Below are 65,875 nucleotides of genomic sequence, written 5' to 3' on the forward strand. Positions count from 1 at the left end.
GAAGGGAGAGAGAGAGGAGAGAGGCACTGATGCCTGTTAATTATATGATTCTCTAATATTTGTTAACATTTACACAGTGTCTTTCATCTTCAAAGCATTTTACACACATTAAACTGCCATAAGAGTTTAGCGCCTGAGCCAGAAAAGTCCATTGGGAGCTGCAAGGGCTCAGCACCTCCCAGGATCGGCAGAACAGAAATGCACTGATCAAATAATTTTAAATATGTGGATTATGCATCTTAAAGTCAGTTGGTGTCCAGTGAGCACAGCTATACTTCTTTACAAAGCTGTCTCATTAGCCATTAGAGCTCTCCGATGAAATTTGTGTAGGCTTAAGAACCATGCATATGGCTAATGCATTTTAAAGCTTATTTAAAATACTTTCTACCTGCCAGGACTTGAATTAGGCCCCGAGAGGTCTTTGATTCCTCCTGCAGCCATAATTACCCAAACCAGATCAGGCAGCTGGATTCCTTACATTGCAGTAGGCTCCAGCACTCGGAAACGACAGCGTTCACAAACCATTTTTCGCTTACAGCTCTTAAAAATGGTTTCAGGAGAACCTGCTTTGCTGGCTTCTGCTGCCCAGCTTAGACAGGGCAGAACTTTTTTTTTTTTTTATCATGATTATTGAAAACCATCACCAGGAGCAGCCGAAGTAACCAGGTTCCTGAAACCCTTTCAGACTGGACAGAGTGAGAAAGCAATTTCAGGACATGGTCAATTTCGCCACTGTGGGCAAGGCCTTAGTCTAAATCACTGAGGGCAGCAGAGGAAAGGGAAACCCGGGGGGAGGAGGTGGAATGAGCTCAGGTCCTGGAACCAATTTTAGAACCAAAATTAAGTCTAGGTTCAGATCAGTTGTTTTAAAACTTTTCTGTTCACCCCACCTCCCAGGCCAGAATCTTGGATCATCTTTGCCTCGGCTTTCTTTCTCCTCCACAGCCAAATTCTTGCTAAATCTCAATCACTGCTTCCTTAACATCGGCCCTTTTTCATTAACCCAGCTGCTGCAGCACTCACCCCAAGCTGAATCCCCCTGCCTTTGAACACAATCATCTTCTCCTCCTTAGTCTGTCCCAAAAACTGCTGCTAAAGTCATCTTCCTGCCCTCCACCCACATCCCAGCTGCTTCAGTCCAGGCCCCCCATCTTGAATCTTTCCCATCTCTTGCCACATCGAATCCAGGCTCCTTGTACTCACCAATCTCGCCCCCCACCCATAGGCGCCGACTCCGTGGGTGCTCTGGGGCTGAAGCACCCACGGGGAAAAACTGGTGGGTGCTCTGCACCCACCAGCAGCTCCCCAACCCGCCCCCCCACACCCCAGCTCACCTCTGCCTCCTCCCCTGAGTGGGCCGCCACATCCTGCTTCCTTCCCCCTCCCCCTCCCAGCACTTGCACTGCAAAACACCTGTTTCTCAAGGCAAGCGCTGGGAGGGAGGGGCGAGGAGGAGGAACGCAGCACGCTGGGGGAAAACACAGGGCTGGGGCACAGATTCGGGGAGGGGGTGTGAGCACTCACTTTCATTGGCGCTTTTGCCCCCACCTATCTCTCACTGCTTGCAGGTCCCCTTCCTTCTGCTCCTTTTCCCACCCGCAGATTCACCTCTGCATTCATGCCGCCCCTATGCCTGGGGCACACTCTGGCTATCAAGTATCAGGGGGTAGCCGTGATAGTCCGTATCCGCAAAAGCAACAAGGAGTCTGGTGGCACCTTAAAGACTAACAGATTTATTTGAGCATAAGCTTTTGTGGGTAAAAACCCCACTTCTTCAGATGCATGGAGTGAAAATTACAGACGCAGACATAAATATACTGGCACATGAAGAGAAGGGAGTTACCTCACAAATGGAGACCCAGTGCTGACAGGGCCAATTCGATCAGGGTGGATGGTGTCCACTCCCAACAGTGGACGAGGAGGTGTCAATTCCAGGAGAGGCAAAGCTGCTTTTGTAAAGAGCCAGCCATTCCCAGTCCCTATTCAAGCCCAAATTAATGGTGTTAAATATGCAAATGAATTTTAGTTCTGCGGTTTCTCTCTGAAGCTTTTTGTTCAAGCACAGCGACTTTCAAACCTGTTCTAGAACGTCCAGGACTCTGGCTACGTTTACGAGAGCGTCTCTCTTTACCACTCTTGCCAATGCTGGTGTAACGACAGTGCCGACAGCTGTAGTAGAGACTAGCTGCCAGTGGTTTTATCACCCGGATCAGGTCTGCAAGACACGGTGGTTAAAACACCAGGGATTCTCATTATTGCTACCTGCAATGGAACTGAACCCGTGGTGGCAACAGAGGGAACTTTTAGGGGTACAGGGGCAGTAAAGACAAAATTTCCCTCTTCTCAGTGGCCTACTGGCCTCTCTCCTCCTTCAGATCCCGCCTAGAAACCCATTTCTTCCAGCTATCCTTCCTCCCTTCTCCTCTTCATCACTGATAACCTCCTCCCCCCTCCTGATAGGGCCTTGTCTTCAGTGTATCTTGTCTTATTTAGATTATAAGGGCAGGCCACATGTCTTTCTCTGTGTGTAAAGTGCCGTGTAAAGTTCCTGTGCTATATAAAGTGACCTGAATAGAAAAAAAATGTCTGTCTTGTCCCCTTGTTTGCTTTGCTTTGCGACATGTAAAGACAAGCTGGACTTGTTTTTTCTGTCTTAACTTCTGCCTGAGAAATATTAGAATTGACCACTCCTGGTTTTGCTAGACCTAGATCTCAGTTGTGCAAGTCAGCTTTCTCAGCCCTTAGATGTCGGGGCAGCGGGCTGCATATTTAGCAAAGAGAGCGTTACTCCCTCTTCATTGAGGTCTTTTAAAGACAGCACCGGAATTTCGAAGGCAGAAAATCAGCAGAAAAAGAAACCGGTTTAACACTTATACACACATACACCTTTCCAGGTCTTCTTTATCCATCATAAAAAATCCAAAAGAGCACAAACTTCCAGCATTTTCCCTTTGCAGATCACTTAACAATAGCACATTTCCAAGCATTCCATCACACTTTACACTTGTCCATAGCCAGATTTGAATCCAGATTGTTATGGTGGCATCCCCTCAAACAGCCAGGATGGGAAAGATCAGGAGCTTCCTCTCCACAGCTTTCATTCTCCTTTGCAATTCAGTTTGCACTTCACTTTGCTGGTCATGTAAGCGGCAGTGAGGAGGCAGCAGGCTACGGTGAAGAAGCACAGGGCAGAGAAATTGCGAGTCTGGTTACCGTGCAGACTGGTGTAGATCTCCCTCCTTGACTCATAGTCCAGAGCCACCGCCTGCACCTGGGCTAGGGTGCACAGCACCAGAAACACGTGGAAGATCTGATGCCCCTGCCCAAAGAAATGACATTTCCCTGGAAACCATTTCTCTGGATAAGGGTACGAGAAGAAAAAAGCACCGATAAGGAAAAACAGCACCTGGCATTTGTGGTATAAAAGGGCTGGATCTGCCTGCTCGGAGGGCTGAACAGTGTAGAGCCGGTGAATTACTGGGCTAATGTCTAGAGCATACGCCAGGCCCAAGGGCATTTCCTGACACACCCTGCTCAGATGGCGGGGAAGCTGATGGTATCTATATTTAGCATAACAGGAACCTGCACACGATAACCAAGCTAGCAAAGCAGCCCCCGGCATGTAAAACCCCATGATCCTTGCATGCCAGTCTGGCTCAATGGCATAGTAGTAATGCACCAAGGCACTGCTGTACTGGTAAATGGCTACTCCCACATAGTCCATGAAAAAGAAGCTATAATGCCAGACCTCTGATTTGGCTTGGAGGAGGTGAGCCAGGGTGCTGAAGGTTAGGTAGGTGATAGAAGCAATGGCAATGATGAACAGGGGATGGGCATGAGGATCGCTCACAAAATCCACTGTCTGGGAAAGACGCTGGAACCTCAACAGCAGGATTAGTGCAGCCACGAGGTGAGTCCAGACGTTGACAGCTTCGTTGTGCGGCTGGAAAAGCGTCAAGAAGTAATACTTCCAGGTCCGGTTGAGGGGTCTGTAGCCGGTGTGAATGTAGGGTTTCCAGAAGACCTTAGGCACATCTGAGGTACCCACGGTGCAGGGAGGCGAGGGGAATGCCGTTTCCAGCAGCCTGGGGACCTGCCAAAGCTGCTGCACATTAATGAAAAGGCGAGTAAGTTTTTCCGGGACAATGGTTGCCATGACAAGGAGACCAGTACACTCAATTGCTGCCAAGCAAGCGAACCTTCATGAAGAGAAGAAAGGAAAGTTTAGTTAGTTTTAAAAGCAGCATTACTGGGGATCAACATGTAGGGTTCATTTGTTTGTTTTTAAATCTTGGTAGATCTGCTTATCAGAGATAATGGTCTCCCGACATTTACAATAAATGAAGAATGAAAAGTAGCATGGAGGGTTTTTTGATTTGGGTTTAAACACTATTATTTGTATTACAGCAGGGCCTAGAGGTCACAAGCAAGTTTGACCCCATTGGAGCAGGGGTTACAAAACACAAATACTCTAAACACATCATTTAGATTCCCTAACACATTCTGTGGGAGCAAACTGTTATGTAGTTGCATTCTACTCAGAAACTACTGTCTCTGAAGAGACAAAAACCAAACTTTTGGGCTCCTTTTACCACATTCACACTGGCCTTGGAAGTGTATTAAGACGACCCTGTTCTAGGCTAGAACGTTCTTGGTTTTTTTTTAAATGTGTTTACCCTAACTCTATTTGCTAAAGCCTTGTTTAAACACAAAGTTCAAACCCCATTCCAGGCTCTGTGCAACTGGGCGCTTTAGATTAACTCTTACATTTCAGACATGAACCCTGTCAAGGTTCCTTCCCCACTCTGAACGCTAGTGTACAGATGTGGGGACCTGCATGAAAACCTCCTAAGCTTACTTTTACCAGCTTAGGTTAAAACTTCCCCAAGGTACAAACTATTTTACCCTTTGCCCTTGGACTTTCGCTGCCACCACCAAACATCTAACACCGATATTATTATTATTAGGAAAGAGTTCATCTGGAAACGTCTTTCCCCCCAAAATCCTCCCAAATCTTACCCCCTTTTTCTGGGGAAGGTTTGATAAAAATCCTCACCAATTTGCATAGGTGACCACAGACCCAAACCCTTGGATCTTAAGAACAATGAAAAGAGCATTCAGTTTCTTAAAAGAAGAATTTTAATAGAAGAAAAAGTAAAAAAGAATCATCTCTGTAAAATCAGGATGGTAGATACCTTACAGGGTAATCAGATTCAAAACATAGAGAATCCCTCTAGGCAAAACCTTAAGTTACAAAAAGACACAAAAACAGGAATATCCATTCCATTCAGCACAGCTTATTTTATCAGCCATTTAAACAAACAGAATCTAACGCATATCTTGCTAGATTACTTACTAAGTTCTAAGACTCCATTCCTGTGCTGTCCCCAGCAAAAGTATCACACAGACAGACCCAGACCCTTTGTTTCTCCCCCACTCCAGCTTTGAAAGTATCTTGTCTCCTCATTGGTCATTGTGGTCAGATGCCAGCAAGGTTATCCTAGCTTATTAACCCTTTACAGGTGAAAGGGTTTTTCCTCTAGCCAGGAGGGATTTTAAAGGTGTTTACCCTTCCCTTTATATTTATGACAAAGCCATTGGAACAGCTCAGGGTACAGCTACACTGTGATAAAAAACACACAGCACCGAATCTCCTAGCCCAATAGGGTTGCCAACTTTGGTTGGATGAATTCCTGGAGTTTTCATCACATGACATTATTTATAATTAAAGATTAATCCCCTGAGACTTCAGGACAATCCTGGAGGGCTGGCAACCCTAAACCCAGGACAGCTGACTAAAAACTGCAGTATAGACATTTGGGCTCTTGCTGGACCCCTGGCTCTAAGACCCTCCTCACTCTTGGGGGTCTCAGAGCCTAGGCTTGAGCCTGAACATCTACACTGCAATTTTATAGCCTCTCAGCCTGAGCCCTGTCAGCTGACCTGGGCCAGCTGTGGCCATGACACAGGTCTTTTGTCACAGGGTAAATGTACCCTTAGACAAGGTTAGGGGCATTATTTATTATTAATTATTATTATTAACGACCTGCTATCATTACCTCTATATCAAAATAGACAGAGCAGATACATGCCCCCCCCCGTGCTGATATCTGAAGATGAACCACACGCATTCAGACAAAAAGATTGCTTAGTGCTCTGCTTCTACACTGCATCCCTTTCCCCCACTGTCTGTCTAGAAGATTATTTAGATTGTAAAATCCTTGATGCAAGGACTGTTATTCTAGGTTTGTACAGCAATTAGCACAATGAGATCCAACTCGTGGTTGGGACCACTAGAACACACTGTGATATTGAAAAAAATAGGCTTGAGGACAAAATAATATTTCCTGTTCTGTGCAGCTCTGATTAGTGCTGAAATCACATTATATAAAAGAATTCCAGGGTACGAGACAGAAAACTCTTTGGGAGGCAGCCTCCAAATTGCTCCTGCCACCCTCTTCTCCTCCTGATGGGAATCACCAGAATGGGGAGGGTGACAATGGAAAGTAATCACCAACTTCTTCTACACTCCAACTAATCCTCAACAAAAAGAACAGAAACCATCCTGATCCCTGCTGGGGAAGGCATGGGCAAGAAGGCAGCTGCACACGTGGTTCCTGACTCAAACACATTGTTGGTCACATACATTAAGTGATAGAAAATCTTCCATGGTTTGGTAAAAACCTCAAGCCTCGTCTGCACTGAGAATATGTCCTGATTCCTGCTGTCAGCATAGCTGCACACCAGTGCAAACCCCAGGTGGAGACAAGGAAAGCCACGATTTGCATGGGCGGTGCTTATCCAGCTCCGAGCTATATTGGTGGATGGGTGGTTGGTTCATCAATTGTTGGAATCGGAGAAAATGCCCAGTAAAGCTAAGGCCCCAGTTTGCTACATTTTAGGAGACACTGCTCCAGAATCTACAAGGCAATAGAGAAATATGCATTTGAAGCAGTGATAAGCTTGCTAGGCATAAGCAGACTAAGTATTTACTTAGGCCCCCAGCAGCTCAAGCGTTCCCTGATTTAGTATTACACCCAAAGTACCCTTAACGTGGACTTGTTACCACAAGTGTATGAGTATGTGTTGGTATATTTTTTGGTTTGTGGAAATAATGCACATAGTATTTTTAGTGGGGGTGGTGAAAAGGGACCCAAAAATATTCCTGTAGGTTAGCACCACCTCTGATTCAGAGTCTTAACAGTAGCAAGGAAATATATCATTCACAGAGTGACCTTCCATGTGGCCAAACAAAACAGAAAATAGGAAACAGAAAACAGCTTAAATCAGGCAGCCCCGAGACTGGTTTGAGCAGCACTAATCTTTCACTAGTGAACTTCCTTACAACATAGTGGGAGCAAAGAAACAATAAGGGCCCTGTACAGTACCTAGGAAAATACTAGTCTCATTTACACTCTGAATCAAGAACATCTACGTACCTAACTAGATTTTAACAGTACTGCACCAAATACCCAGGCATCTCCAGTGCCATAAACTAACTCTCCCACAAGGTATCCCTGACTCATGTTGAGTAGCACTTACATCGGAAGTCTCATAGAGTGCTACTTAATGTGAAGTTTGCAGCATCTGGCCCTAAATGTTTACATGTGTATTTGCTTGTGTACAAACGTAAACATCCTGTTAAAAGCATAAATAAAATTTGGTATATTTTAAATGTCAGTCACTATGTGGTTTCTTTTAAACTGGGGCAGGATCAGCAAAACTCACTTCAATTGCTGGATTAAACTCAGTGTGCCCTGTAGGGATCAATTTCACCTCAATTGAATTTTTATCTTATTTCTCAAAGTTCTGAAAAACTTTCCTCAGACAGGCAGAAACTGATCCAAAACAGAGCTGTGATTTTTTTGGACTTGGTTGCTGGGACTGCATCAGCAGGACCCAGCTATGTACAGGTAGCAGACTCCCCTAAAGCTCAAGGACCAAATTCTGCCAGTGTAAATCCAGGATAGCTCCACTCAAGTCAATAGGCATTCAGCCACATAACTGAGAGCAAACTCTAGCCTCCAGATACCAGGGTCCCTTGATGTGCCATATATTAGGGGCCCCCAAAAGGCTCAGGGTACTAGGGTTTCTGAGAATTTCCTAATATTAGGATCTATAGGATTAGGGTCCCCCCAGGAGTATGCAGTACCAGGGCTCCCCATCAGTCTCCAGGTACCCGAGAGATCTGTAGCTATTAGGGTTTCCACGCAGGGTACCCCATTTTCTAGTGCCCTAAGTTTTTAAGTATTGGGGTCCCCTGCAGATTCCTGCCGTGAAGGATGCCCCAGGGTGTCCCCTAGAGATCCTTGGTATTAGGCTTAAAGGCTATGGGGATCTCAGAGGTTCGTAGTGTTAGGGAAGTACCCCGTATACTGGCTCCCCAAGCAAACAAGGATCTCAGAGGTGCCCGGCGCAAGGGAGTACCTAGGCTACTCCTAGTTCTCAGGGGTCCCCAGAATCGTGCGCTCCTGGCACCCCCAAACAGCTCAGTCCCTCCCTTGTCCCGCTCAGGTACCTGCGAAGCTCGAATTCCCTCGGCCCCTGTCCGATGCTCCTGGCTCTGCCCCACCCTGGTCCCAGTGGCACCTGGGAGACAGAGGGGAGGGAGGCGATCCCCAGTCCGGCCGGGCCGCCCCTCTGCAGCGGCCGTCATCTGCTTCCCTGCCCCACCCAGCTGGCAGAGACGCCTGCGCCGCTGCAACCCGGGGGCCGAGGAGCTGCAGCGAGGGAGCTGCGCCATCTGGAGGCCGCGGAGACCTGCCGCTGGGGCGCAATGGGGCAGCAAAGAGAGGGAGATGCCGGGAGCTGAGGGTGGAGGGGGGGTTGCGGGGAAGAGCCGACCCCTGCAGCTCTCCCTTTTCTTGCTGGGACATTAATTTCCCTAAGAAGTTATTTTAAAACCAGCAGCTTTAATCCCGGCCTCAGGGTGACCCTGTCCAAAATCTGCCTTGATCAGGCGTGGGGGATTAGGGGCATTTCTAGAATTCAGAGTATTTACATTTTGCAGGATGGGGAGAGGATTTAAGATCCTTGAACTTTCCCCTCTGCCCATGGCTAGCAGCTCCATCAGCCTGTATTTTCTGCATGAAAACGAAAAAACAATGAGGGGTCCTTGTGGCACCTTAGAGACTAACAAATTTATTTGGGCATAAACTTTCCGGGCTAGAACCCACTTCAACAGATGCATGGAGTGGAAAATACAGTAGAAGGTATAAATACACAGCACATGAAAAGTTGGGAGTTGCCTTACCAAGTGGGAGGTCAGTCTAATGAAATAATTCAGTTAACAGTAGGATTTTTCCTGCCTTGCTCTCCTACTGTTAATTGAATTGCCTCCTTAGACTGACATCCCACTTGGTAAGGCAACTGCCATCTTTTCATGTGCTGTGTATTTATACCTGCTACTGTAATTTCCACTCCATGCATCCGATGAAGTGGGTTCTAGCCCGGAAAGTTTATGCCCAAATAAATTTGTTAGTCTCTAAGGTGCCATAAGGACCCCTCATTGTTTTTCCTGATACAGACTAACACGGCTACCCCTCCAAAACATGAAAACGAAGTGACCATTGCATTATTACTGCTTAGGTCGCTCTATTGACACCTCTTTGTTTTCAAGCAGGCAGCTCCAAAGTCTAGTGAGGGGCACCTGCTTTCCACATGAACACACACTTCTCACACCCTCTCCAATGGCAACCCGTCTGGATCCTTCTGAAAACCTTGGCAATCTTCCCACATTTCCCAGCCCAGCTGAGCTATCATGTTACAGTGGTGGCTTTTCTGGAGCCCAGTATGTTGTGCAAACTCTTTTCACTGGGTTTTAAAATATTTATTGATTCAAATATATGACCATTATCTTTACACGGCGATCAACATCCAATCACACTGGTGTAGCTTCAGATCAAGATTTAAATAGGCCCATTCCCAGGGACACCTGCCTTTCTGCACCGGTTCCTCAATAAAATATAGCTCTATGATGTGAATCTCAGCATAGCACTTTCCTGCAAATTCCCTGCTATTTTCATGACACAGTGCTATTTGTACCCATATTACCAGGCATTCCATCTATAAAATAGGCTCAGTAATATCACACAAGTGGGTTGTGAGGTTTAACTCACTAATGTTAGAGAAGAAACTTCAGGTGACACAGGAGTTGACAAAGGTTCTTCTATTGTTTTGTCTTCTGATTCTTCGTGGTTTGGTGTCAGTTTTATCGAACAGGAGACAGGGATCAGTGCAATCAGACTGCTGTATCTCTGATCTGAATTCATCCCCAAATGGCCTCTCAGCTCTCCTTATTTTAGACCATTTCATCTCGATACCCAACCTGTTTCTGCCATGAAAAACACTTTAGTGACTATTGACATTTGTCAGTATCTGCAAGATCAGGGTGTTAGAAGTACCCAGTGCATTTGGGTACCATTAAAAACCATCAATAAAACACAAGACCTTCAAAATAAACGCAGGTCATGGAGGATGTGAAAAGTGACCCACAGAGAATCTTTAAAAATTTGGCTTGTGCATCTTTTTTTGCTTCTTTATGATGGATAAAGAGCTGAGTTTCTGTTTCTTGACTTTGGAAGTATCAGGAATGTCAAGTCTCGTCTTCTCTGGGGTTGGCAGAAAATGTATTTCATGCCTCAGAGAATGTGTATTTTACACTGAAACACCTTAACTTACCTTGAAGGGTTGGGAGTTAAATAGGTGTTATGTTTGAAAAAAATGCTTTAAAAGTATGATTAAAAATTCCTTCCCTTCTCATTTGCTCAGCTTTCACTCTCTAGACTTATAATTTCACCAGATCTCCAATCATACAAGATTCACCCAGTGCAGACAGAACCTGGATTTCTATTTCTATTAGGAAAAAACTCCTTCTAGGTCTTCTTTATACATCATAAAGAGGCAAAACAAGATACAACCCCCTTTTTCCCCCCTTCACAAGTCACCTTTAAAATAATCTAAAAGTCAGTCAAAAGCCAGTCTAGACAGGTAATTCTTACATTCTGACCTGAAGCTTGCCAAATGCAGGCTCTAGGGCAGTGATTCTCAAGCTTTCCAGGCTACTGTACCCCTTTCAGTAGTCTGATTTGTCTTACATACCCCCAAGTTTAACCTCACTTAAAAACTGCTTGCTTACAAAATCAGACCTAAAAATACAAAAGTGTCCCAGCACACTATTACTGAAAAATTGCTTTCCAATTGTTACCATATAGTCATAAATCAACTGGAATATAAATGTTGTACTTACATTTCAGTGTATAGAGAGCAGTATAAACAAGTCATAGTCTGTACCAAATTTTAGTTTGTACTGATTTTGCCAGTGCTTTTTATAAACTAGGCAAATATCTAGATGAGTTGATGTACCCCCTGGAAGACCTCTGGTTGAGAACCACTGCTCTAGGGAAATGGCCAAAAAAAGGTTCCTGCAATATCCTCAATGAAGAATACTCAGCCATCTGTCCTTGAGCGGTAGGAACAATAGCAAGTATGTCAAAGCCATTTATAAAGGAACACAGATCTTTCCAACTGGATTGCAGACCATTTGGGGCTCTCTAAATCATAGCTAGAACCCCTATGTAATCCATGATTCGGTGGCTATGGAATTCACCCCTTGATGCACAATTGTGCTCCAGAATCTGAACTTGCATTTTAAAAAAAATTGTCTTTGTAGCACTCATTATTGCAAACATAACCCTGAAAACTTGAACAGAATAAAGGCTTATCTACATAGGGAAATAGGCTGCAGTAGCTATTTTGTACTACCTCCCCATGTGGATGCTTATTCTGCAGTGAGTGCCTTTATATAGTTTAGCTTAAATCACTTTGCAAGTGCAATAAGCTAAATATGCAGAAATCACTCAGTGTGGAATAAGGGCTTGTCTACACTACGCAGCTTTTAGCAACAAGGCTGTGTCAACACTTGTCAGGCTTGTCACTGAAAGTCAGCGTGTGCGAATGCTCTCTGTCGATATTTTGTCGGCACTTTTGCCGACAAAATACTTCCAGCCCCGCCAGCGGCGTTAGCTTTGTCGGCAGGAGAGCACTCCTGCCGACAAAGCCACGTTCACACTGCCACTTATGTCGGCAAAACTTTTTATCTTTCGCAGGGGGGCTTTTTTAAGTACCCATGAAAGACAAAAGTTTTGTTGACAACGTTGCAGTTTAGACAAGCCTGTCTAAGAGCGTATACGTTTGGAACTAGTGTGGAATAACTATCATGTTTTAAATTCACATCCTACCTTATTTTGCAATAGCTTCTCCGTGTAGACAAGCCCTAGGGCCTATATCAATGCAGTGACATCTTCCAGAGTCTGCAGATAATTTGTAACAATACCTGAAAGAGGTGTGAACTGGCCTGTTCATCTGAAATGAGTTAACTCTAAAACATAAAGATGACATAGCAAAAACATCCAGCTAATGTGTTTATTCTGCAATCCCAAATTGTCATCCATACCAGTGAAGGCGTCAACCCCAAATATCCCCTACTCAGATGCCAAACGTCTAGCGTCCCCTGACAATCTCTATGATGTAGTTGGACATCATCACTGCAAAAATCTGTGGTATATTGAAAACTGAAAATATGAGGGCAGCATAAAAAAACATGGGATTTTATAATACTGGCTATATTAATTTTCATAGTTAATCCAATAAAAACCATATCACAGCCTTGTTTCACAGCCTTTTCCCACTTTCCAAGCCACAATTCTTCTAATATGGACCCAAGAATTATTATATAGCTTTGTAGTTTCATAGATGTTAAGGCCAGAAGAGAGCATTAAATCATCTAGCATAACCTCCTGTATACTAGAGGCAATTAATTTTCAGTTACACCTGTAATAAGCCCAGTAACTTGGGTTTGGCTAAAGCATATCTTGCAGACAGGCAGCATCTTGAGCTGAAGACATCAAGAGATGGAGAAGGCACCCTCCCTTTGTAATTGGTTCTCATGGTCAGTCACCCTCACTGTGAATTCTAACTTGAATTTGTCTGTTTTAACAAAGCCTGGTGCTCTTTACAGGCTGTCCAGCCTTTCACTTTTTCCAGATGTCTATTCCCTTTCTCTCGCCTCATCTTATCTGTTCCATCCTATCTCTCCCTGTAATCCATTACTTCACTTTTCCCCTCACTTGCTGTGTCATCCTTGCAATTCCTGGGTCCCTCCTTCCTCAAATTCCTTTATTACCCTTCTTTTAAGACCCTTTTCTTCCACCAGTCTCCTTCTTCAAAAAGATGGAAGGAGACCAGTTCAGCCATATCCCCTTTGTGTTGTTCCTTTTGGATATAACAGGATCTGGGTTAGGCATGACCAGATCTTTAGACAGGGCTCCAGGGCCCATCTGGCAACCTACTACAGGAATAATGTCAAGGTTTTAGTGGGTGGTGCTCTTCTTCACAGCATGGCACTAGGGTGCTGACAGGGCTGGGCTTTTTCCCTAGGTGAGACAAAATCAATGTGATGAATACTTTGGGAGCCTCTGACTTTTTTCACAGGAATGGTTTAAATGCAGCACCGTGTATTTCAGGAGAGATGCACTGGACTGGTAGTTGCCAAATCTATGGTTCATTTCTGATTGGCACTGCTGTGTGATCTCAGAAAAGTCACTTTGCCTCTGCTTCTGTCCTGTCTCCCTTTGATGGAGTAGCACCCCACGATACTTGGACTAAATATGCAGAATAGATTCTTGATCTGATCAGATCTGTCATTACACAGGTAGCAGCTAGGAGGAGCCCCAGTCACGGACCAGGGGTCTCACTGTTCTAGATACTGTACGAACACCAAATAAAAACACTCCACATGGTATGTAAGGACCTGCAGAAACAAGGCTTCCATATTAACAGCCCCCAGAAAACTGGAGGAGCAGCTTGGAATTCAGGTCAGTAATTTAAAAACCCTAGAAGCCTGGCTCAGCCATCACACCAGCCTCAGGACATCAGATGCCCTGGGACTTTTATTCCCATGAAGTGGAGCTGGATTGTGAAGTAACTGTTGCAATAAGAGCAACAAATTAAACGGTGTCCAATTTTGAGCCCTCAGAGCTGTTTTAGCAGTGCTGACCATCCCAAATTCCAGATGAAGTCAGTGGGAGCTGTTAGTGCTCAGTGCCTCTGGAAGTCAGGCATGAGCCGTCTCATGTTTGGTACCTTGCCTCTTACAAGCTTCAGTGGTAAGTGTATATGGTGTCAAGCCATTCAATGGGTACTCCTGTATTTAGCTAGAAAAGTTCTCTGGGACAGATTATAACACAAGTCTGAGTAACAGGGCTCACTTTAAGAATGAATCCTACCTATGTCTAGGTTGGAGACTTTATGGTCGTATAGCTACTTACATGGGCAATTTGCAGTTATTTCTTTTCCTCATAATTAGCAGTATACATTCATAAGTGTCTACAAGACTCCTTCTAGAGTCTTTCACTTTGGAAGGAAAGCTACTGAGTTGAGTGACATTAAGTGAAATAATGGCCTGTCTCCAGTTAGACTCGCATGAATTGAGTTAAATAGGGACAACATATGATAACAGTAATTAAGGAAGTAGAGTTTTGGGGGACTATTTTGTAATGACAGCGATGGGAGTTGTGTTCCTCTCTCTCCCTTAAGCTCTAACTACTGTTTGAGTTAGAATAAGCTATTTTTTGCTCACAAAGTGTAGCTCCTCTTAATTGGTAATAGGTGTAGATTGCACTGTACCACAGTTGATGTACATGGAAAGTACTGGAAGTCTTGATAATATGCCCATTTTTAAATTTAAACCTCTGTCATTTGATTAGGGAAGTGCAAGAACTGCATCATGTTTGAAGTCACTATTTCCCCTGAAGTCTCTCCAACAAGCTGCATGGTGACACTTGGATTGCTCACTTAGTGTTTCCAGAAAAAGTTGTTTTTAACATAAAAAGTCAGATAAGTCATGTGGTAACAAGGATTTATTTGTTGAAGTGTCAACATCCCGAGGGAGGTGGTTCTGAATTGTTTAAACAAGAACCGTAACAGCTGACAACTGCTGAGGTGCCACAACAAAGCTCTTATTGTAAGATTAAAACAATGAAGACTGCTCTAGGGAAAAAGGATGCTATACAGTATATCCAGTAGCTGGGTGTAAGAAAGAGTGCTGCTTCAGGCTTTTCTTTCTAATGTTAAAGACAGTCTGTTTTAGACACAGTCATCTATAAAAGTTGGATTTTTTAAAATGTATTGTCATATTAGTTCCAGAAATAATTCACTTGTGATAATAGCACTGTGCAGCTTTATTAAGTCACTCAGTTACAGTAGTATCTTATAAGACTGGGACAGTCAGATTTTGAAGTGTAACAGATATTCAGCATGGAATAGTATACTACATATTCCTTTCACAAACATGTCTTACAGAGCTTATACAGTACTAGCCATCAGCCCAGTAGCAAGCTCACTGGAGTAGAAAAGGATGCAACAAGATAGCTACACTGGAAAGACAACACTTTAGAAAAAGTGAAACATGTAAGATCTCCCCTTTAGTCCCCAAAGCAAGTGTACAGTTTGGATCTAACTATACAGCTCTACATCAGTTTTCTAGAAATTCAACAAAAAAAACCCACTGGCCAATACAGTCTTTGGATATTTAGGGGAGGGGGAGAGTCATTTTCCAGAATGAAGGTCAGTCAGTTTCGTTCTCACCAGGTTCTTTGCCTTCTTTGTTCTTTCGTACTTCTTCAATATGCTTGTCCTGAAGAAAGCAAAGGTGATTGAGCAATTAGTTGTTTGAATTAGTCTACTAAAGAAACCAAGACTCTAAGTTTGTAGCAGCACTCAGGTCTACACTTCAGCTGCCAAATCTTCTGATTCCACCTTCACACCTGATCCCCAAATGACAGGGTGAATTGTAGCATACGCCACTGAAAGTTTTGAAGATCAGTGACTTCTTACTTCCTTTTTTAAAGTGCATGAAAATTCCCTCCAGTCCCTCTTCCCAAGAGAATTACTATACGTCTTTTGGGGATTTAATAAGATATATAATCCTCTTTAGTGTGGAGACTGACCAAAAGATACCCCCCAGATCTCCAGATATCTAATTAGAGAATTACCCCACTCTGCCATTAGTAGGTTATGTTTAGCTAGTGAGCATAGAAAAGAACATACAAGAGTTCTTCCCAAGTGGGAATTAGAACTCGACACCTACTTTCTCCCTCAAGCGCTCCAGTTTAGCAGCCATTTGTGCCTCTCTGTTTTCTTTGTTAGCTTCCATTTTGTGGGTCAGCTTCTCTTCTGCCATTTTGCTGAAGTTATTATTTTCTTCAATTGCTTTCTGAAGCACTTCTTTTTCATGCTCTCGTTTCTCAGCTAATTGCTTCAAGACTTCTGCTTCATGAGACTAACAAGATAGACCACGTATGTTTAGACACAAGACAGATGAACTATATAGCAAGGTACCTAATTTGTCTACATTGGAGACAACATTTTCTACTGCCGATTTCATTTGTGACTGTAGTCTTAACACATCAGGCACAAATCCCCAATGCCTTCCTTCTCTACTTGCCCAGATTCCATCATAGTTGAGTACACAAGAAAATAAGTTCTTGCAGTTAAGTATAAGAATCTAGTAAACTAGATAGCTTCTGAAAGAAAAAGGGTACATTGCTGCCAAGTTTTCTGGATGATTCTATCCTCCTCCAGTCACCGTACGTCTTAACATGAAGCCATAGACACTAGAGACTATGCAACTCAAATATTACGTTTATGTTAAAAAGCCTTCACATTTGTGGCCCTCCTATTTATAATAATTAGGAATTTGAAGCCATGTCTCAACAGCAGGTGCCATGTCTAGTCCAACTTTCAACCATGGACTTTGTATTAGGAGTGTTTCGGAGATTTACCAATAGCCAGATTTTTCTGGGAGGAGTCCAAGACTTTCCCCATGAAGTAAGAGGTAGGAGGAAGAATTAGAAGGAAGACAACCTTTCAGTAAACTTTAGGAGATCACAGAGTAGCAGTCTCTCTCCCTATTGTATGTCCCACTACCCCCGTGTTTGGGGCAACCTCTTGAAGGGTCACTTTGGGAATGAAGTTCAGGTCTTGCAGATATATTTGATACAAATGAGTAAGAGCTTTAGAAATTCTACTGCAAGCCATTTAACAAGCAAACAATCTCCTGCTCTTTTGCAGCGCTATGCTAGCATGTGAGTAGCTAGCTGGTTGTCCAAACTAACAAGTGCCTATATTAAGACTAAAAGAAAAGGAGTACTTGTGGCACCTTAGAGACTAACCAATTTATTTGAGCATAAGCTTTCGTGAGCTACAGCTCACTTCATTGGATGAATCTGATGAAGTGAGCTGTAGCTCACTAAAGCTTATGCTCAAATAAATTGGTTAGTCTCTAAGGTGCCACAAGTACTCCTTTTCTTTTTGCAAATACAGACTAACACGGCTGTTACTCTGAAACCTATATTAAGACTGAAAGTCCTGCAATATTAGATTTATCAGAAAGGGGTTTTTGTTGGTTTTTTTAAAAGTGAGCTTTACCTGACTGGCCTTTTAAGCTACTGTTACTTTGGATTTACCTTACGTCTCTCTTCTGCAGCTTCCAACTTTTTCTGAATTTCTTCCAGTGAAAGATCCTTCTTCTTTGGAGGGGAGAGGGGAAATTCTGGGACTGCTTCTTTTGAAGGAGGACTAAGTATCAGCTCAAATGCCTGCCCAGATGCACGCTTTTCCAGCTCCTTCACCTGAATATCTAAGAGAATGACAAGACACATCGGTACTTGGAGCCAACTTAAGTGTTGACTTTGGTTCATTACACATGATTCTTAGACTTAGATAACACAGCTGTTTAATGAAGACAGAGTTTAAAATGAGCAGATTAGCCTATTTAAAGCAGCCGCATAAGCCAACAATACATCTGTTTCTTAAGTCACATAGCCACAACAGTATCTGTGCATCTTTACACATTAATTTATCCTCAACATCCTAGTTAGATAGGCAAGTATCCCCACTTTATAGATGGAGAACTAAAGGACCAAGATTAAATAACTTGCCCAAGGTCTCACAGAAAGCTGTGGTAAAGCCAGGCATTGAACCCTGGTCTTCCAACGCCCTTTAGCCAGCAGGCCAGCCTTTCTTCCAGAACTTCAGACTATGTTTCTCAGGACAGAGCACAAATGGCTTCTAAACTCCTGCAGAACTGACTTTGTCTTCTTATAGGATTTAGGGCATCACATGCACATTTTATAGTCACTTTCATCAACCATACCAGATGGCTTTCAGTTAATCTAATGCTATCTGTTAGCAGACAAAGCTTTGTGTGTTTTCACATGCATTTAATTTAAAGTTTTCTAACCCCTGCATTAAGAGACAGTAAAATAGTACTTTGCTTACTGCTTATTTAACATCAAAATTAGGGTAGTGAAGGAACTTCCCATTTATTCAAAACATTTACAAGTGATTGAGAAGATACAATACAGGAATATTCCATAAAGTGTTCTTAACACATTACATACCAGAAGAAGCCATGACTAAGAAGGTAGACACCAGAAATGTGCTCTGGAAAGACTCCAATCAGTGGAACCCCTAAGTAATTAATAAATAGTCATTAATTCTTTGAGTAGACAACCATAAGAGTTAAAAAAATTGTTTTACACAGCAGAATGCAACACCAATCAAAAATCACTGTGTGTTACAATAAGAGAATACTGAAGAGGCATTAATTACTACAACCGGATGACCTTGCGGTCCCTTCTAACCCTATGATTTAAGAGTTTGTGGCCAATCTAGGCAGTTGGAGAAGTTTCTGCTATTTCAGTGCCTCTAGGCCCAGTTGATCCGAATATTTTCGGACCTTGTTTGCACTTCTAAATTGCAAGTGCCACAAAGTAAGTGTTTAGTCCAATAATTTCTCTGTCCCCACAAAGGGCTACTAATCCTGCTTTTTTCCACCAAAGATTAAGTCATTTCATAAACTGAGGAAAGTAATAGATTTTAAATTTCAGGGGTGGCACTATAGTCCAAAGGAAGTAGATTCAGGACTGCAGCCTATTCCAAGTTTCAGAGAATTGCAGTGACAATTTAGGCTTAGTCAACACCATATTTAAGACTACAATGAGACAACTAGTCATTAGACAGCTGTCTCTCAAGATACTTTAAGTTTGGTTGTTCTTGTGCGAATAGGATCAAATTTCCCTTGTTTTTACGCTATGACTGATACCCATCTACTGAAGAGACACCAAGCCACATTATACAGCATGCTTGGAGCATAACCATTTTGTAACACTTAGCTCTTAGGGTCATTTTCCACCCATCGATCTTAAAGCACTTTACAAAGGTGAACAGTATCATTATCAGTTTCAGAGTAGCAGCCGTGTTAGTCCGTATTCGCATCATTATCCCCATTTTAATGGGGAAGTGGAGGCACAGAGGGGGAACTGACTTACCCAAGGACCCAGCAGTGCAGTAACAGAGCCAGGAATAGAAAACTCAGATTTGAGTTCCAGTCCTGCATTCTATCCAGAGGATCCAATAGATACAGGCCAGCTACAAGTGCCTCCATTTACTCATGTACAAAAATGGGTACAGTCCCACTGATGTTGACTCTGTTTAGAATGGTTATTTAGAAGCCATTAGATGAAAAGCACTACATGATACTCTGCACTTTTAAAGATAGACAGCTGAACCATTTTCCTTAATGCCAGATTATGACAGCCTCACTAAAATAAGAGCAGAGATCATTGCAAAACCACAAAAGCATGACTGCTAGTTGAGGTAAGCGAGACAACTATGAACAGCTGGATTGTTAAATAGCAAAGATTAGAACCAGAACAATAGCTACAGAGGGGCAAGGACTGTAAGCCTGGAATAGTAGGGAGGGGCGCCCCCTTTGGAGGCAGAACAGACGGATGGGGCTCTGGAAGAGTAATGGTAGAACAGTCTGGCTATTGTGGGTAAGCGGGGCTGTGGGGGGCAGAGTGAAGAGCTGACCCCCCAGGTAGAGTAATCTCCAGACAGTGCTTGGGACAGGCTATAGCTCATGGGGCGGGGCCAGGACCGGCTCCCTAATTGGCCCAATGAGATGCCCCGGACGGGGCAGGCAGATGCCCCACATAGCCACTCAGAAGCGAGCTCTCTTGAAGCCCCTCCCTCGGCACGCGCGTTTCGAGCAGCACCGAATTCAAACCGCTGGAGAGCGCGCGCAGGGGCTAAGGGGAGGGGGCGGCGCTAACTGTAACATCCGGGCACCTGGGTACCCCCTCCCCAGCCACCCCTCCCGCCCGTTTCACCTGACACGGGCCCCCGCCTTTCGCGCGCCAAAGCCCCTCAGGCGGCAGCCCCTTCCTCCGGGGAGCCTCCCTCGGCTCGGCCCCTGCCCTGCGAGCCGGATTCGGTCCCTTCCGCGCCCCTCACCTCGCAGCGAGGCGGCCCCGCTCCCCGCTAAGGCCTCGAGGGCGGCCGAGCTGGCTGGGCACCGCCCCCTTCCCCGCGAACAAAGCCGGGGCCCTGTCAGAGGAGGGAGGGGATCGGGGACAACCGCCGCTGCCTGAGCCCACCCCTCTCCCCCTCCGTCGGGAACCGCCCCGGGCTCCCCGCCCACACGGCGGCGGGGACAATGGAGCCCCAGGCGGAGGGAGGGGACGCGCCCCGCCCCGTCCCCCAGCTCATTGTCTCCCGCAGCCCTGTCCTCTTTGTCAGCCCCGCTCCCTCTGCGCCGCGGCACCGCTGTGGGGGACCGGCCGCTCCCTTCACCCGGGGAAAGCGCGGAGCCGCCGCCGCCTCCTCGCCCCAAAGCGGCCGCGGTCCCTGACGGAGGCTGACCAATTCCGCGCTGTGGCGAACACAGCGCCCCCCTCCCCCCGCATTAACCCCGACCATCCCCTCCAGCGCCGATCCGCACCGAGGGGGGGGGGGCCCTCCCGCGACCGCCGCCCTCGTGGGCGCCCTCGCGGGCACCGACCCGCTGCTTCCCCGCGCCTCTGCTAGGCGCCCTCTGTTCTGTCTCCCCCTCCCCCGCACCTCGCTCCGCTCGCCCACCTGCTCCGTCCGCGCGGCTGGCCACACTCAGCGCTTAACCGACCAGCTGCTCACAAAAGCGCCAAACAATGGCACGTGACCAGCCCCGCCCCGCCCCCATTGGCCGAGAGCGGCGGCACGTGTCGCCCAGCGGGGGGGGAGGGGGCTCGCGTGCCCCCTGCGCCTGGTGCATCGTGGGAGCTGTAGTCCCCAAAACAGGGCGTGGGGGGCCAGTGCGGGAGGGCCGGGGCCGGACCCGCGGCGGGTGAAGGTGCTGGGGACAGCGGGGGCTGGGGGCAGGAGGCCAGGGTCTGCCCCCGCTCGGCTCCTCCACGCGCTGCGGCACGCGCCCCCCGCCTCGGCCTCACCGTCCCCACGTGTGAAATGGGGATAACGGGACTCCCTTTGTCTCCTGCTCCCACCCCTGCCTCTGCCTGGGCTAACGCTGTGCCAAGGCTCCGTCCCTCCCAGCGCCCCCCGAAACCCACTGGCCCCGGGAGGACCCCAAATTCCCAGGCACGTGCGAGCCCCAGCCCTTGCAGGGCAGCAGCAGGAAGGCTCTGCCCAGCGCTGGGGCTCCCAGGCTGTCTGGGGCTTTGTCCATCTTTCAGGCGGAAAGAGCTCGGGGCAGGGCCAGATCAAGGCTACAAGGTGCTGAGAGACCTCAGCTTCCCCCCGGGGTGCTGCAACCAGATGCCTGCCTGAGGAGCAGGGAAGTCAGTGGGAACTGAGGCTGCTCTGACCCATTGAAAAGGGGGTCTCAGCACAGCAACGTGCCCTTTTTGTGCCTTGCCCGTTGGGCTGGGATTTATGATAATGAATACCTAATTCAGAGGGGAGTAGTCCAGCTTCATTCACTAATGTATGTGAAATGCTTTGAGAAACCTTCATGGGAGATGCCACAAAAGGGCTAATTATTATATGACATGTGCTGTCATTTGTAGGAAGCCATACATGTACCTGTTACTTCAATGCCAGTGAAATATAGGAAAGAGAAATCAGAGGGAAACAAAAGCAAGGAGGAGTCTGGTGGCACCTTAAAGACTAACAGATTTATTTGGGCATAAGCTTTCATGGGTAACAAAGCCACGATGCATGGAGTCTGAAGAAGTGGGGTTTTTACCCAGGAAAGCTTATGCCCAAATAAATCTATTAGTCTGTAAGCTGCCACCAGATTCCTTGTTGGTTTTGTGGATACAGACTAACACAACTACCCCTCTGATACAGAGTGAAACATGCACCCCCAAAACCATTTACAATCTAAAAGTACCAAGAGGTAGTATAATATGATAAATCCTTTGCACTTCGACAGTATCTTTTAGCCAAAGGACTCAACGTGCTTTGCTGAAGCTTCCCCTAAGCCACACATGCCTGTGAAGGAGGTAAATATTATCAGGGTACAATACAGTTAAAGAACAGCATACAGCCTTCATTGATGGTTTTTGTTACATACAGTACACTTGGATTTGTGCAGTTACACTGGAAACCCCTGCAGCCATGCCACCAGCCAGCTAGTCCGATTTCTTCATCCATAATGATTATTTTATAATTACGTTCATGTAGGCTGCTTTAAGAACCATCCCTATTTGTGTTCTGGGGTACATTATGAACAATTCTGGTTCTGAGGTATTGAATTACTAAGCATAGCTAAGTGGTTCATTCCCAGACGAACTTTGAATGAACTAGCTGGGTTTTAGTGTGTTCTTTAAAAATTATTTCAATATGATTCCCTTGATAATTTTTGTGATCCACTCATTTAAATTGCATCAAAAGTCAATATGCATGAGAGGTAAATGACCGGGGTAGAGCAGCCTTAATGTGTTATGAGCCAAGCTCTTTATTTCAAAGGCTTTGTATCTGTAGTATTGAAATAAGAAGGTTTTATTAAGGGGATCCACCCCTGTTGTGCATACTTTAAAAAAACAAGGATTTTACACACATTAAGGTAGGTTAATATTGTGACAGAAAATTATAAAGCTTTCAAAACACAAATTATTTTAAACACTTGCTCTGTTTTTGTGTGTGTGTGTGTGTGTGCTGATCTAACGTCTATTTCCATGGAAACAGCATCCAGCAGCAGAGCTGTTAGAACTAGGTTTTCAGCTGGATCGGCTAGCTCAGCATAGCAAGAGCCATTTTTAAGCAGTATTTTAGAGCTGATTTTAGGCTCTAGTGGCTAGTGTAATGTTTCAGTTTTGAAAGAGGGTCCATCTGCTTAACCATTCAGTAACAGACCTGGTATACTGGGAGAAACAGGGCAGGTGCTGCCCCATCGACAGGGTGGATCACTCTAAATGCTAGCAGCCACATGTTACAGTGCAGCAAGAAACAGCAGCCAAGGGGCTAGTTATAAAATATATATACATACTGATCATTTTGAAATAAAAGAAATATCTTAAGTGCTGTGATTACACTGCTTTAAATATTGTTTGGAATGTCGTTGACCTGCTGAGAGCTTGTCATTCCTAAATCAAGTGTTCTTTTATTATTATGTATTAATTATTATTATCCATATGATTTCAACAGTGTGTTAGGTGCTTGTATTTTAAAGCCTTTTAGTAACAAAAGGGAGCTTGTCATGGGGTGATCTCAAGAGTCACAGGGTCAATGACTTCCTGGGTTTGTGGGTTTTGATTGGCATTCCTGTCACTTCCTGGTGCCAGACCCTCAGCAGAGACATGAAGAAATGTCATCTGTACCTCCTGCAAAAGGGAAACGGGGTTGGATCCCACTGCCAGTTACTTGTGGCCAGACTCTGGGCCCAGATTCTATACATCTTCTTGGCTTGTTTGCACATAGTAAAGAACTAAAAATAAAAAAAAGGTCTGAGACTAATTATTTTTCCTTTAAAGCTCAGATGCCTTTCCTATATAACCTCTAAAATTTAGAGGCAGCATTGTCCAGTGGCTAGGGCCCAGTTCTGCCTATTTCCTTCTGCGTCACATTGGGCAAATGACTTCACCTCTCTTTGCCTGCCAACCCTTTGTCTGCCTTGTTTATTTAAACAGTACTCTGTTTGGGCTAGAACTATCTTTAACTATATGTGTGCGGACAACACCAACACAGTAGAACCCTGATCTCAGTGGATTCTTTGGCCCTACCGTAATACAAAAAAAATATATAATATTCAACATGTATTTCCAATTTCTTACTGCATTCTCAAACATTTACCTTTTGGGATAAAATGTCTCATTTTTGGTCTCCCCTCAGAAGCGATTTTAAGTTTCATAAAACCCACTTGTTTGTCTGGGGCTGGGCTTTGTCACTGCTTGGCTGGGGATCTCCCAGGGAAAATGCAGTATAGGAAAGTCAGGCATTTAATTTGCATTAGACCATTGTTTATAGGCATTGCTAGTGGGAGACCAAGCAGATTCCTCTTGAGCTCAGTACATGCCAGCAGCTTTTGGTTGCAGGATTCCTTGCAAATAAGAACAATCTTTCCATTTATGTCAAGCTTTCCAAAAAAGTTCGCCTTTCGGAAGAGAAATTTCCAATGAAAGGTCATAGTTTCTGAACACTGTAAACTACCAAAAATCACGGCTCAAGAGTGAATATGCTCTTTCAAGCCTAACTCTAACCAAATCAGCTAACGAATATGTGCATCTTGGCAGCAAGAAAGGACAATGGCACAGCCTGAGGAGGACATTGCAGGATGCAGAAAGGTGTCGATGGCCTTGTTTATACTGGGGATAAGATTTGATTTCAGCAACTGGTGGCTAGCAACCAAGGTCACCCCAAGGGTAGCTGCAGCTGCTTGAAACCAGGCTCAGCTCCACTCACGCAAATCAAAGCTTTCCTGGTCTGATCTGGGTGTTTGTACCAGTGCAGCTACAGCAGTAACTGGCCACTGATTGCTGAGACTGGGGCTAATTCCCAGTACAAACAAGGCCCCTCAGATGTTTATTGAACACCTGAACTCTCATGGATTCAATGGAAGCAGGAGCAGGCTCTTTGTCTTCCAGGCGAGTTGAGGGTGCTCAGCCCCACCGAGGATCAGGCCCCTCAATGAGTCATTATAATGGGTGTTCAGACATCTCTGCACTTGGCACTTAGTTCCTGGCAGGATCGGGCCCTTCATTTCCCCACCAATCAACCTGTGAAGCATAAAAACCCCTGGGGCCAGATTTTCAAAGGTGTTTAGGTATCTAAAGATGCCCAGAAGCAGCTAGTGGGATTTTCAAAAGCACCTAAGCAAGTTAGGTGCCTGAGTCCCATTGAAATCACTGTGCTGTGTGACCATTGACTTCAGCCTGAAAATGGACATCATTACACTTACCTACTTCACAGAATCAATTAATGCTTGTAAAGCTCTTTGAGATCCTCGAATTATAAATGTAACATAAATACAAAATATTTCGAGGCAATTTACTTGGGCACTGCCTCAGGTGCACTAATAATATTTAGCATTTATAATCTAAGGGTCTCAACGTACTTTTAAAAAGGAAGGTAAGTACCCCATGAAGAAACTGAGACATTGTGTGACTTGCCCAAGGGGACACATCAGGTCAGTGGCAGAGCTAGCAAAAAGAATCCATGTCTCCTGACTCCCAGTCCTGTACCTTGCCCACTGGACAACGGGGCCTCTCCTCAAAATTTGTCTGAAAGCATAAAAGACTGTATTAAAATAGTTAGGTTTTTCCTGTAACTGGTAACTGCAATTTGTATTCTTATATGTTTCAAGGTCTCAGCTGGAGGACTGTTTGTACATGGAATTAGGACACAGTGATCAGATTTAGCATGAAGATTAAAATGCTCCTGTGATGTACTTATCAAAACATCCCACAAAGAGACTGACATAATTAGGCGACAGCTCAGCCCACGGCAGCGCCTTTAACTTGCCAAAACATTTAATCTCCAACAAGAAAATGCACTTCTTGAGTATTAAATTGCCATCCTTACAGTGTCCGTGGTAGATGGACTGACAGATATATGGTTCGTTATGCAGAGAATGCCTTAAAGTGCCTTTGTAAGTAATGTCAATGGCAGATATTTTCTACATTTGGACATATTAGTAACTGTGTCTGAACTAGGAATCAGAAGGGTAGCCCATGCATGGGGTGGAAAATACAGCAGCAGGTATAAATACACAGCACATGAAAAGATGGGAGTTCCACTCTGATGAAGTGGGTTATAGCCTATGAAAGCTTATGCCCAAATAAATGTGTTAGTCTCTAAAGTGCCACAAGGACTCCTCGTTGTTTGAACTAGGAATGTTTGTTGATTTCAGAATAGAAATCCAGTACATGCTTTCTGATGTATTATTATAGCTGGTCTTAAAATGATCTTTAATTTTTAATGATTTTTAATATGGTCGCCTGCTAAGAAAGACATGGGAGCTAAAAGAGATTCAGCACCTGAAGTTAGAGAGAGGCGGCCTGGTTAGAGCAGGGGACTAAAGTCAGGATTTTCTTCCCAGCTCTGCCACTGACTTGCTATGTTGACCTTGAGCAATTCACTTAGGCTCACGTCAGCCTAACAACTCCCATTAAAATCAACAGAAGTTGGGCTCTTAACTTTGAGAATCTGGGCCTCAAATCTCCCCATACCTCAGTTTACCCATTGGCACAATGGTTATAATAATACTTACTTAGGGTAGCTCACGAGGGTATTGAGAGAGTTAATTAATATTTGGAAAGCACATTGAAATCTTTGGATAACATACATTCCAGACTATCATCCTGCACCAGATAAAGAAATCAAAGAATCTGCAGAATTTGCCAAAAACTAAGACTTTCAAACAAGACTTTCAAGGCGTGATTCCCACTCAGAGAGAGTTCTTCAATCGGTGAAACAGAAATAGTTTGGAAACGATCTGTATATGCTAATCAGGATCTATTTGCTTATGTATATATTAATATTAGCTTATTTCTTTCTTAGTTTTTTGAGACTATTTGGTATCTTTATGCTGAAAACATGAGTATTAGTAATTAAATGCTTTCTTTAGGATTAAATTTTGCCTTTGGCCGTAAGGCAGTCAATACTCTTGGATATGGCCCTGGTTAGAGCAGTAGCTGGGGAGTTAGGGTTCTGGACCCAGTTCAGCCACAGACTTGCCGTGTGCCTGTTGGAAACCCACTCAACCTTTTGTGTGATTCTCTTTATTCCCCCATAAAACAAGGATAGTAATAGCACCTCATTAACTCAGAGGGGGACCATGTCGGTGACAAAAGATATATAAATGCAAATTAATTATTATTATAATATATGGGCACCATGATCCTGAAATTTCTTACCCTTCATAAAAAAAAAAATCACGTGACAGCTGTTGCTTAATGCAGTGTTGGAAGGTGCTCAGATGCTATGGAGGATGGTATAAAAACCTATATTGAACAGAATAGAACAGTACATTTAGGATTTTATGAAAATACTCTACTGCCTTTTCAACACTTTCTGGCCCCCAGAAATGGCTACTGACAGAAAGTCCCTGTACGTTATATAGTCACAGTAGGATCCTGCTTGTTCTCATATTCACCTTAAGACTGAACTCTATGGTTTTCTCTCTGGATGAAATTCAAACCCTCCACATAACTCCTAAGTAACTGGGCTCTACGGTCAGCTACGCCAATCTATATGAGATTCTACATAGTCACAGATTTTGTGGCCCCAACCGTCCTCAACCATTGTGCTAGCCAATGCAAAGCTGGCATGGAGATCCCCTTTCACTGAGAGCACAGAGTACAGAGGAAGGCCCCCCCTTCCCTTTCTTGGCTACTCCCCCTGTCACTCTAGTCCTGATCTTAGGAGATATGCAGGGACTTACACCAGCTCTCTGCACCCTGGCTGAATTTCATCCCGAGCACTTCGCTTGTCAAGGAAGCCCCTGAATAACCAACTGCTGAAGGTTCAGAGATGACCACTGGGCTTGCAAGGCTCTCTCAATAACGGAACAGAAGGAAGAGAAGAGAGGAGATAAAGTTTTTTTCTTAGCCGACTTGAGGTGCACTAATTAGATTTCAAGAGTGTCAGAGTCTCCCACTTCACCTGGGATGCGGAGCAAAGGAGACAAGGTGAATTTGACAACACAGAGAATAGCAATGCATACAGAAGCCATAAAATATTCAACAGAGAAAGAAGGTTCCCGTAAGACATTTGCTCTGGCTCTTTGAAAATGAAATGAAATGAAATAAAGACGTTTGGTGTAGCACTAATTATTCCCCAGTCCCTAATTAGACTCTGGGATTCAAAAGATGGGTTCAGAAGTAGAAGAAGCTCAGAAAACCCATTGTATTATTAATATTTTCTCGGCATGATACCTTTAAAAATGCCACTTCCCTTTCAAGACAGAAATTTACGTTGCAATAATGGGAGGGGTTTTTAGCTGGAAACCCTCTTAAAGGTATATTCCTGGTAAGTAAGATCATTCACATTATTGATCTGAAATGGCAGAAAAGACCTTAGATTGAGTCAACTCCAATTAAAGTAAATGGCCTAGACCCCTGGGTCTCAAAGCTATTTCACATGCAAAATTGGTGGACAACCAATTGGTAAGACAATTTGCTTTTTTTTGCCGGAAAGATCTGTGATGTGAGGAGCAGAATTGTTTAAAGTACTGACGTGTCTGACTTGGTCAAAGCAGACAAGGCAAGGTGAAATTGGGGCAATATCAGATTTGTGAAAACAAGCCTTTACGTAACCTAAGAACCCCTACACTGCTGCACTGTGGTAGTGAAGAAGAACCAGAAAATGAACTTATTGTTACACGTATTGCACTAGCATCAAGGAGTCTATTCAGGGACCATGACTCTCAATGTGCTAGGTGCTGTATAACTGCAGAATGAAAAGTTGGGCTTGTCTCAGACAGCTTGGCCATTTAAGTAAATCGACGAGAAGCTGACTATAAAGAACGGTGAAATGGATATCTGTTTTCGTTGGCCTAATATAAAATAATTAAACAGTACAACCTGCGGAAAGTACATTTGATCTTTAAAATGTTTTCAGTTGTAATCCTGAGTGTAAGGTGTTTTAAAGATATGATTTTATACTTTAACGTTTGTTTTAAAATATAGTAAATTTCCCTCTTGTTCCCACCCAAAATTCTCTCTCTAAATTGTTCAGTTCTTGGGTTGACTTCAGTATATATCTTAACTAGAATTATTTAAAACAATAACAGTCTGGAAACAATATATCCAGATCTCACTTTGTTTATTACTAAGTTTGATTTTTTTTAAATTGAACATTTAATAGATCGATGCAAAAATAAACACAGGAGTCTACAAATACTGTAAAAATATACAAACAAATGCAACCTTAGGCAAGGAGCACTGTCATATCTTGAGATCCTTACCTAGCAGATAGAAATGTTGCATGGAATATATCAGCTGTGACAAAGTTCCTGCTCTACCTTGGTGGGTCTTGCGCTTATTGGTGGATTTGCTCCCCTTGGAGCTTCACGGCAGCCCTCAGCTTGGCCGTTTTTCTGAATTCACAGTCCAGGTCGACTCCTCCTGTGTCTGACCAGGAGTTGGGAGGATTTGGGGGGAACCCGGGCTCGCCCTCTACTCCGGGTTCCAGCCCAGGGCCCTGTGGAATGCAGCTGTCTAGAGTGACTCCTGGAACAGGTGTGTGAAAGCTACAACTCCCTGGGTTACTTCCCCATGGCCTCCTCCCAACACCTTCTTTAGACTCACCATAGGACCTTTCTCCTGGTGTCTGATAACGCTTGTACACCTCAGTCCTCCAACAGTCCACGTTCTCACTCTCAGCTCCTAGTGCCTCTTGCTCCCAGCTCCTCACACACACACCACAAACTGAAGTGAGCTCCTTTGTAAAACCCAGGTGCCCTGATTAGCCTGCCTTAATTGATTCTAGCAGCTTCTTGATTGGCTGCAGGTGTTCTAATCAGCCTGTCTTAATTGTCTCCAGAAGGTTCCTGATTGTTCTGGAACCTTCCCTGTTACCTTATCCAGGGAAAAGGGACCTATTTAGCCTGGGGCTAATATATCTGCCTTCTATTACTCTCCTATAGCCATCTAGCCCAACCCTGTCACACAGCATACTGCTACTGTACATTCATATAAATCATCCAGAAAGGCATTTACATGGTTCTGCATAGCATAGCATGAATGTGAGTGCTTCCTTTGCATAAAATATAGACAACCTATGAAATTCAAATCGGGTTCTGCCCTCAACGTACGTATTTTAAGATGCAACCCCAGACCTTTCCCAGTGGCACTCAACTGGGCACCAAGCCTGAGCGGTAGGAATTGAATCTGTTCTGTGCTTTGCAGAATTGGGCCCATAATTAATGTTTTTTCTGTGTATTTGAAAGAGACATTTTAAAAAAAAAAATCCTTCTTAGTCAAGTGAGCACAGCTGGAGAGCCCTGACGTTTCCGTATCACACTACAATGTACCTTCCCGCTGTCCTCTGCTGCATTAATCAACAGGACTGACATCTTGGGGCGTCAGTGCAGGGGATGCTGGGGGAGCCCAAGAGATGCCACGCTGTCAACTCCCAGGGCACTGGGGCCCAGAAGGCATATTTCTCTTTTGGTCTGAAAGCTGCACATCATGCAGGGGGCAGGCTAGCGTCTGACGCTGTCGGTTTGGGGCAATCCCATACCATCTGATCTGCCTGTGGTGGCAGCAGCTTGGGCTGCCACTGCCATCCCTCCTCCTCCTCCTGCAGCTGCTGCCTGTCTGTCTCTATAGCAACCGGGGCAAAGGACCCATCCACTGGGGCCTGGACCTAGGTCTCAGCCCCCTCCCGCCCCATCCCAGCCTGGTGGGCCAGGGGCCTCGGCTTTTCCCTGGCCAGATTTGTCCGTCTCCAGTAGCAGATGGCCAGGAGCAGGTCGCATGGTGAGTGGCCGATCATGTTTCCATTAAAAAAAAAAAAAAGACCTAATTAACTTTCCCTTCTCCTCAGCCCGGGGTTTGGCAGCTCAGCCACTTTCAGGAATCACCTCGCTGACCTGTACGAAGCTGCTTTACTCTCGGAATAAAATGCTGGCCAGCCAGTATCGGCCGTGCTGCCTCCCTTCAGGACAGAGAGATGCGGAGGGGAGGGGAGGCAGGGGCACGAAGCCGCGTCCACCCCCTTTTTTAATTAAATGGACGGCCGGACAAATTGGCCAGGTGGGGAAGACAATCCGGCAGGGCTTTGAACCTTGTACGTTTGCAGGCCTATGATCACCAAGGCTGTGTGCATAAGGCTAAGATGAAGCTAAGTTTCCCCAGTGCCATCCAAGATTTTAGGGAGGATTGGGGGCCACTAACTGGGTTTAGTGTGTGCCTCCTAACATGGGGGAAAGCACTGGGTGGGGACTCGAGAGAGCTAGGTTCTATTCCCAGCTGTCACTGCCCTGCTGTGTGACACAGGGCAAGTCATTTCATCTCTCTGCGTCTGTTTCCCCTCCCCACCACCCTCTATCTTGTCTATTTCAGATTACAAGCTCTCTGGGGAAGGGTCTGTCTTTTACAGCGTGCACAAGTGCCCTAGCACCCTGGAACGCCAATCTCAGCTGAGGCCTCTCAGCCATAGTGTAAAACTAATAAATAAATAATGCAATAATAATAAACGTTTTTGGATTATTTTAGCCTCAGCTGATCCTATGAAATGTAAAGAGAACCTACTCACCCCTAGGATTCTAAAGTAAGGGACTGGTGCCAAGTTGGCTACATTGTGAAGGCTACCAGATCCGGGCCCTAGAGGCCCTAAATCTGGAGTGAATCTCACAGTCTATCACTCAGAATGCTCTGCCAGCTCTTCTTGAGATAGAAGCCCTGGGGACAGAGGCTAAGTGCATTGTGGCTGATTGTAGTGGCTATGACACTGTATTGCAAAAAACTGGCTAGTATATGGGCGTCACTGGATGGGATCTGTGCTGCCCACCTGTGTGTCATAGGCCTTTTACTGCTTAGAGCTAAGAGAGATTCTCCTTTAACGCAAGTGGTAGAAACTTGCTCTTTTTGGGAAAGAAGGATCTGAGTTCTATCCCCTGGTGATGCTCTGATATTCCAAGTGTCCAGGGTGTGTAGCCTAGTGAGAACAGGGAAGCTCGTACAATAGATGACCATGGATTTGATACAGATATCAATAAACTAGATTTTCTCTTATCTTCACCTCTGTGTGATTTTCCAAGGCTTTGATGCTGTGGTAAAAATCAATATAAAACCCAGTTTATAATCATTAAACAGAGAATGAGGAATTCCGCTCTGGGAAGTTCTTTAAGGGATTCTGCATTGTTTTTAATTAGGCGACATAATGCTGCATGTTTGTCCAAACGGGCCCCATTCACGCAATCTGATCCATGCAAATACCCTTGCATGGAGCCCCTTTGGAGCTAGTTGGGATTTGCATGGGCATCCGCTCAGATCAGTTTGCAGTATCAGGGCCTTCATACATTGTGCTTAATCCAGACCTCAGAGAAAGTCTTGTCTTTAAAAAAAAAAACCAACCCTCTCCCCAAAAGACAATTCAAGGGATGTTTGAACATATATTTCAATTTATTTTATTGAAATCAACAGGGAACCTTCAGGTGAGTAAATGTTCGCCTCGTTTCTCTTTTATAAAGAATTAAGCTTCCAAAGAAACAGAGGATTCTGTTGCGGGCACTGGCTGGTAGATACAATTCACTGGGTGTGTGTGTGTGAATTCTGTATCGAGTGATCTGACAAGGCTCAAGGGGTTTCTCAGGCTGGGGGAAGGAGTACAAGATACCAGAGGTTAGGATATTAAGACCTTCAGTATCTAGTCTGTGCTGACACTCAGATTTCAGCTGCAGCCCAAGTCACAGCAGCTGCTGTGAGATGCCTTTGAAGTTAGCATAGGTTGGGGGCTGAAATTGCTCGGCGAAGATAAGCCAGGGCTTAAAAAAAAATTTATTCCATTCACAGCTGAGTGATGTCTTAAATGAGACTCTGAGGCGAATCTAAATGGGCCACTTTTTTAAAAGCTGCTTGTTTGAATATTAAAACAGATCAGAAATCATTTTTAAATGCCTAGTTTAACCGGAAGCTAATTCCAAAGCTGCATCTATTACACAGGTGCGCCCACAAGGTCTTTGGGGTGAGGACTAGCTTTGGCCCCACTCCTGCAATCGGATCTGCTAGTGCTGACCCTGTAAGGAGCCTCTGCACACCAGGGATGTTTATCCGCACTGAACATACTGGTTTTAAGGGCCTGATCCAATGCCTATGGATGCCAATGGCAGTTTTGTAGGGCTTTGGAGCAGGCCCTAAATAAACAAACGCACCAAGGAATGTAAAAATCTCTGTGCTGTAGGGAGAATAAAACATGGCTCCAGGCCCACCGCAGCAACGACCAAGAGCCGACGACCCTGCAGTGACTGGCGTGAAAAAAGTTAGTGGGTCACCGCCCATTTCTGATGGGGTAGGTGAATGTAGCATAAACCCCATCACTACAGCGGGCATGGATTTTTTCATGTTGCTGGCTTTCTCAGCAGAGGAATCAAAGATGGGATGAACCCTTGCACTTTACTCTTCTTCCAATGGGACCATCTGAACTAAGCTTTTCCTCCTTGAGGCGTTTCCCCTAAGGAAGGGTTAAGGCTCACTGGCAGGGCGGAGTGGAGTAAGACGGCTTGCTGTACCTGGTTTGTGGATACGCAGAGGGCTTCAGTCTTTGGAGTTATCAGTCCAACACCTAATTCTAGTGGTAAATTCATACTAAAATCAAATAATAATAATACTTTGATATTACATAGCATCTTCCAGCAGCCGATCTCCAAACACCTTGCGCAGGTGGGGAAGTCATCTATATTGTACAGGTGGGGGAACTGAGACACAGAGCAGTTCAGTAGCTTACCCAAGGCCACAGGGGAGACGGCAGCAGAATCAAGGATAGAATCCAAATCTCCTTGTCACCCAATCTCCTAGCTCTAACCACTAGACATCTCTAGAGGGTACCTCCCTCCACACAGCAGCTGCGCACACAGTTCTGTTGTATTGTCTGCAATCATTCGATTTATCGGAGGCTGAAATGTGAATGCAAGCATCTGTCTAATAACTGACTGATGGCGGCCAAATTAAAATTCAAGGCTACCTTGGAGGGAAAACAAAGGTTTGGGAATAAAGCATTAATCAAAGCAAAATACTCTGCCCAAAAGGCTCTGGGCTGTTGGACCATTTTACCTTTTCTCCTGGTTTGATTTCATTGGCCTTCAGGATTTTTGCCCTCAGAGACACGCTTCTCCTTGCCACACAATGAAGCACAATTCAATCATCATCTTCATCCACTAGTCCTCTTGTAAAATGCATCAGCTAATGAATGTCTGTATTAGCAGGAGTACTTCAGGCCCCTGGGGAGCTCTGAAAAATGAGATGCACCTTCCACACTGTGACGAAGCGGGACTGTTCTTAATGTTTCCTCTGAATATTAGTTCAGTGGTTTGAGCATTGGCCTGCTAAACCCAGAGTTGTGAGTTCAATCCTTGTAGGGGGCCATTTAGGGATCTGGGGCAAAAATTGGGGATTGGTCCTGCTTTGAGCAGGGGGTTGGACTAGATGACCTCCTGAGGTCCCTTCCAACCCTGATATTCTATGATCTGAATATTGTGGGGGTGCCTCAGTTTCCCCTATGCAGTTCTCAAGTATCTAGGTGGTGGGATAAGGGTGTATGATTGTTGCAGAGCCCTAGAGGGCAGGTGTGTGCAGGGGTCTGGACACAGAGAATGGCCGACACCCTGTTTCCTGGCAACTGATGGCCTGGTCCCTTCCCCCCTGCAAGGTGAGAGCTAAAGGGTTGGGGAACAAAGGAATCAGGTGCCCTCCTGGCTGAGGAAAGGGACAAAGCCCAGAGGAGGGGGGGGCTGGAGAGAGTTTGAGTTTGGGGCTGGCTGGGGACATGGAGTGAAGTGCAGACGTGGTTGTCTGGCTCACTGCCCCTGCCAAATGGACCCGGCTGAGGGGTCCTGTTCTCTGCACCTACAAGCTCTGTTTTAGACCATGTTCCTGTCGTCTAATAAACCTTGTTTTACTGGCTGGCTGAGAGTCACGTCTGACTGCGGAGTTGGGGTGCAGGACCCTCTGGCTTCCCCAGGAGCCCGCCTGGGCGGACTCGCTGGGGGAAGCGCACGGAGGGGCAGAGGATGCTGAATGCTCCGAGGTCAGACCCAGGAAGGTGGAAGCCGGGTGAGCTGTGTGTCCTGAAGACAGTCTGCTCGCAGAGAGGAGACTTCCCCAGAGTCCTGCCTGGCTTCGTAGGGAGCAGTTCCAGAGCATCGCCCGGGGACTCCGTGACACACAGCTTTTAGTTCAGAAGGTAACCCTGCCCTATGAAACACCCACTACCTGAACGCTGCGGGCCTAGGCTGTCTAGAACTTTTCAAGTGTCAGGATAATAGATGCACTTAAATAACATGCAGGTCATTCCCTTGATCTTTAACTGTCCTGGTGAATTGTTTGAGCCATCTAGATAGATTTCCCAGGCATGGTGATGGGCACACTAGAAATGGCATGGTAGTTAGATCGGATAAGCTCCTTTCTACATTAGTTTCTACAGCAGAGAGGTGTGAGGCCTAGGGGGTCTGATCCAAAGCCTGTTGAAGTTAATGGGGTCTTTCCAATAGGCTTTGGCTCCATTGGGGCCTACTGTTAATTATAATCCTCAGCATTACTCTGGCCCTAGGTTTGGGAGAACTTTTTGTTAAGACAATAGGGAATGGATCACTTGATAATTCCCTGTTCTGTTCATTCCCTCTGGGGCACCTGGCATTGGCCACTGTCAGAAGACAGGATACTGGGCTAGATGGACCTTTGGTCTGACCCAGTATGGCCATTCTTATGACTTGGGGTAGGTGTTGGGGTCTGACTTCCATGACTGCAGTAGTTCATGTCCGGGGAGTTGGATGGTTGGGCAGCTGAGTGGGTCAGCGATGCTTGTCATCAGGGGAACGTAAGAGGGTTCTAGTGGCTGGTGAGGTTTGGGGGCTTGGGAGGTTCAGACAGCTAGAATGGGGGGTAGGGAGGCCCTGACTACTGGATGCAGGTTGTACTGCACAGCTCATCAGGCAGAAGTATGGAGGGATGGGGATAGGGGGCTGGATGCGTGGGGAGGGTTTCCCTTCCCTGCACCCTCCAAAAATGTGTACGGGAGATTCAATGCATCTACTCAGCACAGATCCAGGCCAGCCTTGCCCCTCTCAGCCACCAGTCTAACTGTGTGTGTCCCCCAACGCCCCCCACCCCTAGCCATTAACGGAGTCGCACTCTCTCTCTCTTTCACACAGAGAGCATTCATCCCAGGAGCACGTTTCTACACCTGCTCCTTATGGCCTGTTATTGATTCTGCTGTATTTCACCATCGGCTTTACAGTCAGTTCCGCTGGAGTGGGGATGAAAAGGCAAAGAGCCAAGGCTTGCTGCAGTGCAAGGATGGGGAGGTGTACAGAGCCCTCCCTGGCAAGCAAAGGGCTGAGCACTAACTAGGCAAGTGGGCTTGTTGGGGGTTTAGCCTGGAGGAAGGGCGACATAATGGGGCTGTAGTCACAAACTAGGGGGTGGTTAGAAAAATCTCTCCTGTACCCGGGTCCTGTTCTGGATATGCCCATGCCCATTCTGGAGGCCTTGAATAGTCCTGACTCAGCAGTCAGTGTAACTGGACTGGGGCTGACCTCGAAGTGTAGATAAGGACAAACTGGGTTTTACACAGATTGAGCCAACTGGGCCGTGGTGCAAATCCCGCCTTGCCCTTGTCAGTCCAGGCTGGCCAACGAGAGCTGAGCTGGGGCTGTTCTTACTGTGGGGGTTCCAAAGAGCTGGCCACGTACCCCATCGGTACTATCCTTTTAAGAAAAGAGCTGGCTGCTTGTGAATGGTGTACGTCAAGGAAACAGGCTTGACCCAACCCAGCGTAAGGCAACCACCAGTTCCAAGGATGCCTGCCTCAGTCAGTTCCTCCAGCCAGGCTAGGAACTAAGCAGATGACCTCCTTTCTAGGCAAGAGGAAGGATTCCTCAACAGCTAACTCCAGCTTGCTGTAACCCCTCCTGCAACTCCATCTCCCCTGCCAGCCTCTTCTCAGGGAGGGGAATGGTTATATAGGCACTAGAATCGCTCCGGCTGAAGCGGATTTCCTGGTGCCCCCATTAACTCCTTCCTTACCACGTAGCTGCATAAGCCCCATCAGTCAAGTACAAACAAGGCCTCAGTGCAAAATAAGCTCATTTGAAAAAAGGCCCCTGGGGTTCTCACCTCTTATGATTGGCCATGCCTGTAACATGGGAAGATGCTCCTAACAGATGCCACTGAACATGCATCTGCTCCTCAGGGCAAACGTAGGTGCCGAAGGTGCTAAGTTCGGCAGAGCTGTCTTACCCCCTTTCACTGGAGCGAAGAAACCTCTTGGGCCTGGAGGAGAAGCAAGCCAATCAACCCATCAAGAGAGAGAAAATGGCTTCACTTCATGCCAGATAATACTTGTTTTTTGTGCAGCATCTTCCACACAAGCTGCATCCCAAGGCACTAGAGCTCAACAAAATTTAGAACTAGCATGTAGCTAGAGAGGATCAGGAGTGGGGTGTGAGTGAAGGAGGAGGTATTTTTTCATGCTTTGTGTGTATATAATAAGATCTTCTACACTTTCCACAGTACGCATCCAATGAAGTGAGCTGTAGCTCACGAAAGCTTATGCTCAAATAAATTGGTTAATCTCTAAGGTGCCACAAGTCCTCCTTTTCTTTTTGCAAATAGAGACTAACACGGCTGTTACTCTGAAACCTATCCCACCCTTGACGCTGTATCCACTGTGACCCAAGCAGTGCGCTGGGAACCGAAGGGTCAATGTGTTTCAAAGTCACCTTCTGAGTGAAACATGCTCATTCTCCCCTCCCAGTCCAAGACGCCTCCCCCAAAAGCCCTTACATAAGAGTCTTGCATAATTAATAGCTCTTCCGGGTGGTGCATCGCTGGAGATGGATTGGACGTGAACTGTTCTCTGCACTCCATGTAACCGTCAGAACAAATCCCGCCCAATGTCAATTGAGGGAGGAAATGGAACTTCACTTCTGCACCAGGGACCATCACTCGCTGTTAAAAAGAGGCTTTTCCTCATTACAGTCTCCTCACCAATTAGCTCCCCAAAGCAATTCATTTCAAACTGGAGAGAACTCCCCAGTTAGCCCTGGCGTTCCCACCCACCCGCTTTGTGGGCCCTGAGGTCCCTGCTCTCTGTAGAACGGCCCTGGGATTCTCTGGAACATTGCAACCTGACCCAGTCCTAGGGTGTGACAAGTCTCTGGCAGATCGTGGGAATGGGTCAAGAAAAAAATAAAGGACGCTGGCTGTTTAAGATGATCTGGGTCAGTTCTGCAGCTGGATACCAGACTGCCTTAGGGCTAGATCTTCAGAGGTGCTGGCGGTTTTCAAGTCCCACTGAGGTCAATGGGAGATAAGGCTCTTGGGATCTGGTCGAAAGGCCATTCAAGTTAATGGGAATCTTAAGCCCTTAGTCTCCCTGCCACACAGAACCAAAAGACAATCCCTTCCCGGGCAAATTTGGAGCAGTACTAAGCACCTTGGACCCCGGCTAAACTCTATGAGAGTTGGAGATGCTTCATACTGCTCAAGGCTTTGGTTCTATCAGCACGTAACAGCCGCTCTCCCCACCCAAGCCGACTGCTGCTGCCAGGCTGTAGTGTGGGTGTCCGTTAACAGGCAGGGAAATGGCCAATACATGGTTACATAAACTCCTCGCTCATTCCAAGAGAGGGAGGAGGAGGAAAAACAACACGGTACATTTTCATTGCACCTTTCATCACAAAGGGTCCCAGAGCGCTTTGCTGGCTTTATATGCACTGGAATCATGTTGCTCACTGTTCAGCAGCCATCTCTTGGGGGAAAGTAACATGAGCAGAGTCTGTCCACACACACCACTTTTATCCCCAAAGGAAACTGGGTTTCCAAATTCAGCACCTTAAGCAGCTGCCTGCAGCAGGCTCCTCTGGAAGGAAGGAGGAAGGATCATTAATGTCATATAATCGCCAGGCTGTATCACCTCCACTGAATCATAAAGTAGAGAAGCGAGGGGTGACATTGTTCACGGCCCCATCCATCTCGAGGCAGAGCTACACGCTGGCGTCAATGGGGAGTTGTCCTTAAAAACGAATGGCACATTATGGCCCTAAATATTTAAAACCTATGCAAAAGCAGCATGCACGGGGAGCATGCCAATGAACACCCAGAGCTAACCGTTGCCTCGTCAGGGTAAAAAACTTGGGCAAGATCCTCAGTGGGTGTAAATCAGCACAGCTCCATTGGCTTAATGCAGCCATGAGACAAGGATCTGACCCTTTGTATTTCAAAAAAATCCATTGCTCCTCTCTCCTCGCTCACACTCTAGATTATGTATTTTTTTAAAAATTCTTTCAGTTACTAGCTTCTCACCACCCAGGCGGTTTGATTTTATATTTCCCTCAGGGTGGGCAGCAAAACTAGGTTTCCCTTTCTGTTTATAATCAATTTCCCTTTTCATTTACCCCCTTCTCCCCCGCAATCCCTTTGCTGTTGGATTTCCAAGGCAGAAGGGAAACATTTCAATTGTAAGATAAACAAAAATGTTCTGAGTGAAATTAAAAGAATGGAAACGGATTGGTTTCCTGTTAGGGTTCTTTAACTCCCCCCACCCCAGCCCGGCATCTCTCCCCTCATTTTTGTGAAACAAATCTTACATTTTGGACTTACGGGAGGTGATTGTGACCCTCAGTACATCCTCTGGGAAAGCAGAGGTTTTCTTCACCTTCACTTTTGGGGAAACCAAGATTCTAGCCCATTGTGCTCTGTCCTTTGTGCTGGTTCCGATGGCCTTCACTGAAGTAGGTCTGTACTCCAGCTAAAGAACTCTTCATCCCCACTCAAGAATCTCTAGGATGCCAAGATGGCTACCGGGCCGCCGCCTGCTCTTGCCTCCGACAAATCAGGGTTGTTACTATTTGCACTGTGACAGCATCTACAGGCCCAAATCGGAGAGCAGGGCCCCATTACAGTAGGCTTTGTACTTGCAGGTAAGATGTGGGTTCCATCATCAAATACAGAACAATAGGTATCCATCCTTATCCCTTGTGAATTTTCCCCTAGAGATTCCCAACCCCTGCTGTGTGGCGCACTACCGGCACACCAGACTTTGGCTGACTGATGAGCCCCTTCCCTTGCCACTGTGAAGAGCTTCTCTGTCGGGCCTGAAAGCAACGTCACTCCCTGCTTTCTATTTGTCGACATGCTCTCCCTCCCCTTGGAGTTTTGGCTCATACCATCAAAAAACTAGATTTTGGCAACAGTAGCCTACACTCCAGGGCAGCTTAGAAACCACTCCTGAATCAGAGAAAGGGACCTTGGCTGATAGAACTGGAGAATGGTCTATTGATGGGGTACAACTGAGCTAAAAGACTGGGAACCTCACTAATGACAAGGCCACTCTCTGGGCTCTATGACCAATTCTCTTTGCATGGAAGGTTGTTGGAACCTTGCTCTTCTAAGGCATGTTTCATCCACAGATCGCAAAGCATTTTACAATCAATTAATATTATTCCCATTTTATAGAAGGGGAAATTGAGGCACAGAAAAGTGAAGTGACTTATCATAGATATCATAGAATATCAGGGTTGGAAGGGACCTCAGGAGGTCATCTAGTCCAACCCCCTGCTCAAAGCAGGACCAATCCCCAATTTTTGCCCCAGTTCCCTAAATGGCCCCCTCAAGGATTGAACTCACAACCCTGGGTGTAGTAGGCCAATGCTCAAACCACTGAGCTATCCCTCCCCCAAACCAGTAGCCATGCCAGGAACAGAACCCAGGTCTCAGTACCAATCTAGTGCCCTATCCACTGGACAGTACCGCCTCTCCTATGATAAAAACAAAACAAAAAAGAGAAAGCTTAGATATGCGTTAGGAACAATATTCTCCATCTTCATTTAATGCACATTTAAGAGAGAAGAAAATACAGTTTCCAATATATGCACCATTTTACAGACAATACCATTTTGACTGACATAATTACTACAGCAGCATAAGTACCTCAGGTAATTCATAGGAGGGGCTTCTGAGAGTTTAACACAAGGGGAGAGATTTTCCCTCCATTGTCTGAAACTAGGGCAATGTAGTTCAGGTGTAGACAACAAAGTGCATGGGGTGCTGGCAGGAGTCAGAGGGGACCAAGGCAGGTCTCATGTGTGAAGGACTTCTGGGAAAAAATGTATTTAGAGGAGGGATTTGAAGGGGCAGAGAGAAAGGTTTGGGACCTGTTAAAATGGGGCCACTAAGCCACACCCCACATCTGCTTCTGTCCAATAAGGCATCAGTTTTCTGGTTCCAAAATCAGTTCTAGAGCAGCCAGGCGCCCCAGTCTGTTCTCCGTGGTGAGTTCTAGACCAGAGGAGGGCCCACTCTCTGGGTTCCATGGTCAACCCTTGACCAGTCAGGGCCTCTAGTCTTCCAGTTCCAGCATGAATTCTGGACTAGTGAGGGCTCCATGTCTCTGGATTCCATCAGCAGCTGTATGATTTACATGTGTCTTTTGCAGTTATTGGAGTTGCTCATTTAAGGGGAAACTACTATCTTCCTGGTATGTAGGATGCCTAACATCCATGCGGACGGACCAGCAGACAGTGTCTCTAAAGGCTGGAGATGCAGAGAGGCGCCTCTGGAATCACTGAGTCACCAATGCCTTCCAGGAGATTATTCCACTGATCAAAATCTTCCTCCAGCTCTAATTGGGGAAGAGAGATGACGAGAGGATTACTCCATGATTACTACACTGCTGGCAAGGCTCAGCAACATGCATTACAAGAGAGAGGCCCCTGGCCCCATTAGCTGTGCTAGACAATGGCAGGAGTTGATGAGCATTAGTATATGTGTGTAGCTCTTCCCATAGATCACGAGGCTAACCTAGCCAAATGCACTTGGCTTTGCTTTGTCAGAGAAAGCTGAGGGACCTGTGCTAAGCCCATTTTACAGGGCATTGTCATAACACAGCAAACAGACTCTGCAGATGTGGGGGTGGTGTTTGATTTTTAATGAACCCCCACCCACTTCCCCACATCCGTCATCTGGCATTCTTGTGGCTTGCCCACACAGCAGGATTCTTCCAGAGGGGAGTCCCTCAGTTGGCTAAGTGTTTGGTGTGGCCTAGGCCGTGGGCTTTGCAGACACCCCTGTGAAGTAAGGCAGTATCATTATTGCCATCTGTACATGGGGAAACTGAGGCACGAATGGAGGGGAATTGATTTTCCCCCATTCACAAAGTGAGCAGCTGCGAGCCAGCAGTGCTTTGCTTCCAGCCCCATACCAAGGCCACTAGACCAGGTGGCGTTGCTAAGGCAAAGCTCATGGTTTTGCCTTTAAATCTGGCACTAACCATAGAAGAAGGTCCCTGCCTAACACAGCACAAGACAGGTCACTACACCCCCACTACGCTCTTCAGAATCTTGGCCAGCTCTGTGTATAGGGCAGGAATGAAGCTCTCCACAGAACACCAAGCCCACACATTGGCTAGCATGGTCATCACCCAAGCCGGACAGAAATCCTTCTGCAAGCATCGCCTCCTCCAAACTATCAGCCCCTCCTGGCCAAGGAGGCGAGAGCCTCAGCTCAGATGTCTGGGCAGACAGACGGACCCATTGCACCATCCCAACGAAAAAGATTTTTTCTGCCTAGCGTCGTACCAAGATGTTTCTGCAGGAAAGCAAGCGCCGCCCTGTTGGTGATGTCCAAGCCTGTGTATGGGTCCAGGGTTCCTCTGGTCTGGAACACTCTGTTCAGGAGATTCCCAGCCAGAAAAGTGAAGTCAGTTTGACTCTGATGCACAGATCCCCTGGAGAAGGGAGAAGGAAACGAGTCCTTTGGAGACAGGGATGAAAAGCTCTCATCGACGACTTGCTCTTGCTAGCTTTACAGCCCTGGGTTGGGTCTACATTGGGTTTGGGAATCTCCCACTGTAGACACAGATGGTGCATCAGGAATCATCTGACCCTGCTCACGATACAGCTAGACAGCATGGTGGTAAAAATGCCAGTGGCCATGTGAGCTCTGTCTTCACTATGGTCACTAATCACCAGTGCAGTCACTGCTGGGAGATCTCTCAAAACCACCTAGGGTGAAATCTGGGTCCCATGGGTGCTTTGCCATTGACTTGAATGGGAACAGGATTTCAGCCCCAGCGTAGACAAGGCCTAAGTAACACTATCCACTGCCCACCCTGACTCATGCATCACTCAGTGGTATTTTCCACAGGCCATATAAATGCACACAGCTCTCTGTAAGCACATAAGACAAGATCCAAGCCTGAACAGCCGCCCATCTAACTGAGACAAACAGCCTGCAAATTAAAGGAAAGCCAAAGGAGGAAGAGGTCCTGTCGGAGGGCAGATCAGTGTGGGGAAGGTGCTGGTGTTGGAGGTTGAGGAATCTGTAGGAAGGTTTCTTGGTGAAAGAGAAAAGGGAGGCAAAGGGGGTAGCAAAAGACAGAGAGCTGAACATGGGAGAAAGGGGAGTCAGAGTGAGGACTGGGCATGGGGGACAGGGGCGAAGGAAACACGAGCTGAGCTGTCAGCAGGAGCATGGCTCTGAAGGTGAGGACAAGAAGTCCAAAGCAGATGCAGACAAAGGTTGCTGCACATGAGTGGGACAGTAAAACTTGGCACAGAGTGAGCAGTGTTCTGGGATTGTTCACGCAGCGGTATAATAGTAACCGTTGGCTCGTATACAGCACTTTTCATCTGGAAATGTCAAATCACTTTACAAGGGATCATAAATAGCACTACCCCCATTTTAAAGATGGGGAAACTGAGACACAGAGCAGGGACGTGACCTGCCCAAGGTCACCCAGGAGGTCAATAGCAGAGCCAGGATGAGCACTCCTGGCTCCCAGGCCATTGCTCTGCCGCTGCCCCACACTGCCCAGACACAGAGTGCGGACTTACAGGATGGTTATGATCTTGGTCTGCCTGTTTCTGGAGCGGAGTCTCTTCATTTTGGCGACACTTTCTGGAGTCTGGAATTTCTCTGTGTTGATAAAAAGCACCGGCTTGGTCACCTTGGGGTAGAGATCATTTTTCAAAGGGAACATCCAGGCATCAAGAGCAACGGCGCATCTGCAGCAGGATGGAAGACAACAGGGAATTCTTCTGGTATCTAAAGTCTTCTATTCACATCTGGCCCGTTTCTATAAATGCATCCCCCACTCCCAAGCTGGTGGAGAGTTCTTGCTTCAAGTTTTACTATTAGTTTAAAAGCAGCATCTGTCCGATACTCACTTAAAATGGGCTTCTTTAGCAAGGGCTAGAATTGCTGTCGCTCCTCCGAAAGAGTGGCCCATTACAGCGACTTTAGTCAAATCCACACTCTCCTGCAAAAAGGAGAAAAACTGTAAAGAGGCGAGTCCCCAAACCGCACTGCACAAAGCTCCTGCTGGGGAAGTAGTGACCTCAGGAAAAGCCAGCTTGCTACAGAGACTCTAAGCTGCATTTGCCAGGGGAGTAGATGTTGGAGGGAGTAAGGTCATCTTAGGGGTGACTCATGAAGTTCCACATCTCTCTGAGGCAGGGATGTATTATCCCCATTTTACAGATGAGGAAACCGAGGCACGGAGCAGGTAAGTGATTTCCCTAAGGTTACACAGTAAGTCTATGGCACTGCTAGAAACAGAACACAGGAGTTCTCAGCTCCCAGACCACGGTGCGTCTCGGATTTGGAACCCTCATTTACCAGCGAGTTCCTATTACATTCTGAACCAACACCTTCCCTATTTGAGCTACAGGCTGATAAGCTCAGCCATCCTTGCTACAAGCCACTGATCTTAGCCACATTCTTTGTCCTAAGGAGCCTGGGGACACAGCATTACTAGCTCCACTGTGTTCTGAAAACACATGGGGATCTCCTGCAGCGTTTGGTGACACTTGAGTCGCTTGTCATGCATGGCCCTGAGGATCAGTGCAGTGGCCATATTCAGACAGCACAACAGAGACGATGGGTGGAAAATAAAAACATGAAGGGCTCGTCTACGCTTGAAATGCTGCATTTGCAGTTGTAGATAATACCTATGCTGACAGGAGGGGTTCTCCCATCAGCGTAGGTAAGCCACTTCCCCAGGGGGCAGTAGCTAGGCTGGTGGGAGGGAGAATTTGTCTATTGACCTAGCAGGTTCAATATGTTGCTCAGGGGTGTGGATTTTTCCCCTGTGTTGACCTAACCTTTTCATGTAGACCAGGCCTTAGGGTATGTCTACTCTTAAAATGCCATAGCAGCATCGCTGTAGACACTCTACCTCCCCGAGAGAAGGTAGCTAGGTTGATGGAAGAACTCCTCTCTCAACCTAGCACTGTCTACACCGGGGGTTAGGGTGGCATAGCTACGTCTCTCCGGGGTGTGGATTTTTCACACCCCGGAGAGACGTAGCTACGCCGATGTACATTTTCAGCGTCGACCAGCCCATAGAATGAATGTGCTGGTACACAATTCTGCAACAAGGGGCACCACAGCACAAGTCCCCAAGCAGCAGATGCAGTTAGTATTTATAAGAGGCTCAGTGCTAAGCCCTGGAATGGGAGGCTGAAGGGAAGAGCAGTACTTAGTCACTAAAGAACACCTTCTCTTGCCAGTCCAGGAGCAGCACTGTTGGGCCCTGGAGGGATCTGAGTCTCCTAAAATATATATAGCCGGCTCCCCTAAAATATACATAAACAAAATAATAAAGAGGGGGGAAAGAAAGAAGAGGATAGTGAGAAGAAAGGAAGGAGAAAAAATGGGGAGAATATGGAAGGGGTGCAGTTAAAGGGGACAAAAAGAGAAAAGGGAAGGAGGAGGAGAAAAATAAGACAGCGGAGAAGGTGACAGAGGAGATAAAAAGGAAACGAGGGGGTGCAGTGGTGGGACAGGACAAAAGGGAAAATGAATCAGGGGCTTAAAGGATTCTGGTTCTGCATTTTCGGCCCCCACGCCTCCAATTCCAGGAGGGCAATCTGCAAATTTCACAGAACCAGGCCCGTTCCTGCCAGTAACACCACCTGCAGGGGCAACGAAAGGAAGGTGTTGGGTGGAGGAGAGGCTGCTGCTATTGCTGGTAGGAAATCAGATTAAAACAACTGGCCAGCTTGGAAGGCAACCCTGCACGGGTTCCAGTGAATCCCTTCACAAACTGCCCTGCATCAAAAAGTCTCTCGGCTGCAACTGAAGAGTTGGCTGGAAATACCTTCAGTGCAGACAGATCAAACCCTTTGTGCAAGACATTGGTGACAGCTTTGCCGCTGTTGATGTCCTTCACCAGCCTGAGCCCTCGCACACACTCGTTTGCTCTTTGATGAACCTGTAACGAAAGCGTCCCTGGTTAATTCAACCTCTTCTTTCCTCCACACTGATCAAGCATCAACACAGGGATGATGATAATATAGAATAATAATGTGCTCTGCCAAGACGCCCTTTGTCTAAGCGCATCACAGTGACTTGCAAAGATTAGTAAGTCTCATTACACCAGGTGAGGTCAGTACGTGTCATACCCCTTGCATGCACACATGGAAAGATTAAAGGGAAGGATTCTCCTCTGATTTATACCACTTTTATCTCTGTGTAACTCCACTGAGCTCAATAGGGTTACTCCTAATTTGTAGTGCTTTAACAGAGCATAAAATCAGGCCCTCAGAGACTTGCCCAAGGCCATTGGGTGAGTTAGCAGCAGGAATAGAATTCAGGAGTCCCAACTCCGGTCTCAGGCTTTAAACCACACTGCCTTTCTTGGATCACCGCGAATGTGGAGACAAATGTGGAGGAAAATATAGACACCGCAAGAGGTTCCCAAGGGAAATCACTATAAATGTATTGGAAAAGCTTCTTAAAATCCAGTTAATTTAATACCACAAACTGCTGAAGATAAGCAAAACATTTCCACTATACCAATAAGTAAGGAGGGTACTCAGAGGACAGAATGTGTTTTGCTCACTGGATCCACCATGGCCGAACCTACCAGCCAGAGGCCAATATGAAAGAGAGAGAGAGACTTTCCCCAAACAGGTCCAAACGCCTAATGAGAAACCCCGCTCCCCCCCCCCGCCCCCCCCCCCCAGCTGCTGGGAAGAAGATGATCGCTGGGATTCCTACTGAGGTGCTGTCCCTGGACCCTGCTCAAGGACTCCATTTTTTGTAATAGTTGCAAAAGATATTCCTAAATAATCTGATGAGGTTTTAACACACTGGGTCACAGCGAGGATCTAACGGATCACATTGCCATAGATCCCACTGTGCCACCAAAAATACATGCACTCTGGAAAGTCTCTTCCCAATTGGCCGGTATTATATTAGCCTCTGTTAGTAGGTATTTTGAAGCTCTCTTGAGACCCAGCCTCCTTCAGGCTGTTGGAAGAGAGAAATAGGTTGGAGAAGCTGAATCTGCTCTTCCTTCCCTTCCTCAGCATCCTGGCTACCTCAAACAGTGTGAGTGGGCGTATCTCCATAACACTACACCACCCTCCATATCTGGGTCTTCCTCCATAATGAATAAATTCAGTGCCTGTCTCTCCCGCTGCAGCTGAGTAAAACTGACCTGTTTTTTGAGCATTTCAGGGCTGCCCAAAGGGTTGTAACAGCAACAAAACAGACCAGAGTCTTTGTCAATTTCACTCTGCCGCTGTTTGAGCTCCAGCAGCACAGGAGTGGTCTGTCTGCAGACTCAGGAAGAAAGTCCTGCATTGGGGGTCACATATGGAAGGTGTTCTCCACTTGCAGAAAGGCAAAGAATTTATTTAACGTGCATGTTTAAAGGGAGACCATCAACTTTAAAACAAAATAAAACAAAAATCTGTCTAAACTTAGTTTAAAAACTTGTTGTTACAAGTAAAACCAAAGATTTCTATAACTGAGATGGGGGGCGGGGGGGAAGAAGAGACCTACTGCAAGTTGCTTTTCCCCCAGTTTGCTTATTCTGGACATTGGACATCACAGTTCATATTTTCCTATGTATAGTCAGCCTTCTGCCCTTGTTTGTATGGATTTTTCTACAATGACAAAGGACAGAAAAATATGGTTTTAAAACCACAAACACTGGCAGGGGTCTCAGGGGCAGCACCAGAAACCACAGTTAATCCAGTTTTTTTAAAACAGGCTACATTTCAAGTTGCCATTGTCCTTTTAAACTCAGCAGAAATTGAGAGTTTAGTCCCCTCACTTACTAGGGGACTTTTCTACTTGGCTGGGGTGAGCAGGCAATTGGATTTTTTATGTCCTGTCCAAAACAGCAATGGGACGAACCTCATAAAAAGTTAGAAATCAGAGTGCTGATAAGCACCTGGATATTTGGAGACTCATCTGAAGCTTAGCTCAGCCTCTTTAGGCTGCAGAACTGAGCTGGTGCTCGAGAGTATTCAGGCAATTTTCTGTTTCCAGTGAGGCAGGAAATACAGCAAAACCAGGCGGGCTGCTTTCTGCCTTGCCCTGAACTCAGACACAAAGAGGCCTATAAAAGTGTGAAAGGCAAACTAGTTAACCAATGGTTCAGCATCTACAAAACAGGTTCAACTTTAGGTTCAGTTCCAGAAATGGAGACAGGTATGGGCAAAGCAAGAAGAGTAAAGTTATCCAAAACCCTGGGCAGACCCCCATACAGCCCTTGCCCCATACTGCCCTCTGCTGTGGCAGGCTCCTCCCACCCTGGAGCAACAGTGTGGTTTGCTCTAGTGGTGGGTAAAAGGCCAGACAACTTCCTCTCTGGTTCTCTTCCAAAGTGATGTGAAAACAGAAAATGTTCATAAAACACGTGCTCCTCCCTCAGCTGGAGACCGTCTGCAGACTTCACTACCTCCATTGCACTGACTTAGCATTTTCAAGCTTTTCTTTGCAACCATGATGGCATTTCTTTTTTTAAATGAAAAGAGAGATTCTGGGATCATCATGTGACACTGGCAACTGAGGCCCTAGGCACACGCCCATCGTGCGTACACCTTAGACTGGCCCGGAATTCAGGTGTGATGGATTTTGCCCCTCCCCAAATTGGTTCGGCCACCTCCATCCTAAAAACAGCCCTTCCCTGCCTTCCAGTCATTACCTGTGGGTTTCGAAAATGAAATTCCTTCTGCCCTTCTTGGATCCTTCGAAACGGGATCCATTCCTCCTGCAGCGCAGCCTCCAGGGAATCGGACCCCCCAGCCTCTGCCTTGCAAAAGTAAGTTGTACAGGCAGAATGGTCTCTGCGGGAATAACAGGATAGTGAAGTTAAATCACTGAGCAGCAGCCATGCATCGGAAACATGAGGCATGCAAGGGAAAGGGGAATATTTAGCATTCGATTCAGCTTCTGAATGCTCCCATTCAAAGAAGATCAGAGACTGCTCATGAGTCCTAGTGTTGGATCATATTAAAGAAGTTCCGTATTAAAATCACAAATGAGTTTGATTCCCCATAGTTTAAATTCCAGGGTATTACTAATTAAGAGGTCTCTTGGGTTTTGGTACTGTTTCTCTCCCTCTCTGTGTGAAACTTGCACCCTCTCTGTGTGAAACTTGCACCCTCTCTGTGTGAAACTTGCAAGCTAATTGTGTTAGTACATTCTAAGACAGAGTCTGTTCTCAAAGTAATTCTTTGTAACAACAACTACTCACACAGAGAGAAACTCAAAGCAATACTCTGTAACAACAGAAACAGCACCCAGAGACTCCCCGCCCTTTTGTTGTATTCATCTCGCTTTATTAACAATTGTGATTAAAATAGAGATAGAGGATGTATGTGGATGGATGCTTGGTGTGGATAATAACTGAATGATCAGGGAGGTGCCAGCCTAAGAATCCAGTGTCCATCAGCTGAAGAAGGCGTCAAGTGGAAAGAACCAGAGGACCCCCGGAGGGCAGACTGGAATCCACCCAACAGCCTCAAGGATGGGAGAACCAGAAAACAAGATAACATCTGGCAGCAAGGAGCTGTCAGGAATGTGCTATCTGCTGATTGATTCAGTAACAGCATGATGAAGAAATCCCCATAGACTGGCATAGGAAGAAATTCCTATAAAAATGGACTCTAGAAAGTGATAACTTTGGGGTCTGATTCTGCCAAGCATCAGATGAGCATCTGACAAGGCCCTGCTTCCTCCTCATGTCCAGGCCACCTGGCCAGTGGCTTGGCATGAGCAACTCTAAGGCTGGTAACTATAACAACCACCTTGCAGAATCTGTGTATGTGTGTGTATGAATGAATGTGTGAATAAATATGAAATTGAATGGAATGTTATAGCTATAACTAACTGCTTACTATGATTCTTTCTGTATTCACAATAAATGTGGCATTTTGCCTTTTCCCCTTTAATAAGATCCTGCTGGTTTTTATTTTATTGGTATAACACTAGGAGGAGAATTCATATCACAAGTCTGCTGAAATAATGATCAACCAGAAAACAAAATATACTAGGGGAGAGGGTGGGTGACCACCAGGAAACAGACGACATCATGCTGTTCCAAAGGGGGTTGCCACTCACCTGTGCTCCAGCACCATCACCAGAAAGCCACGGGAGGCCATTTCTGCACAGACAGCCGAGTAAACGGTTCTGAAAACATGAGGATGCAAAGGGAAAGCAGAATGAGGGCTCGATCCTCTGGCTCTCAGAGATGCTGAGCACCCTCCACCCCCACTAGACTCAGCAGAAGTCCAAGGCACTCAGCACCTCCAGGACTTGCTCCGCTCCTACACAAGTTTTGCTGCAAGTCTCCCTGTTGAAGAGCGAGAGAGTCATAATCTGAGCCCAGCCACGGGAGTGAGGGACTCCTGGGTTCTAATCCCAGCTCTGACATTGACTTCATCTCTAGGATTTGGCAAAGCCACAATGGCCCGTTTTCAAAAGGTGCTGAGCACACACCGCTTCCATTGATCTCAGCAGGGGCTGCAGGTGCTCGGCACTTCTGATAATGGGGGCACAGAGAGGCTCGTGACTTGGTTTCCGCATCTGTAAAACGGGCAGAATACCACCCGTTTGTGAGGATGGGGTAACATTTGTAAAGTGCTCTGAAGATGAAAAATGCCAAGTGTTATTATTACTAATAAAGCCAGATACAGAACCACTGTTTGTGCAGTGGCTGAATGTACGGAAAAGCTGCCTAACCCAGAGATCTATTAGACTGTGAAATTGTCTCTTAAGGGAAGTGGTGGAAGCCCCATTGCTTGAATCATTTAAAACTAGACTGGACAAAGCACTAGGAAATACACAGTAGGGATCCAGTTTCCACTGCCCAGCAAGAGGTGTGAGATGATCTAATAGGATTTTGCTGTCCCTAGCATCCATGTTTATATATGCAGTAACTAGGGATGACTTTTTACGTCTAGCATAAGGTTCTAAGCTATTGGCACGGTATTAAACATAGATTTACAGCAGACGTCAGTGGCTCTGACAGCCGGGGATCACAGGGATTCATCCTACAAGAGCGGAGTTTTTGCTGACAATGCCATTGTATATCCTGGTCCTTGGCTTTTATAAGGGATTTGCTGTTGGGGAGGGAGGAGGGCTGTAATGGGACTGGGAGCCTTTCACCTCTAGGTCATCAATTTAAATCCAGAGAAATGGGCCAAAGGGGATTATCATCTGCTGGCTGTCTAGTGTGAAACAAACTGGTGTGGGCCTCCAGCCAGCTCCTTGTGGGAGGTGTGTCCACGCCGCAAAAGCCATCATCACAACTGACTCCCACTCTTGGCTGTCCCAGGACAGGTGCTGAAGATGGAATTGGCCATAAAAACTAAGCGCTGCTCTTTGCCCTAGAAATGGTCCCTCTAAAACAGAGGTAAGATACTTCGGGCCAGATTCTCCGTTGATGTAAACGGGCAGAACTCCACTGCAAATGCTGATTTACACCAGTGAAGGATCTGGCCCATTGGCCGAGCAACATGGAGGCAGCTTGCCCTGCCCCTGCTCTGTGCACAGAACTCCTGTCTCCAGAGCTGCAAGCCTGGCATCTTTCACCAGCATTCCAGTCACTTCCTAAAACAATGACAAGAGACTTGCTTGGTGGGGAATCTTGGGGAGCAGGAAACTTTTTAGCCAATCCCTTGGCAGAAATGACTGACAAGTCCTAACCTCAGCCTGTTGGCTGCGTGCATTTAAACCAGCCCCTTGCTGACAGTGCAGACCAGCTGAAAGTTCTGTTAGCGTTATAAGAGAGGCAGCCTCATAGACAGAATACGCCAGGGGTGTGGGAAGTGAGGCCGCGACTCTTACCGAAAGGCTCCCAGGCCATGGGAGAATATGATCAGCGGGTACCTGCTGCCACATGACTTAAAAGGCCCGTTCCAGCTCACTGGAACTCTGTAGGACCCTGAAGGAAGAAGTGACAGATGTGAGTGGAGTGAGCCAAGTTGTCAGAGGGTTACAGCTCTGACTCCTGCAGTTGCGGGGCATCCCCCACGCTCTCGTTTGTTCTTGGGTTCTTCAGAATCCTGACCCCCTTCCAGCCTCATGTAACCTTCTGTACCAAGGGAACAACAGGAAATTGAGTGGGAGAGGACTGAGCATCTTCCCAAGCCCTCGCAATTTTCTGTAGCCCAGAGAACATTTCTAAGGCACCCTCCATCCCAAAGCGCTTTGTCATCCTGCTGAAATGCAGCTACCTCTGAGGAACAGGACAGCAGCCAAGCAGTACATAGCCTGCAAATGGCGGGGGAGGGCAATTTTGGATGCCACAGCAAACGTCCACACTAATGGAAAGTGCCAGGGGCTCCACCGTCCCCATGGCTCTTGCCTTTGGACGTCTCGTTGGAAACTCCTGCATGTGCAGCAAGCTAAACAGTCTGCATTTTACCTGCTGCAGAGACCCCTGGTGGGATTTGATCCCGGGTGTTCCAGGGAGTCTAGTTAGTTCAAACCTGAGGCTGTGGTCTCTAAACCATCCACTATAGTGTTATATTATCCAGTCCTCTCCCTTTCTTGTGGCTAACCTGTAATCATGCTGCCTTATTAGCTTAGAACATAGACCAACCGCTTCCTCTGACTCTGGAGCTAAGGGGGCAGCATGGGGCCGTTTTCCTATGACCGCACTAACAGCATGCTGTTATAACTGCCTCCATGCATGCTCCCAGGAGGCAGAGAGAGTCTGGGGCAGCCCCCCAGGGGCTGAGATCTATCTGAAGCCATCAGTCCTCTCACCAAAAGTCACACTGAGCAGAGGGGTGCACCACTTCCTGTTCCAGTTGATGTAGTCGGCCAGCCCTTGGCAGTACTCACGGCGCGGGATCCAGAGAGGCTGCTCTGCCCCCTCCTGGGGAAGGCAGGGGTAAAACAACCGGAAGAAAAGCCCCTAAAGAAAAGAAGGGAGGATTGCGGCACAAATATCACACGTGTGAAACACCCCATCCCACCTAGATCTGAACAGAGAATGTCACAGATTATAAAACCAGAAGGGGCCCTTGTGATCATCTGTTCTGACCTCCCGCATCCATCCTTCACTCCCGCATGCAGCCCACACCCTCAATACAGACGTCAAACCAGGTGATCCTCATCTAGCATGTGCCTCTATCCCTGTTCTTTGGCTATGCTGTCAGTAAGTTAGGGGGGTTGATTCACACAGCTCCCAGAAGGCCGGATCCACTCCTCTCCTCACTCTGCTCACGCTACAGGCAGAGGGATAAGCTCCAATAGGGCTGGAGCTATTTGCACAGAGCCCCCACTGAGCAGAAGGCGCAGGGGAGAAGGAACAGACGGAATGGAAAGGGAACATACAGGAGGAGTGTGGACAGAAAATGGAGAGAGTGGATCGGAGTGGGTGGGTGGGAAGGAAGGAAAAGGAACAAATAATGGGAGGAGAAAATAGGTATTCTTCCTCTCAGGAGTTAGTGCCCCATCCCGCAGAACCGGGACCTAGAACACTAGGCTGCCCAATTGACCGTGCTGGTTCTAGAACCCAGACCAGCCAACCCACCACTTTCCGTGTGCCCTGATCATCTTCTGCCTACGTTACTGCAGCCGGCATTCACATCCTTCTCCGGGACTGCTTCCACGTTGCGCCTTATGCATGGAACAACCTCCTCTGTCAGGTCATCAGGGCACCCCACCATTCAAATCCATCCTATTCCATGTTGTTATAGTGAGGCAGTAGGACTACTATAGTCCAGGTTGAGAAGCTGACGGTAAGACAGCTGATTTCTCTCTGTGCTCACAAATCCACGTGTATTCAGCCGGGTTATATTGCCTGCCCTTCCTCAACTCCACTGGACTTGTATTATCAGCAAAGGCAGAGGAGTTTTGTTATATATAAAAAATCCCTAACGTTCAGCTGAATCGGACTCAAATTGTGCCCTCGCTGGACTGTGTCGCCAGGCAATCTTCTCGATATGACCTTTGTTCTTCCTCCCTCTGTTGGTTAAACTAACTTGCATATTTGATCTGAAAATTACACAGTAAGCTGTAGGGGAAGAGACTATGTTGTAATGTGGCTGTACAGCAATGAGCACATGGGGGCCCTGACCCTTCACTGGTGCCTATGGGTGCTACCGTAAAACAGATAAACTATAATTATTCACTTCTGTGATGCCAACAAGAAGTAAGTTCATTATGGCAATTTAAACACATCTCAAAGCAGCTCTGTCCCCAGGTTGCCCAGCATGTCCTGTTTACTCTGCATCTCAGGCCTTGTTACATTGGGAATGGGCCCTGATTCCAGCTGTGGTGCAAACCCCGAGAAGAGACTAGGAAAGCTCTGATTTGCAGCAGCTGAGCTCACCCTAAGCTTGCCCTCTGTTCAAGCTGGGCTTAGCTGGTGCAAATTCTGGCTTTCCTTCTCTGTGCTCAGATGCTACTACATCAATGGCTGGCCAGTGACTGCTCGAACAGGGGCAAATTCTCAATGCATACAAGAACTCAGACTGAGGCTGGGACACTCTTTACTTCCACATCTTGTACAGTACCAAGCACAGAGTCATGCTTAGTAAATAACAACTGGAGACATGTGCAATGTCAAAACTAACTAGTTTTAAGATGCAGCTTGGTCAGTTTACGAAGGGGATAACATGAAGGGATTGGCTTCTATAGCAGGAGATGAGACTCAGTGACCCAGGAGCTCCCTTCCAGTTTTATATTCCTTTGTTCAAGTGTCCAAACACAAAATTCAGTTTAAGGAGAGACCAAGAATCCAGTTGGGTCAGCAGGAAATCTGCAGCTGTAATCTCCTTGCTCACATGCCTCACCCCAGCCAGTCTTCAGAGTGACCCTGAGTCACACAGCAGGCAATCTCAAGTACCCCACAGGCTGCATTTACAGGGCTTGCTGCAAGATCAGTTCCAGCAAAACAAATAATCCAATAGCTGGAAACACCATTGCCTTCCTACCCGCTGATCCTCTGTTTCACGGTGGCACAACTAATGAGAAGCAAAACCCCGAGAGCTAGCAGCGCTCATGACCGTACCTTCCGGTTGCGGCCCACCATCACATCCGTGCAGCCCACTTGGTGAGGTCCTTTCCCTGGGGGCAGCCCGAGGGACTGCACTCCCCCCATGCCTTCCTGAGCGGGAGACAGTGCCTAGAAAGGGAGAGAGGAGGCTGCAGTGTTAGAACTGTTTCGCCCAATGGCTGGTGAAACAGAGCCAGTTCATCTCACTTCCTTCATCTGTTTCCTGTTGAGCAAAACCTCCAACCAAAGCCTAACCTACTTGACTTTGAGAGCTGCAGAACACTGGCTGGCGAGCTTAGCCATCAGGCAGAGAGAGCAGAAGAGTAAGCAAGATTTTATCAGAAGGCCTATGCCACAACCCAGTGGGACCAGGGCAGTGCAAGGAAGCTGCCTTTTGACTCCCAGAATGATTATGGGCTGCAGGGGCAAAATGAACGTATTGTTCCAGCAGGGCACTGGGAGACAGGACTCTGGGTTTCAGTCTCTGACTCACGGTGTGACGGCAGCTAAATCATTTTTCTCCATGATTCACCTCTGGAAAGTGCTTTGAGCTCCTCCAATGAAAGGAAATGCAAGTGCAAAGTACGTTATTATTTAATCCTACAGCTACAGAGATTAGAGATGGAAAAGACTCCTATCCATCACTGTAGTATCTAAAAGAGCCAGATTTTGAAAGGTTCCTAAAGATGTACATAGACACTAAGCAGGCTTCACAAAGATGACTAGTGCTCAAGTCCTCAAAAGTGTTTAGGAGCTTAACTCTTATTGATTTCCATGGGAGCTAGGCGCCTTTCAGGGCCTGGGCCATGGTGCCTAACTCCCACGGAGCGGTGCACAACTGTTCCCCATCGTGTATTTTCTAGCACTTTGTCCAGTCTCCAAGCAAAGGGGCGTTCACCACTTTCCTTAGGAGACCGCTGCACTGTCTTCAAGGCTGCTTGTAACAATGGCTAACATTACAGCAGGATTTGACCTGCAGCCAGGACCAGGCAAAGCCCCGCTCTGCGCTGATCCCTCTTCACTCAGCCAAGCACAGCTTGCGCATTCTGGTGGCTTGGCAGGGCAGCAGCTCTTGTGAAAGTGCTTTTTGTTGGAGTATTAGCTCAGGTGCTTCTTGAAACCGAACTTAGAGAACACTTTACACCAACCAATGTCCTGCCCTGGCTGCTGTTTATTGTGGCAGTCGCCTCTCGCATGCTTTTTAAGAGATTAACCTCACACCATCTGGACATCTGTAACATGCTAGGGTCGGGACAATGGGGTTCTGTGACTCAGACTGCGGGACTAGAACAGGAGGCAAAGGGTGACAACGCAGGCTTGCTTTTTTCTTTTAAATTGAGCGACATGAGTGAGATTTTCTGATTCTGGGAGCTTCACAAGAGCAATACCTGAGTGATAACACTTGGCTCTTTATATAAGACCTTCTAAGCCAGGCTCTTAGGGTGCTGATGCCAACCTACAAGGCAGGGAAATATTATCCCAATATGACAGGTGGGGAAACTGAGGCACCAAGCAGGACAGTGACTTGCCCAAGACCACCCAGACAGCTGGAATCGGAACTTCAGCACGGCCACAGGCAGCCCCCCACAGCCCCCGGCCCTGCTTCCTCCCTCCGTCCCACTCTCCCCCCAGTCCCGTGTGCCCCGCCCCACTGGCTCTTGCTGGCTGCCCCACACCTGCCCCCCTTCACGCCCCCCCACCTGTGTCACCCTCCAGCCAGACCTCTGACCCCAGCCCGGCTCCCTCTCTCCCCCCGACAGCGGCCCCCCCGGACAACCGGCCCCCACAGACGCGGGGGCGGGGAGCGGGAGCTGCCCCCCCGCTTGGTCCCTCCGCCGCCCCCGGGAGCTCAGCGGAAGCAGCAGGGGGCGCGCCCGGCCTGAGAGGGATGGTTCGGGGCGCGGGGCTACCAGGGCCACCCAGGCCGGAACTACAGCGCCAGCACCCACCTGGGCTCCCGCCGCCCCACGGAAAGACGCGGCCGCCCCCCGCCCCGATGCCTCCTGGGACATGTAGTGTCATTGCCACGCCCAGTGTGAAGGGTCCCGAAGCTCAGCACTACAACTCCCAGAGCTCCCCGCGGCCTGGACTGTCTCCCCCCCCAGCACTACAACTCCCAGAGCTCCCCGCGGCCTGGACTGCCCCCCCAGCACTACAACTCCCAGAGCTCCCCGCGGCCTGGACTGTCTCCCCCCCCCAGCACTACAACTCCCAGAGCTCCCCGCGGCCTGGACTGTCTCCCCCCCCAGCACTACAACTCCCAGAGCTCCCCGCGGCCTGGACTGTCCCGCCCCCCCAGCACTACAACTCCCAGAGCTCCCCGCGGCCTGGACTGTCTCCCCCCCCCAGCACTACAACTCCCAGAGCTCCCCGCGGCCTGGACTGCCCCCCCAGCACTACAACTCCCAGAGCTCCCCGCGGCCTGGACTGTCTCCCCCCCCCCAGCACTACAACTCCCAGAGCTCCCCGCGGCCTGGACTGCCCCCCCCAGCACTACAACTCCCAGAGCTCCCCGCGGCCTGGACTGTCTTCCCCCCCCAGCACTACAACTCCCAGAGCTCCCCGCGGCCTGGACTGTCCCCCCTCCCCCCAGCACTACAACTCCCAGAGCTCCCCGCGGCCTGGACTGTCTCTCCCCCCCCCCCCAGCACTACAACTCCCAGAGCTCCCCGCGGCCTGGACTGTCTTCCCCCCCCAGCACTACAACTCCCAGAGCTCCCCGCGGCCTGGACTGCCCCCCCCCAGCACTACAACTCCCAGAGCTCCCCGCGGCCTGGACTGCCCCCCCCAGCACTACAACTCCCAGAGCTCCCCGCGGCTGGACTGTCCCCTCCCCCCAGCATTACAACTCCCAGAGCTCCCCGCGGCCTGGACTGTTCCCCCCCCCAGCATTACAACTCCCAGAGCTCCCCGCGGCTGGACTGTTCCCCCCCCCAGCACTACAACTCCCAGAGCTCCCCGCGGCCTGGACTGTCCCCCCCCCAGCACTACAACTCCCAGAGCTCTCTACTCCAGGGAGTTTCCTCTGTTTTCACTACCTCTCATACAGGGGGCAGGGACAGCGAGTGAATGGGTTAGAGCATAAGGCTGGGAAATAGGACTCCTGGAATCCCACCGCCCAGGAATATAGTTCTTAGCTCCAGGGAACTGGTCCTCACCCAACCCACAGGACTACAAGCCCCAGGGTTCTGTAAGGCACAGACACCTCAGGACTGCGACTCCCAGAATTCATTGCTGCAGGCCATATCTTCTGCAGTCCTAAAATCGTCAGAGTAGGATGCATGGACCCCTGCCCCCATCAAGGGTACCAGAGCCACAATTCCCAGCTATTTATGTATTCTCCACCTCTTCCTCTCCTCTTTTCACTACAACTCCCAGAGATCTTTGCATGCCAAAGTCTGGGCTAGCGAATGACAATGATACTAAGATGTCTATCTGCTTCTCACCTGTGGATCTCTGCTACCCGGGTTTCTAGGTGCCATGGCACTAGTTAAGAGGGCACCAGCCTAGTGCAGGCACCAAGGGCCATGTTCTCAAAGCGCTTCCTAGCCTGACCTGTAATATGTGCAAAGGCCTTTGGGACAGGCAAAGGGTGTGTGAATTGGTTAGCTGAGCTTGAGTCCCTATTTGCATGTACTGTTACCAAATGGTCTTGCACATTGAGACACTGAGGGTCCAGGTGTGCAGACATGTTTCCAAATATGGCCTGGTTAGGAGCGCCTTTAAAAAATGTGGCCCACAATGTGCTGTGTGTACTAGTAAAAACCTTTTGTCGAGGGATTTCTCCCTAAACTCTAGGGTACTTGCAAAAAGAAAAGGAGGACTTGTGGCACCTTAGAGACTAACAAAGTTATTTGAGCATAAGCTTTCGTGAGCTACAGCTCACTTCGTTGGATTTCAGGAAAATACAGTGGGGAGATTTATATACACAGAGAACATGAAACAATGGGTGTTACCATACACACTGTAATGAGAGTGATCACTTAAGGTGAGCTATTACCAGCAGGAGAGCGGGGTGCGGGGAGGGGGGGAACCTTTTGTAGTGATAATCATGGTGGGTCATTTCCAGCAGTTGACAAGAACATCTGAGAACAGTGGGGGATGGGGAATAAACATGGGGAAATAGTTTTACTTTGTGCAATGACCCATCCACTCCCAGTCTTTATTCAAGCCTAAGTTAATTGTATCCAGTTTGCAAATTAATTCCAATTCAGCACTCTCTCGTTGGAGTCTGTTTTTGATACTTGGGGCTCTTTTGGTACTTGGGGCTTTCCCCCAGGCTTGGACCCTGCTTTTCATGCACCAACTGCTCTTCCTCTCCCATCCTCCTTGAAATCTCTTTTCAAGTCTCTTTTCATCACTTACCATTGTGACTACCAGATCTCTCACTGTGTCTGCCTTAAGCAGACCATAAGCTCCTCAGTGCCTGGTCTTTGCCTGTGTGTAAAGTTCACAGGACTTCTATGGTGCTTCAGAAATGATCATAATCATAGTTCTAGCTCAGGGCTGAATAAAGGGATCAAAGCTGAGGTCAGAACTTTTAGCATCAGCCTTTTGCATGGTTCATTTTGGGGCACAATTGCAAGAACAGTTACATTGTTTGTATATATAAGGGAGAACTCTCCCACCCACACCCCAACCTTCTCCTTTCCCACTTCATGTTCCTAAATACAAAATTATCTCTGTGGTCTCAAAATTGGGAAGCCACTGCTCCCCCTTTCTGAGCCCCCTCTCAACTCTACCTGCTTTTACTGCTTTCCTCCACAGCCTGGGGCTCTTTATCAAGTTACTATAGACTTGGCCAAACTGAGCTTGACCCTGTAGTTCTACTCGGCAGGTGGGTGAATCACAGATCGGGCTCTTTGTCTGAAAGGGTTCTCCCCATAACTACAGACGGCATGTGGGATTGGAATGCCTGTATGCCCAGAGTTATTGCATTGATGTCACTGAGAATGAGTATGCAGCTGGAATTTCCTGGCCCTTTGGCTGGTTCCGGAGACCCAGTGACTGACAGGGAAGGTTTATATATGTTTACTTTGCTTAGCATTTTTGTCTTTACTGAGAAACTGTTCATTTGAGGGAACAGCAGAAAGGGGCTCAAACCACAGAATCTATCTTCAGCTCTAGACTGACTACCTTGGGCATTTTGGGGGTGATGACCTAATCCCTTCATTTCCAGCTCTGATTTTTATGATCTGAGACAATATTTTGAGCCCACATCCCTCTATTTTAACAGCCTGAACGTGGCCAAACCCAGTGGGAGTGGAAGACACAAATAAATTAAAATGATTTTTGAAAACCAGCCCAGGTTTTCAGCTTCTAGCAGTAAGGAGCTGTGCAAAACCCCAGCAAACTCACTCTGTGCATCTGGGATCCATTTTCTCATTTGGCAGCCTCTGTTGGATTCATTTTGTGTGTGTGTGTGTGCAGAAAATGCTTAGCCCACAGTTAACCAGAGCACATAATAGAGTCATCATATGAAAGATGGTAAAACTAGTCAAGATAATTACATTTTGGACTTAATTAAAATCATGGACACTGATGGCAGCTTAGCCCGAACTTAGCCTGCTCTTTCCAGCTAATTAATAAATTTCATTTTGCAGCTCAAATTGTGCCACAATAAACAGCATGAACACAGACCAACGCAGAGTTGTATAGTGCAGAGCGTAGGTTAGTTCTTGGTAGCGACCTTCATTGATTATCGTTATTCTGATTATTTAGTATTTATCTTACTTATGGGCTCAGTCAGTGATTGTGCCCCATTACGTTAGATATCACCCCAAAGAATTTAGTGCAGTCACTTTGCAGAGGACATTTCAAACTTGTAAAGTTTTAACCCTAAACGTTTGTGAATCTGGCCTTTTAAAAAGGAAAGGTGCAGAAAACGCAACCACCCACGACTGTTAATACAATAACAGCACAGCATTATTATTCATAGATTTTTAAGGCCAGAAAGGACGATTATGATCATCCTGTCTGATCTCTTGCGTAACAGGGGCCATCAAACTTCACCCCATTAGTCCTACACCAGGCCCCTATCTTGTAGCTGAGTTGAATCATGTTTTTTAGAAAGACATCCAATCTTGATTTAAAGAATTATACACACGTAAAGCTGCCACCTTATCCTCTCTTAAATCCCTTCTTAAAACCGACTTGTGCTGTGCTATCTACAAATCACTCCTGTCTGGACTGGTTAGGCAAGCAGCGAGCTGTGTCTTCTGCATTTCTGCAAAACTCTGTTTGTTTTATTGTTATCTTGGCCTCCCATCTCCCCATCCCCACCCTGTTTGTCTGGTTCATCCATCTGTTGCATTCAACCTGACATGTAGATTTGTGAGCTCTCTGGGGTCCCTGATCCTTGGCTGGGGTTCATAATGCAAATAATTAACAAACAACAATAGCAATGACCATGGTAACTGGTGCACAGAAATACCCATCAGGGAGTGGGGGAGTCTGAAAGTATGGGAAGGGTGTAGACTCCACGGTAGGAGGGGGATTGTTCGGGGTGGTACATGGGGGTGTGACTAGCAGTAATGGGATGAAACGGAGCAACCAGAAACTGAAGGGGAAGTGTCCTGCTGTGAGTAAGAGGCTGAAATTAAGAGGAGGAAATTTAGGCCGATTATCAGGAAATACTTCCTGGCCCTGAGAAGCTCTGGACTGCAGATTCATCGTCAATCGCATGGGTACATTTAAACCAGCTCTGGAGAGAACACACTTTGTGGGATCCCATCTTGGGACTCCACACCCATCTACTGGGATCTTGCTAAGGCCACCTCCCCGGTTAGTAATGTGGGAAGGCCAGGGAGTTGGTGATCCCCTAGTGTCTGTTCACAGCCCTGCCTGAGTGTCACACCCCCACAATGAACCCATACTGTAGCACATTCCTGCTAAGGTACCGGGGGGGCTGAGCCTACTTGGTCTTTTCCTTCTTTGGCTTTTATGGTGTCATTTCTACTTTGCCATTTGTGTAAACTCAGCCAGAGACAGCATAGCAAGGATCAGATCAGTGCACTGGGTATTTGCCATGTGACTCATATTGCATAAGCCCCTTTGGCCTGTGGTGAATGGTGGTATGAGTGGGAGGTGTATTGCAGGGGATGATTCGATGAACCTGTATGGGGTCTGGTAGCCAAAGCAAATGAAGAGAGAGACATGCTAGACATAGAAAGAGGTGGAATTCGGACTATTATGGTAGTGGCTGATGAATGTAGCTACCATCTGATGGCTGTTCTGGGGATTGGAATTAACTGATTGGCCTCAGTCTACTTCCTGGTGGACAGGTGCCCTCATTAAAAAAAAATCACTAATAACTCCCTTGTTAGGTGTCCCAGCAAAGAAGCCAAAACTTGAATGGGTCATGGAAACTGAACTGTGTCCCTGGCACAGGTGGTCCCTGCAGGCCGGGCTCATGATAGCAGGGCAAGGTTTGGAAAGGGTTAGTAACTCTAGGGTGACCAGATGTCCCGATTTTATAGGGAGTGGGACAGCCCCAATATTTGGGGCTTTGTCTTATATAGGTGCCTATTATCTGCCACCCCGTCCCAATTTTTCACACTTGCTGTCTGGTCACCCTAAGTAACACGTAGTCTAAGTAATAAAATCATAACTAATATTTAATAATTCACTGTGCTCTACAGTGCATTTCATGCAAGGATCTCAAATCATTTTGCATACACTGAGCTAGATTCTTCCCCCACTACATATAGGTCCAAGGGTGCCCTCAGTCCCCACAACTAGTCTTTTAAACATGCCCATTAGAAAGCGGCACCTGCCCCTGGCTGTGGGTTCAACAGGAGTTCAGGGTGTTTAGCACATCGCAGGATCAGGGTCACAGAGATTAGAGATGGAGAAGGCACGTTAGGTCCGTCTGGCCAATTCAGGATTGTTCCCCCCAGTCTGCTCTCCAGGGCTCTGTCCATTCTGGTTTTAAATGACTCAAGTGATGGGGCTCCCACCCCTTCCCTGGAGAGCTGGTCACACAGCTGAACAGATTTTACTGTCAATTTTTACCTAATATTCATCTTAAATGTTCCCTTTCTTCACTTGAATCACTTACCCTACTAATACCTCTTTGTGCCATGCTCGATAATGCCTCTCCCTCCCTGGCAATTAATCCCTTCAGATGCGTGTAGACAAGGGATGTCACATACCTGGATCCAGTCTGCTCGCTGTATTCATTTGGCCCACGTGACAGTCAGATTCTGCACAAGATTATATTCCAGTTGATTTATTTTATAATTCTATGGTACAAATGAGAAAGTTAGCAATTTGTCAGTAATAATGTGCTGGGACACTCTTGTATTTTTAGGTCTGATTTTGTAAGCAAGTAGTTTTTAAGTGAGGTGAAACTTGGGGGTACAAAAGACAAATCAGACTCCTGCAAGAGGTGCAGTTAGCCTGGAAAGGTTGAGAGCCACTGACAACCTAACAAGACATATGTAGCTTGCTGGCTTTAATCTTTCCTTGTTAATTCATTAAGCCTCCCCACCCCACTCTGATGTACACAAGCATTACTATAATCATGGGGGAACTGAGGTGCAGAGGGAGGTTGAGTCCAGGCTGTACAGCCAGTCAGTGGCAGGACTGGGTGTTCCTTCTCCAAGTCCACCCCTGCTTTGACTACTAGATCACACTCCCTCCCAGAACAGAGTCTAGAACCCAGGAATGTTGGCTCTCAGTCCCTGTGCTAAACTCTGGACCTCTCTCCTTGAGGTGGGAAGATAATTCAGGATTCCTGTCTCCCACCCAGCCCCCTACTCTAGACCACACTCTAGACCTCCAGCTCCCAGGTGTTAGGAGGGGTTCCAGCTCCATACAGACATGGCTGCTGTTTTTCCTGGAGCAAACAGGGTTCCAGAATGAATCATTGCACGGGAACATGTACATAAAGGGCAGACTGAAATGAATGTTTACTAATGAGAGCTGCTTGGCTCTCTGGAGACCAGTTTATGAAAAATAAATCACAGTGCCCTTGCTTTGGAAAACAGGCTGTTAATTACAGGCAGCCTCCCTTTGGGATGTTCACACTAGGAGGCGGAGAATAAATCGCCACAGTGGTGAAAACAGTTACGGAGCCCCTCAGAGTGGTTAACTGTTTAACCTCACTTTGTCTAGGTTTGGTCTCTTCCTGGAAAAAACTGTGGGGGTCTTTGATCCCAGAGGTTGGCAAGGGGGTCAGCAGCCTACAGCATCAATAGTAACGCATTGTGCCTTGTGCTTAGATACAGTGTTGCCTTTCATCTGAGAACCTTCTCAAAGCACTTTAGGAGCAGCACTGGTCCAGTTTTACAGGTGGGGAAACTGAGGCACGGGACGATTTGGCCAAGGTCAGACCGCGCATCAGTGGTGGAGCCAGGAATAGAACCCAACAGCCTGATTCTCAGACACCCAGTTTCTGGGCAGCAAGTTAAGGTGGCTTTAAGTCCCCTTTGGGCTCCCTGGACCGTTTCCTCAGCTGTGTGGCTGTAGGGCCACTGATTTCACTAGAGCAATGTTGGTTTAGATCATCTGAGGATGTGGCCCCTTGTGCTCTGGGATCAAACAGGGGTCTGCCAGGCCCCTGCTGTAAGTTAGAGTAGCTTCAAGGCTGCTCTAACTTATGCTCTGCTTCACATGGTCCCTGGCTATAGTGCAGTGTGCTCTGGACATGCCCTTAGTCTGCCCCCTCTGCCAGGGGGTGGGAGTAGGGCTGATGTTCTTGCAGTCCTACACCCTCTGTGTGGGGCTGAGAGGGTGCAACCCAGCATAAAAGGGCCTTAGCCGAGAACCAGGCCCCCAGAATCCAGAGAGAGGGAACGGGGCTGTCGTAGCCTATTCAGGCTGGGCTGATGACAGAGCCTGAGGATGGGGATGCAGGGAGCGTGGGGGTGGGATTGCTCTGGGTCTCCCAAGTGTTTCTCTTGCTGCTTAAGGGCCAGTGTCACTGGTCTCTGGGGTAACCTATAAACACTGGACATGAGGAGCCGGGTAGGTCCAGAATCCTAGTCCCTCGCTGCTGCTAAGTTGTGTAGCAGTCTAGGGGAACTGACTGGATGAGTTTCAGTCCAGTCCCCACCCTGACCAGTATTGTCTCATTGTTTCCTGGTGCTCCCCCGTCCCTCTGGCTGTATCCACCTGGTGTCTCTCATCTTGTTGGCTCTTTGGGGCAGGGGCCAGCTCTTTGTTCTGTGCCTGTACAACACCCAACCCCACAGATTCTTGGTCCAGGTTGGGGGCTCTGAGGTGCTAACAGAATACAAATAAGAAGAAATCGTTTCTCGAGGTTTTATACTGCTGTCCATCCCCGTAGTGTCTCAACGCTCACCATGGTGTCTTCCCGACAGTGCTCAGCCAATGTGCCTCAGGCCTGACCCCTAGGGGTGAAAGGGGAGTTAGGGTACCAAGGTTTATTCAGGCTGCCAGTCGAGAGCGAGTAAGGACTGGGGGGGGGGGAAGGGGAGGGGGGCGCGATGGGGTCTGAGACACCAGGCCTGAGATCCACCAGCTCACGTCACATAGGTCATCAGAGAGGACAACGGTCAGTTGTCGCCAGCCCAGGCTGGATTGAAATGGACTTATAGGTGACAGATCTCCATAGTCCATTACCAATATCCTGAACCATCCAGTGCCGGCTCACAGGTCC

The 65,875-nt window shown here is 47.1% G+C and overlaps 3 protein-coding genes across 8 annotated transcripts; all 3 read right to left on the reverse strand.

The window, feature by feature from the left end:
- Positions 1–1,713: 1,713 nt before the first annotated feature.
- On the reverse strand, positions 1,714–8,664 carry PAQR7 (progestin and adipoQ receptor family member 7). Its single transcript, XM_073317734.1, has 2 exons — positions 8,519–8,664; positions 1,714–4,199 (listed from the first exon to the last, which is right to left on the reverse strand). The coding sequence occupies exon 2, from the start codon at positions 4,154–4,156 to the stop codon at positions 3,098–3,100; it is 1,059 nt and encodes a 352-aa protein (XP_073173835.1). The 5' UTR covers positions 4,157–4,199; positions 8,519–8,664; the 3' UTR covers positions 1,714–3,097.
- Positions 8,665–15,221: 6,557 nt separating this feature from the next.
- Positions 15,222–21,081, reverse strand: STMN1 (stathmin 1). 3 transcript variants are annotated; one of them, XM_073317703.1, is made up of 5 exons: positions 20,983–21,081; positions 18,462–18,531; positions 17,526–17,698; positions 16,148–16,339; positions 15,222–15,694 (listed from the first exon to the last, which is right to left on the reverse strand). In XM_073317703.1, exons 2-5 carry the CDS (start codon positions 18,472–18,474, stop codon positions 15,626–15,628), a joined length of 447 nt encoding a protein of 148 aa, XP_073173804.1. In that variant the 5' UTR covers positions 18,475–18,531; positions 20,983–21,081; the 3' UTR covers positions 15,222–15,625. The 3 variants fall into 3 exon arrangements, with proteins under 3 accessions (XP_073173804.1, XP_073173806.1, XP_073173803.1); XM_073317705.1 differs by having other exon boundaries at positions 20,965–21,025; XM_073317702.1 differs by lacking the exons at positions 18,462–18,531; positions 20,983–21,081 and having other exon boundaries at positions 17,526–17,735.
- Positions 21,082–40,786: 19,705 nt separating this feature from the next.
- PAFAH2 (platelet activating factor acetylhydrolase 2) lies at positions 40,787–57,270 on the reverse strand. Of its 4 annotated transcripts, none has more exons than XM_073317591.1 (11): positions 57,201–57,270; positions 55,267–55,380; positions 53,013–53,163; positions 52,089–52,185; positions 50,361–50,429; positions 48,943–49,084; positions 46,102–46,215; positions 44,168–44,259; positions 43,835–44,005; positions 42,578–42,726; positions 40,787–41,622 (listed from the first exon to the last, which is right to left on the reverse strand). In XM_073317591.1, the coding sequence occupies exons 1-11, from the start codon at positions 57,261–57,263 to the stop codon at positions 41,528–41,530; spliced, it is 1,257 nt and encodes a 418-aa protein (XP_073173692.1). In that variant the 5' UTR covers positions 57,264–57,270; the 3' UTR covers positions 40,787–41,527. The 4 variants fall into 4 exon arrangements, with proteins under 4 accessions (XP_073173692.1, XP_073173693.1, XP_073173694.1 ...); XM_073317592.1 differs by lacking the exon at positions 57,201–57,270 and adding an exon at positions 57,029–57,182 and having other exon boundaries at positions 55,267–56,707; XM_073317593.1 differs by lacking the exon at positions 57,201–57,270 and adding an exon at positions 56,640–56,828.
- Between the last annotated feature and the right edge of the window lie 8,605 nt (positions 57,271–65,875).

The sequence above is a fragment of the Lepidochelys kempii genome, chromosome 19, assembly GCF_965140265.1.
Source record: "Lepidochelys kempii isolate rLepKem1 chromosome 19, rLepKem1.hap2, whole genome shotgun sequence".
NCBI lineage: Eukaryota > Metazoa > Chordata > Testudines > Cheloniidae > Lepidochelys > Lepidochelys kempii.

Bases quoted from the DNA above. Each gene is read 5' to 3' on its own strand.
- STMN1 (XM_073317702.1), bottom strand. From the start codon at position 17,720: ATGTGTCTTGTCATTCTCTTAGATATTCAGGTGAAGGAGCTGGAAAAG. The intron at 16,340-17,525 runs GTAAATCCAAAG...CTATCTTGTTAG, and splicing joins CTGCAGAAGAGAGACGTAAG to TCTCATGAAGCAGAAGTCTT. The intron at 15,695-16,147 runs GTAGGTGTCGAG...TGCTTTCTTCAG, and splicing joins TGGAGCGCTTGAGGGAGAAA to GACAAGCATATTGAAGAAGT.
- PAFAH2 (XM_073317591.1), bottom strand. From the start codon at position 57,263: ATGTCCCAGGAGGCATCGGGGCGGGGGGCGGCCGCGTCTTTCCGTGGG. The intron at 50,430-52,088 runs GTAAGAGTCGCG...TCATGTTTTCAG, and splicing joins CATGGCCTGGGAGCCTTTCG to AACCGTTTACTCGGCTGTCT. The intron at 46,216-48,942 runs GTAATGACTGGA...CTTTCGTTACAG, and splicing joins TTCATTTTCGAAACCCACAG to GTTCATCAAAGAGCAAACGA.
- PAQR7 (XM_073317734.1), bottom strand. From the start codon at position 4,156: ATGGCAACCATTGTCCCGGAAAAACTTACTCGCCTTTTCATTAATGTG.